The 72,089-nt window shown below is 39.7% G+C and overlaps 2 protein-coding genes across 2 annotated transcripts in view; one reads left to right on the top strand and one right to left on the bottom strand.

Annotated features, from left to right (window-relative positions):
- Positions 1 to 9,970, bottom strand: part of KMO (kynurenine 3-monooxygenase) — a 57,781-nt gene extending 47,811 nt beyond the window's left edge. The window contains 1 exon segment of the mRNA XM_040451803.1: positions 9,851 to 9,970. Coding sequence (XP_040307737.1) covers positions 9,851 to 9,904 — 54 coding nt within the window. The 5' untranslated portion in view covers positions 9,905 to 9,970.
- Positions 9,971 to 37,029: 27,059 nt separating this feature from the next.
- FH (fumarate hydratase) lies at positions 37,030 to 68,280 on the top strand. The gene is made up of 10 exons (XM_040451798.1): positions 37,030 to 37,197; positions 44,541 to 44,675; positions 47,593 to 47,703; positions 49,409 to 49,585; positions 52,134 to 52,316; positions 55,057 to 55,222; positions 60,246 to 60,449; positions 62,393 to 62,520; positions 64,453 to 64,606; positions 67,903 to 68,280. Exons 1-10 carry the CDS (start codon positions 37,072 to 37,074, stop codon positions 68,043 to 68,045), a joined length of 1,527 nt encoding a protein of 508 aa, XP_040307732.1. The 5' UTR covers positions 37,030 to 37,071; the 3' UTR covers positions 68,046 to 68,280.
- Positions 68,281 to 72,089: the final 3,809 nt, after the last annotated feature.

Here is a 72,089-nt window from a genome sequence, read left to right as displayed (position 1 = left end):
AACCTCTTTCTACCTGGGGGTCTTACAGGCATCTCCATCTCAACATGCCTCAAATACAACTTATTCCCCTCCCTCAGGCTTCAAACCTCCACCTTCTGGATTCCATGTTAGAGAATGGCAACTCTGCCCACTAGTTCAACCAACCAGGATACTTTGGAGAATGTTTAACACCCCTCTTACTTGCCAGTATACATTTAATCAGGCAACAAGGCCTATTGATCCTCTTGAACCTTTCTCAAAATAGACCTCCTACTCATAGTCTCCATTCTCTTTCTAGGGTCCTCATGATCTATCTTTCTTTCTTTCTTTCTTTCTTTCTTTCTTTCTTTCTTTCTTTCATATGAAATTTATTGTCAAATTGGTTTCCATACAACACTCAGTGCTCATCCCAACAGGTGCCCTCCTCAATGCCCATCACCCACTTACCCCTCCCTCCCACCCCCCATCAACCCTCAGTTTATTCTCAGTTTTTAAGAGTCTCTTATGGTTTGCCTCCTTCCCTCCCTGTAACTTTTTTTTCCCTTCCCCTCCCCCATGGACTTCTGTTAAGTTTCTCAGGATCCACATAAGAGTGAAAACATATGGTATCTGTCTTTCTCTGTATGACTTATTTCACTTAGCATAACACTTTCCACATCCATCCACGTTGCTACAAAAGGCCACATTTCATTCTTTCTCATTGCCAAGTAGTATTCCATTGTATATATAAACCACAACTTCTTTATCCACTCATCAGTTGATGGACATTTAGGCTCTTTCCATAATTTGGCTATTGTTGAGAGTGCTGCTATAAACATTGGGGTACAGGTGCCCTTATGCGTCAGCACTCCTGTGTCCCTTGGGTAAATTCCTAGCAGTGCTATTGCTGGGTCATAGGGTAGATCTATTTTTAATTTTTTGAGGAACCTCCACACTGTTTTCCAGAGTGGCCGCACCAATTTGCATTCCCACCAACAGTGCAAGAGGGTTCCCGTTTCTCCACATCCTCTCCAGCATCTATAGTCTCCTGATTTGTTCATTTTAGCCACTCTGACTGGAATGAGGTGGTATCTCAGTGTGGTTTTGATTTGTATTTCCCTGATGAGGAGTGATATTGAGCATCTCTTCATGTGCCTGTTGGCCATTTGGATGTCTCCTTTAGAGAAGTGCCTATTCATGTCTTCTGCCCATTTGTTCACTGGATTATTTAGATAAAAAGCTTCTGCAGTGCAAAGGAAACAATCAACAAAACTAGAAGGCAACTGACAGAATGGGAAAAGATATTTGCAAATGACATACTGGACAAAGAGCTAGTATCCGAAATCTATATAGAACTCACCAAACTCCACACCTGAAAAACAAATAATCCAGTGAAGAAATGGGCAGAAGACATGAATAGACACTTCTCTAAAGAAGTCATGACCTTTCATCTGGACTACTGTGATGGTTTTCCAAGAATCTTCCCAGTCTCTACCTATTCAAGCCATACTCCACACTGGCCGGGGTGTCTCTTAGGAGACAAAAATTAGAGGATGAATTTTTTTTTTGTCTTAAAATCCTTTATTAGCTCCTCATAAGTCTGCAGAAAAAAGTCCCAAATTTTTAACATGAACTAAAAGATTCTTACATGTGACCCCAACTTCTCTTTTCAATTCATTTTTTTGCCATTCTCTGTCTTGGGCATACCAAAGTTACTGCACATTTCTTGAATACGCCATGCGTTTTTATACTCCATGCCTTTGAATATAATGTTCCCTTTACTTGAACTGTCCTTTCCTGCTTTCTGTATCTGTAAAATGCTTAGCCTTCTCTCAAGACTCATGTTCTCAGTGCCATTTTTCTTGATGCCTCTCCTCCTCCAAAAGAGGAGAATCTATAATTCTGCAGATATCTGTATGAATATATGTGTTTTAATATCTATCACAATGAACTGAATTAATTATTTACATTCCTGTCTGACTTTCCCACAGGCTGTAAGTGCCCAGAGAGTAATGATATTGGGAAGACTCATGTTTTATCACTGTTTCTATTTCTAGTCCAAGCCACAATACCTGATACTTAGTAAGAACTCAACATTTTTAAATAAAAAAGTTAAAAAACACAGATAAATGTGAAGGAAAAAACTAATCTTCCACACTCTTACCATCAGGAAGAACCAGTGTTAAAATTTTCTATGTATCTAAAACATAATATTTCTCTTAAAAATGGTAGCATATTGTAGATTTTATTTTATTATTTTGTTTAAAAAATTAATAGTATACTGTGAATATATTCCATGTCATAAATACTTTATTTATTTTATTTATTTATGAAGTTTTATTTATTTATCTTGGGAGAGAGAGAGCATAGGCAGGGGAGGGACAGAGAGAGAGAGGGAGAGAGGGAGAAGTCCAAAGAGGCTCTGCACCATCAGCACAGAGACTGATGCAAGGCTTGAACTCATGAACGGTGAGATCATGACCTGAGCTGAGACCAAGAGCCTGATGCTTAACCAACTAAGCCATCCAGGAAATCCCAGAAAATATTTTAAATCAAAATATTAAAATAATTGCTTTACATTACCTTGTATGCAATGCCCTTATATTTGGACATTAAAGTATTTTAATTTTTTGGATTATCAACAATCATAATGCACCCATTTATTTCTTTTGATAAAATTGCGATAATGAAATGGTGCCCCATTGGTTCCTGGGTCTTAGCACCAGGGAGGAATAAAGATAATAGCGGAATGAAAGCAGATAGAGTGGAGAGAAAGAAGGGGGTCTGAAATAAGTTGGGGAGAGGATGCTGACAGCCTAGACTGTTGTAGGAGTTTGCCTGATCTTCTCTGGTTTTGTTTTTGGAGTAGCTACAAAGCAGGTGAAAGAAACTGAGAGTGTGTGGGACAAGATTATTTTTAAGGTTTTGTTGCGGGTTTTGAATTTCCCCAGACTTGGTGTTTTTGAGAGACCACGTTAAAGATTCTTAATTGCTTTTCATCTCTCTTAGGTTGAAGGATAATTGTTCCTCTGAAGGCAATACCTCTCTGAGGCCAGCTTCGAGAACGAAATAGCTGGTGCAGCTTTCTGAAATCCCCCCCCCCCCCACACACACACACATTTTTAAGACTATTGATAGATACAGAGTTTTTCAAACTGTCTTCCAGAAAAGAAGTACCAAGTTAGGTCACCACCAACAGTGAGTGATCCCTATATATGAGGGGACAACAATCATTCATATGTGAGGACTTTTCTCTTTGAGTGGACAGATGTATGTGTGGATCATGGACAAACTGTCCAAAAGTATTTGGGGACAAATGATAAGGAAAGCAAAACAGACAGTTAAGCTTCGAGTCAGTTAAGCTTTGAGCTCCCTAAAGATGTTGGTTCCATTGCGGGTACTGCTCACACAGCAGTAAATGAGCAAACTGAGGGGTGAATGATCAAACTCTGTGTTACATAGGTAACAGTGTAGTTTATGAGGCACCTTAAGAGTCTGTCTGGGGGGGGGGGGGCGCCTGGGTGGGTTGGTCGGTTAAGTGTCCGACTTCGGCTCAGGGCATGATCTCACGGTCCGTGAGTTCGAGCCCCGCGTCGGCCTCTGTGCTGACAGCTCAGAGCCTGGAGCCTGTTTCAGATTCTGTGTCTCCCTCTCTCTCTGCCCCTCCCCCGTTCATGCTCTGTCTCTCTCTGTCTCAAAAATAAATAAACGTTAAAAAAAATTAAAAAAAAAAAAAAAGAGTCTGGGTAGCAAAAAAAAAAAAAAAATCTCAAAGCGTTAGTCAAACCTCCTGGAGAATTAGAGATACAGCTAAATACTAATCATAAACCTGTTTGATGAGAGGGATCAAAGCACAAGGAGAACTAGAAAAGAGGCTGAGGAAAGCTACAGAGTGAGATCAAAACTTATCCCTAGCCATAGAGCAAATTCAGGATGACTTCTACAGCCACAGAGAAATCCACTCCACTCCTGTTTGTAGAAGGTGCTAGATAGATATTAGTGTGGGGGCACCTGGATGGCTCAGTCGGTTAAGTGCCCAATTCCAGTTCAGGTCATGATCTCCTGTTTCATGGGATCAAGCCTGGCATTGGGCTCTGTGCTGACAGCTCAGACCCTGGAGCCTGCTTCGGATTCTATGTCCCTCTCTCTCTGCCCCTCCCCTGCTCATGTGCATGCATGCTCTCTCTTAAAAATGAATAAACATTTTTAAAAAATTTTAAGAAGGGATAGATATTAGTGCAGAAATGAGCGTTTCCCATATATAAGGTTTGGTGACTAGGGAGTAGAAATCAAGAGTAGAGTGAATAGAGTTTTATTTACTTTCATATTAATAAAATAAGAATAAGAATAAAGGCTCATAGTAATTATGTTCTTTACATGGTTTGTCTTGTTAACATTTGCAGAAAATAAAAAGTGTGCACTTGAACCAGGCTATCTATAGGCCTTGACCTAAGATAATCGACGGTTTATACGTATCTAGGATATTTGGCAAAAGTAAAAATTCTAGGTGACATTTGATTTCTACTTTTGTCAAGACCAGATTGGGAACAAAGCTAGAGGTGTGTGGGTAAGAAAGTGTGAAAAGGAAGCAGTCAAATTTTAGAGTTAAAAGAGGTAGCGATCTGGTGTTCTGTGGTATTTCCTGTCCTCCCAACTGATTATAGTCCCCTCATTACCAAATGCTCCTTCTGTTGCAATCAGCTGAGCGAAGAGTGCCTGGTGAGGTCAAAAGATCCCAAGAATACAGGACAGAAACACATTCTTGTGCCAATATAGCCTCAAGACCACTTTAAGCCTATAAATCCATGAGGGAACCTGACATCTATAGACATGACACGCACCCTCTCCTAGAGTCAAGGATCAGTTGTTTCTAAGGCAATTTCATCAACAGAGGCCACTAACCTGATTTGAATACCAGCGGACAGGTCATGATTATGGACAACAAGTCATAAAATTTGCTATTCTCCTCAATCGACTATTTTGAAAGACTTTAACCTCTAAATACCTTTTCAAGGAGAATTTTGCTAGCACAATCATAGGGAGAATGAATCACAAAACAATGTGTAGTGGGGTTGCTTATCAGCAGAGGAGACAGAAGAAATCCTTCAATGACACCCTGCGATACATCTTTGGAATGTGTGCTACAACAGTGGGCACATTCAACAGTGGTGACAGCTGAGCCTGGAATCCTGAGTAGTTCTTTCAGCTAATGCTCCTGGCTTCACACAGAAAATGAGGGCTCAAGGAGCTGTAGCTGTCACCCAAAGAGTGCCCTTCGGCTCGGCCATTTCTATCATATTGCTAAACACTGATAATAGTCATCAGAAGCAGCATTTCTGAATACCAAGGACCTGAGGATGAACATAGCTTGAGGACACTGGACAGGTTAGATAGACTTTCTTTTGACTTCACTGGCTTGTCACTTTGCAAAAAGAGAAAACATAGGGGCACCTGGGAGGTTCAGTTGGTTGAGCGGCTAACTCTTGGTTTCGGCCCAGGTCATGATGTCTCGGTTTATGAGTTTGAGCCCTGCACCCTCCTCCGCGCTGAGAGTGTGGAGCCCGCTCTGGATTTTCTCTCTGCCCTTCTCTCGCTTGTGCTCTCTCTCTCTCTCTCTCTCTCTCTCTCTCTCTCTCTCAAAATAAACTTAAAAAAAAAAAAACAAAAACCAACCAGAAAACATAACACAGAATAAAGAAGATTCTATGGGCTTTTTCCCCTGAGGCTAACTTGTTAGAATTGGAAAGCTACACCTGTAGCCTGAAACATAGAGGTTATTTTTCAAATCCTTTTTCAAGGATGACATTCCTTATGACACCATTCTGATGGAAAACATTGTCTTTCTTTTGATTGCCCACAAGTTGTAAATGCATGATTCCTTACTTTCTTCTGAAAGCAAACTCAAACACACAAAACATGTTAGTGTGCTTGACAGTATAAGGCACTGGGATAACCTTTAAAAAAGGGAAGGGAGCAGGACCCAAAGATAAGACAATATCAAGAATTAGAAGGTTAAATGTCTTCCATGGGGAAATAACCCATGCATATCAATAACTTGTATAGAATGCAGCATATGATAAAAGCAAACAAAACCCTGTGGGCATTTCCAGGAGGCAAGAGGACTTTATGGGTTGATCCCTCAGCTGCCAGGAGGTAATCCCATCTGGCAGGAGAAGGGTTTAGGAAGCAGTGTGTCACAGAAAGAGGAAAATGTCTACATCGTACAGTGATTTTTCTAAATATTCAGATTAAGGTTTTTGTAAAATTTTCAGGGTTTAGTTTCTTTCATCTTTAGTTTCTCAATGAGAGTTCCTTCATTTATCTGTGGATTCCTTCTGACCTCTTTGATTTGGCTTGTCTTCAAAGAAAAGAAATTAATTGGTCTATCACAGGATCAGACGGCCACTTACAGCAAGGCAAGGGCAATTCTTAGAGGGTGACTTTTCACTAGGTAAGGCCACCACTGGACCCAAAAAAAAAAAAAAAAAAAAAAAGGAAAAAGAAAAAAAGTCGAATTCACTGTTTTCTTTGGACTTCTAAGTGAAAGCTCTTAACTATGTTGCAATTTTTCCCCTAGGGGCTAGGGAGAGCCTTCAATGTGGTAGACGGTAGAAAGTACTAGGATATGGCCCATGGGCAAGAAGAGAATTGGAAAGTGAACAAAAAGACACAAGAAAGAATATGGGCAAGAAAATGAATTTGTCCTCTATGGATGTAATTTAACCTTCTTGAACTGCTTTATTTAATACCTTTTTTTCATAATATGCTCAATACTCAAGCTTTCGTCCATTGTCACATGTCCTTCATGCTCATATCCTTAAGAGAATTTTCATCCCTCTTATTTATTCATCTATCAAATACTAACTAAATAATAACATTCAGTAGTGAGGGCATGGTTCCAGCCACTGGAATACATTGGTAAATATGAGCTTATATTGTAGTTGGAGTTGACATTTAATAAATAGGTTAAAACCCAGAACAAACAAAGTGTGTATTTTGGGTTGCTGATAGATAATATTTAAAAACATAAAACACTCTGTCTCTCTCTGTCCCAAAAATAAATAAACGTTGAAAAAAAAAATTTTAAAAACATAAAACAGGGAAAGGGTGAAGCCAGGCAGGTAGACAGGCTCAGTTCAACTAGGACCTTCAGTAAAGAGTTGGATTTTATTTTATTTGCAAGGGGATACCATTGGAAGGTATTAGCGAAGAGTGATAATTACCAGACTTATGTTTTAAAAGGGTCATTGTGGGGGGAGCCTGGGTGCCTCAGCTGATTAAGGATCTGACTCCTAATTTTGGCTCAGGTCATGATCTCACAGTTCGTGAGCTCGAACCCCGCATCAGGCTTCATGCTAACAGTGCAGAGTCTGCTTGGGATTCTTTCTGTCTTCCTCTCTGCCCTTCCCCTGCTCATGCTCTCTCTCTCTCTCTCTCTCAAGAATAAAAAAATAAATTAAATCAAAGCAGACCGTTGTGGCTGCTATGTGGAGAATGAACTGTCTGTGGATAAGAGGAGAAGCTGGGGGCTCACACAGGAGGTGGATGAGGGATGATGATGGCCTGGACTGAGATGGTAGCAATGGCCGGAGATGAAATCGATTTTGAGTAGAAAATCACTGGGGCGCCTGGGTGGCTCAGTCGGTTGAGCGTCCGACTTCAGCCCGGGTCACGATCTCGCGGTCTGCGAGTTCGAGCCCCGCGTCGGGCTCTGGGCTGATGGCTCAGAGCCTGGAGCCTGCTTCCGATTCTGTGACTCCCTCTCTCTCTGCCCCTCCCTCGTTCATGCTCTGTCTCTCTCTGTCTCAAGAATAAATAAACGTTAAAAAAAAAAAATTAAAAAAAAAAAAAAAAAGAAAATCACTAAGGCTTACTAGGGGAGTAAAAGAAAAGGCGTTTGCATAAAATGAAAAAAAAAAGGAATCAAACATGATTCCTGGGTATGAGCCTGCATAATAAGGTAGATAGAATTCCTTTGCAGAGGAATTTTAGTTGCTTCTAATACATGTCTTCCATGTTCTAGCACATGTTTGTGCCCAGATAGTGAAGTGGCTGCATGATGAAGACTTTAAATGTCATTCAGTGAGAAATGCACAGATGACAGTCACACTTTTATGCCTTCCAAAATCATATATGCAACCACATAGTTATCTCCCCTTCGATAAGCGACATTTTAAGAGGTGTCACGGCTGCTACCCTCGTCCAAGGCTTGGACAAACACAACAGCCTCTTAATGGGTCTATCTTGTCGTAACATTTTCCAGGCCTTCTCCTCACACTAGCTCAAGGAATCTTTTCAAATCAGAACTCGCTTTCTTGCCTCAAGTGGTCCAGCGGTTTCCTATTGTGCTCAGAGTAAACTCCGGTCTTCTTGCCTCGCCCTCTAAGGGGAGGATCCTGGAGGATCTGGCTGTCTCATCTCTGTTTCCTGCAGAACTACTCTTCCCCAGCCTTGTTCTTTCTGCCTTCCTGTCTGCTCCTTAACACCTCAGCATTCCCCTTCAGGCTCTTCCCTCTGCCTGGAATGCTTTCTGTAGCCCCTCACATGGTTGCTTCCTTCTATTATTCAGGACCCTCCGCAAGGCCACCCTTGACCACACTCTAAATGGACACTCTACAGCTTTGCCCTATTTGCATTTCTTTACAGGGTCTATCTCTCACTGAAATGATGTATTTGTTTTCTCCTCCACTCTCCTTCACCTCCATGGAATGCTCACCACTGTCTTCCTAGTAACTAAAACAATGCTGGCAAACTGTGCACTCAATCCCATTGCACTGAATACATGAATTCTCACTTTATGCAACATTTTGATAGGAAAGAATTAGACTGAAGCCCAGTATAAAGAAATGACAACATATGTCACGTGTATTTACCAACATGGCATGTGACAACATTCCTTAGCATCTTGAAATTTAGAACCAGAAATGTTCTGTCACAGTACTTTGAGGAAAGATCATAGCGAAGGCAGAACAAAAGACAAAATTGTCATATACTATGTAAATATATGTGTGGTATAAACTATACTAATCTATATGCAGCCGTGCACGGTGTCTGGTGTATATTAGGCCCTTAAGAAATTTTTTGTTGAGTAAATGAATGAACGAATTCTTGTGAGCTAAAAGCCTGCAAATGATTACAGCAAAGGTGAAAACAAAATGATTAAGCTTTTACTAGTAGTGATATTTTTATTCCAAAATAGGAGTTCCGTTGAGAGAGGAAAACAATATAGTTTACTTCAGGCAGCCCCACAGTAAACAGAAGAAGCTTTGTTAAGATAACAATGGCTGCAGAGGAGAACCCCCGCCCCCCCACCCCCATTTTTTAGATGTGGGGCAAGACTTTGCAGGTTAATCTCATTTGCTCAGTGACATGGGAGCCCCTCACTCTATCACTTTACGTGCTCCATTGGACAAGCCAAATAAGTCAGGCGACCAAATAGGTGCTACTCCCAATTACTCAAATAACTTGCAAACACCCAACATAATGATTTTGCTTTAGCTTTTATTCTTATTATTAGACAATATAAACTGAGTTATTCACCAGATGAGGCAAATGTTTTGATTAAAATGACTATTTACCCTAATATCTATTTTATAAACATCGTCAACATGGGGATAAATCAAATCCAATTTGCTCTATTTTCTGTTTTTAGGAAATGCTAATCTGAAATGATAAGGGAAAACAGACACTTTTGTACCTCATGGAAAGAAAATTCCTTTCCTAAGAAACAGCACATGAAAACCGATACCACATTTAAAGTAGGTGTCTTTAAATATCAGAAAGGTCCCACAAGAAGATGAACAATGTACAAGTGATTTATAATAATTATTAAGAATAATGACAACTAATACAATATCACTAACAGGAATAATATATCCAAATAGATTCTTACCAAGCCACCACCAATGACAGCTATTTTTTTCCTTTGAATATCAGATAATTCCATGACTGCCCAAGTGTTTTTATAATTGTTGTAGCTCCTGTCACAAAGGAAGCTGTGTCTCCTGGCCGCTGGTTTCCCCGCCTTTATATTGCCCAGAGCCCTGCCTGTGTTAACCAGCAGCGATTTGAGCAGGGCTAATTCCCCTTGAACTTAGAGTATAGCATTTAACCCCTTAGTAGCCTAAAGCACAAACTGTTCAGCTTTAAGAAAAAAGAGAATTCACTGCAATAACCAAATTTTGAAAAATCCAGCCAAGTGAAGACACCCACTCTCTATCTTACGTGTAAGACAGGGGATTTTTTTTAAAGTACAGTGTTGAGGCTTTCCCTCTTTTTCTAAAGCATGCATTCTTACTTTCATTTTCATTCATGACTAACCATGAATGAAACTGCCCTCATCTGAAGTCCCAAAGCATCTTATGCTTCTCTAGGAGAGACAGGTGGCTTCGTGTCACAACTGTGACACGGTCATAATCCAACTGTGCATGGATTATTGCCATTAAGACCAGTAAGGACAAGCACATGGAGGGTCCTCTCAGACTGTCTTTAACAGATCTCCAGGGAAATTTTTTTCCTAGTATTAATATTCTCCCGGACAAGATTGTGAATTTGTCACTGGCCATACTTCCCTCCCCAGCTTTTTTTTTTTTTTCATCGTATGCAAGAAACCTTAGAATCTAACTTGTGCATTAACTCCAGGAGAGGTAGTGAATGCTGTGCTTCTTGTAAACTCAACCCTGGCTTATTTTCTCTCTCCACTTTTTCTTTTTTTCATCCCATGTTACATGTGTATTATTTATTTTTGGTGCATAGTTTGGAATTGAATTGAGGGTTATTTTTCTCCCTGGAACATGATGTGTAGAATAAAGTAAGAACTAAATGATGACACTTCTTCACTTCCTGGAGAGAGGCAGGAGCATTCAGGTTTCTCCCTGGTGAGGGAATAGTTAATCATCATCGAATAGCGGCCCCTTGTGGGTAAGTAGTGTCAGAGTTGCTAGAAAACTTTTTTGTTCTTAGGTAATTTTATTTATTTTGAATAGGCAATACATTCAGATGGTGTGAAATTCAAAAGACAACAAAGGGTCTTACAGTGAATACTCACTCTTCTGACCCTGTCCCTTGGCCATCTATTTCTCCTGCCCAAAGACAACACCTGTTTAGTGTCTGCATTACCTGCTCTTCTAAAGCCAATCTCTCTCTCTCTCTCTCTTCTCCTCTCCCTCTCTCCCCCTTCCTTTCCATAAATAGTAACACATTTGAAAATTATATACACTTTTACTTTCCCACACCTTTTTTTTTTACAACATATAACTCAAGAATTTTTCCATATCAGTATATACAGAACTTTCTCATTCTTTGTTTAAATCATGGGCTGTAACACAAACAGTAAAGCACACACACACACACACACAAATACAGTAGTGCAATTTTACTTATTGTAGAGCCAAATTTTTTTATAAAGTAACCACCATTTAGGCCAAGAAAAAGAACATTGCTAGAAGCCCAGAAATATACACGTGTCCCTTGCCTACCAGCCATCCTTCATAGAGGCAATTGCCATCCCGACTTTATCATTTTCTTGCTTTTATTTATAATATTACTGACATATATGCATCCTTAAGATAGCTTAGTTTTACCTCTTTTCGAACTTCAATATATTTTTTTACTTATTTTTTTTATTTTTTTACTTATTTAAATTGATTTACTTTTTTTATTTTTTACTTATTTTATTTTACTTATTTTTTTACTTATTTATTTTAATTGATTTATTTTTTACTTATTTTTATTTTATTTTTTTACTTATTTATTTTTTACTTATTTATTTTAATTGATTTATTTAGACAGAGAGAGAGTGAATGAATGAGTGAGGCAGAGGGAGAGAGAGAGAGAGAGAGAGAGAGAGAAAGAAAGAGAGAGAGACGTAAGCAGGCTTCATACTCAGCACAGTACCCAATGCAAGGCTTGATCCCATAACCCTGGGATCATGACCTGAGCCTGAATCAAGCCAGACCTTAACCAACTGAGCCACTCAGGTGCCCCACTTGTAGTCATTTTAATTTATACTCTTTGTTAATGAAGTTACCACTGTTTCACCTGTTATTCACAATTTGCTTTTCTTTTTTTGCATAGCGCTTTTTTGTTGAGTAGTCTTTTTTTTTTAAGTGGACATTGGATTTGAGTTTTATTCTTTATATATGTTGCAAATAACATCTTTCATTCTTACACTCTTATATGTTTACTTTTTTAAATTTTATTTTTTATTTTTAAAAATTTACACCCAAATTAGTTAGCATATAGTGAAACAATGATTTCAGGAGTAAATTCCTTAATGCCCCTTACCCATTCAGCCCATCCCCCCTCCCACAACGCCTCCAGCAACCCTCAGTTTGTTCTCCATATTTATGAGTCTCTTCTGTTTTGTCTCCCCTCCCTGTTTTTATATTTTGTTTCCCTTCCCTTATGTTCATCTGCTTTGTCTCTTAAAGTCCTCATAGGAGTGAAGTCATATAATTTTTGTCTTTCTCTGACTGACTAATTTCACTTAGCATAATACCCTCCAATTCCAGTTCCATCCACATAGTTGCAAATGGCAAGATTTCATTCTTTTTGATTGCCGAGTAATACTCCATTGTGTGTGTGTGTGTGTGTGTGTGTGTGTGTGTGTGTGTGTCTGTGTGTGTCTGTGTGTCTGTGTGTGAGTGAATATAGCATCTTCTTTATCCATTCATCCATCGATGGACATTTGGGCTTTTTCCATACTTTGGCTATTGTTGATAGTGCTGCTATAAACATGGGGGTGCATGTGTCCCTTTGAAACAGCACACCTGTATCCCTTGGATATACACTAGTAGTGCAATTCCCAGGTCATAGGGTAGTTCTATTTTTAACTTTTTGAGGAACTTCCATACTGTTTTCCAGAGTGGCTGCACCAGCTTGCATTCCAACCAGCAGTGCAAAAGTGTTCCTTTTTCTCTGCATCCTTGCCAACATCTGTTGTTGCGTGAGTTGTTAATTTTAGCCATTCTGACTGGTGTGAGGTGGTATATCATTGTGGTTTTGATTTCCCTGAAGATGAGTGATGTTGAGCATTTTTTCATGTGTCTGTTAGCCATCTGGATGTCTTCTTCGGAGAAGTGTCTTATGCATATCTTTGCCCATTTCTTCACTGCATTATTTGCTTTTGGGGGTGTTGAGTTTGATAAACTCTTTATAGATTTTGGATACTAATACTTTATCTGATATGTCATTTGCGAATATCTTCTCCCATTCTGTTGGTTGCCTTTTAGTTTTGCTGATTGTTTCCTTTGTTGAGCAGAAGCTTTTTATTTATGAGGTTCCAATGGTTCATTTTTGCTTTTGTTTCCCTTGTCTCTGGAGACATGCTGAGTAAGAAGTTGTTGTGGCCGAGGTCAAGGAGGTTTTTTCCTGCTTTCTCCTCTAGGATTTTGATGGCTTCCTGTCTTACCTTTAGGTCTTTCATCCACTTTGAGTTTATTTTTGTGTATGGTGTAAGAAAGTGGTCCAGGTTCATTCTTCTGCATGTCGCTGTCCAGTTTTCCCAGCACCACTTGCTGAAGAGACTGTCTTTATTCCATTGGATATTCTTTCCTGCTTTGTCAAAGATTAGTTGGCCATACATTTGTGGGTCCATTTCTGGGTCGTCTATTCTCTTCCATTGAACTAAGTGTCTGTTTTTGTGCCAGTACCATACTGTCTTGATGATTACAGCTTTGTAATACATCTTCAAGTCTGGGATTGTTATGCCTCCAGCTTTGGTTTTCTTTTTCAGGAATGCTTTGGCTAGTCTGGGTCTTTTCTGGTTCCATACAAATTTTGGTATTGTTTGTTAGCTTTGTGAAAAATACCGGTGTTATTTTGATAGGGATTGCATTGAATATGTAGATTGCTTTGGGTAGTATCAACATTTTAACAAGATTTGTTCTTCCAATCCAGGTGCATGGAATATTGTTCCATTTTTTTGTGTGTCTTTTTCAATGTCTTTCATAAGCTTTCTTTAGTTTTCAGTGTATAGGTTTTTCACCTCCTTGATTAGGTTTATTCCTAGGTATTTTATGTCTTTTGGTGCCATTGTAAATGGGATCGATTCTTTGATTTCTCTTTCTGTTGCTTCGTTATTGGTGTATAGAAATGCAACAGATTTCTGTGCATTGATTTTATATCCTGCGACTTTGCTGAACTCATGGATCAGTTCTAGCAGTTTTTTGGTGGAATATTTTGGGTTTTTCCATACACAGTACCACGTCGTCTTCAAAGAGTGAAAGTGTGACCTCCTCTTTGCCGATTTGGATGCCTTTTATTTCTTTGTGTTGGCTGATTGCTGAGGTAAGGTCTTCTAATACTATGTTGAATAACAGTAGCGAGAGTGGACATCTCTGTCATGTTCCTGACCTTAGGGGAAAAGCTCTCAGGTTTTTCCCATTGAGGATATTAGCGGTGGGTCTTTCATACATGGCTTTTATGATCTTGAGGTATGGTCCTTCTATCCCTACTTTCTTGAGGGTTTTTATCAAGAAAGGATGATGTATTTTGTCAAATGCCTTTTCTGCATCTATTGAGAGGATCATGTGGTTCTTGTCCTTTTATTGATGTGATGTATCACATTGATTGTTTTGTGGTTATTGAACCATCCCTACATCCCAGGTATAAATCCCACTTGGTCATGGTGAATAATTCTTTTAATGTATTGTTGAATCTGGTTGGCTAGTATCTTGTTGAGAATTTTTGCATCCATGTTCATCAGGGAAATTGGTCTATAGTTCTCCTTTTTAGTGGAGTCTTTGTATGGTTTTGGAATCATGGTAATGCTGGCTTCACAGAATGAGTTTGGAAGTTTTCCTTCCATTTCTATTTTTTGGAACAGCTTCAAGAGAATAGGAGTTAACTCTTCTTTAAATGTTTGGTAGAATTCCCCTGGAAAGCCATCTGGCCCTAGACTCTTGTTTTTTGGGAGATTTTTGATTACTAATTCGATTCTTTATGGGTTATGGATCTGTTTAAATTTTCTATTTCTTCTTGTTTCGGTTTTGGTAGTTTATATGTCTAGGAATTTGTCCATTTCTTCCAGATTGCCCAATTTATTGGCATATAATTGCTCATAATATTCTCTTATATTGCTTGTACTTCTGCAGTGTTAGTTGTGATCACTCCTCTTTCATTCGTGATTTTGTTTATTTGGGTTCTTTCCTTTTCTTTTTGATCAAACTGGCTAGGAGTTTATCAATTTTGTTAATACTTTCAAAGAATCAAGTCCTGGTTTCATTGAACTGTTCTACTGCCTTTTTGTTTGTTTGTTTGTTTCAATAACATTGATTTCTGCTCTAATATTTATTATTTCCCATCTTCTGCTGTTTTGGGGTTTTATTTGCTATTCTTTTTCCAGTTCTTTTAGGTGTAAGTTCAGGTTGTATATCTGAGACTTTTCTTCCTTCTTTAGGAAGGCCTGCATTGCTATATACTTCCCTCTTATGGCCGCCTTTCCTGCATCCCAGAAGTTTTGGGCTGTGATGTTATCATTTTCATTGGCTTCCATGTACTTTTAAATTTTCCCTTTAATTTCTTGGTTAGCCCATTCATTCTTTAGAAAGATGTTCTTTAGTCTCCAAGTATTTGTAGTCTTTCCAAATTTTTTCTTGTGGTTGATTTCGAGTGCCAGGTGGCACCTCCCTTTCAAGTTTTATCTCAGATGGGGCTGTGTTTCCAAACCTCTCACTTCTGAGGGCTCTGCAGCTCTGACCCACTCTGACCCTCTAGATGGAGGGTCTCACCGAGTAATGGCCGGTGCCAGCCGCCCTGAGGAACGTTCACACAACTGTGTTGCTGCAGATGCCCAGAGACTGTGGCTGGGTGCCAGCCTGCCCCAGGAAAAGTTCGTGGGATTGTGTAGCCGCAGCCTTTCAGGGATTATGGTAAATCACAACACACATCTGGTGCCAAGCTTCACCACGTCTAACATCCTTGTTCCAACATCAGCAAACATGGCTGTTCTCCAGAGTCTGCTGGGACCTTTGCCTGTAGGGAGGCCTCACATCCTCTACCAAATGTCATCTCAGCAGGGGAACTGCCTTTACCCATGTGACCTGACAACCCCTCGGACCTCGTTGTCTGCTCCTGGGGATTTGTGCTTCCTTCCAGAGCTCTGCCAGATATCAAGCTGTGGAATTTCAGCCTCTACACTCCCTGTATTTATAGACTCTTAATGGTATCCAAACCCTCTCCTTTCTCCTTTCTCCTTTCTCCCTTTCTTGTTAATGGGTGTTTCCACTCATTCCCTGTTCCTCCAGCTGCTTTCAGGCCAAGTGCCTGTCCTATACTTCCCCCGGTACCCCCCCCCCCCATCCTCTCTCCATAAGCAAAAACAGCTCCTTACCCTACACGGCTTCTGTCTCCTCTAGTTCACCTCTCCACACTGTGTACCTGCGTGGTTCAAGTTATGCAGATTTCTGAGTTAGTCCTCAGATCAATTTTCTAGATTGCAAGATGGTTTGGTGTTGATCTGGCTGCATTTCAGGGACGAGAGATGCAAAAAACTTCCATGCTGCTCTGCCATCTTGGCCTTTCCCTGAAAAGATATTCTTAATTTTACTATATGAAAATGTATCAGTCTTTCTCTGTGGCTTTTGCTTTATATCATGTTTTATAAGCTTTTTCATAGCCCAAATTTCATTTTCTTTTCCAAATGAATACGCAATTTTCACCAGCACTATTCAGTGAAAAGACTTTCCTTTTCCTGGTATTTCCTTTGGCATAGCTACAGTGTTCATGTATGTGTGGGTCTGGTTCCAGGTTTCTAATTTATTTCGTTCCATACACTCTGCATGTGCCTATGCCAGGGCCAATGCCATAGCCAAATTACTGTAGCTTTAAAATAAACCCTCATAGGGGTGCCTGGGTGGCTCAGCTGGTTAAGTGTCCAACACTTGGTTTTGGCTCAGGTCATGATATCACAGTTTGTGGGTTTGAGCCCTGTGTCTGTCTCTGTGCTGACAGTGTGGAACCTGCTTGGGAATCTCTCTCTCCCTGTCTCTCTGCCCCTCCCCTACTTATTCTCTATCCCTTTTTCTCTCAAAATAAATAAACATTTAAAATAAAATAAAATGGGGGCTCCCGGGTGGCTCAGCAGTTAGGCATCTGGTTCTTAATTTTGGCTAGGTCATGATCTTACGGTTCGTGAGTTTGAGCCCCACGTCGGGCTCCACACTGACAGTAGGGAGCCTGCTTGAAACTCTCTCTCTCTTTCTCTGCCCCTCTCTCTGTCTTTCTCTTTCTCCCTCAAAATAAATAAAACTTAAAAAAATAATAAAATAAAATGAAATAAACCCTGATATTTTGAGCAATTTCACCCACTTTGTTCTTCTTCAGTAATTTTCTTGACTATTCTTAGTGTTTTGCATTTCGATCTAAATTTTATAATCAGTTGGTGAATTCCATAAAATACACACACACACACTGAGATACTTCCTAGCTGGAAAGCATACCATATTTAGCATATTGGGTTTTTCAATCCAGAAACATGGCTTCTCTCTCCATTTGTTTGGGTCTTCTTCAAAATCTCTCCAATTTTATACTTTCTCTCAAAGTAGATTTGCCCCTCTTGTGTTAGATTTATTTCTAGGCAATTATAGTTTTGTTTTCAATTTTATAGTAAATGATATCTTTAAATTTGCTTTCTGCTGTTGGTGATATATAGAAATATAATTAATTTTTGTCTGTTGAGTTTGTATCTAGCAACACTGCAAAACTCTTATTAATGTTCATAATCTGTACATTTTTTGGTGTTTTTTTCCTACCATAATCATAATGACAGTATTTTATTCTTTTCTTTTTTTTCCTATCATTTGAATGACTGTCTTACTGTGCTGGCTAATCCCACAGTTCAAAAGAATAGCAGTACATTTCTTCCATTCTAAGTAGATAGGATTTCCTAGTTATCCTACTGGTATTGATTTTTAACAAAATTTCACTGTGGTCAGAGAATATGCTCAATACATTTTCAAACTTATGAAATTGGTTGAGACTTGTTTTATGGTCAGCAAAAGGTAAGTTTACATAAATGCTTTGCTTGTGCCTGAAAGAGTGTGTGCTATCAATGTGGGCATTTTCCTATACATATTCATTAGGTCAAATCATGTGTTCAAAACTTGAGTATTCTAACTGAATTTTGGTTTGCTCATTTGGTCAAATACTGAAAGAAGTATGTTAAAAATCTTACTCTTGATTGGCATTTGTCTATTTCCTCAGAGTTTTTCTCTATATGGAACAATCCACATTTAAAATTGCTATATATCACTGGCAAAATAAAGCTTTTATCATTATGAAAGAACCTTTTTATCTCACGGTATGATTTTTTTTTCAATATATGAACTTTATTGTCAAATTGGTTTCCATACAACACCCAGTGCTCATCCCAAAAGGTGCCCTCCTCAATACCCATCACCCACCCTCCCTTCCCTCCCATCCCCCATCAACCCTCAGTTTGTTCTCAGTTTTTAAGAGTCTCTTATGCTTTGGCTCTCTCCCACTCTAACCTCTTTTTTTTTTTTTTTTCCTGTCCCCTCCCCCATGGGTTTCTGTTAAGTTTCTCAGGATCCACATAAGAGTGAACACATATGGTATCTGACTTTCTCAGTATGGCTTATTTCACTTAGCATCACACTCTCCAGTTCCATCCACGTTGCTACAAAGGGCCATATTTCATTCTTTCTCATTGCCACGTAGTACTCCATTGTGTATATAAACCACGATTTCTTTATCCATTCATCAGTTGATGGACATTTAGGCTCTTCCCATAATTTGGCTATTGTTGAGAGTGCTGCTATAAACATTGGGGTACAAGTGCCCCTATGCATCAGTACTCCTGTATCCCTTGGGTAAATTCCTAGCAGTGCTATTGCTGGGTCATGGGGTAGATCTGTTTTTAATTTTTGAGGAACCTCCACACTGTTTTCCAGAGTGGCTGCACCAGTTTGCATTCCCACCAACAGTGCAAGAGGGTTCCCATTTCTCCACATCCTCTCCAGCATCTATAGTCTCCTGATTTGTTCATTTTGGCCACTCTGACTGGCGTGAGGTGATATCTGAGTGTGGTTTTGATTTGTATTTCCCTTACAAGGAGCGACGTTGAACATCTTTTCATGTGCCTGTTGGCCATCCGGATGTCTTCTTTAGAGAAGTGTCTATTCATGTTTTCTGCCCGTTTCTTCACTGGGTTATTTGTTTTTCGGGTGTGGAGTTTGGTGAGCTCTTTATAGATTTTGGATACTAGCCCTTTGTCTGATATGTCATTTGCAAATATCTTTTCCCATTCTGTTGGTTGCCTTTTAGTTTTGTTGGTTGTCTCCTTTGCTGAGCAGAAGTTTTTATCTTCATAAGGTCCCAGTAGATCATTTTTGCTTTTAATTTCCTTGCCTTTGGGGATGTGTCAAGTAAGAAATTGCTACGACTGAGGTCAGAGAGGTCTTTTCCTGCTTTCTCCTCTAGAGTTTTGATGGTTTCCTGTCTCACATTCAGGTCCTTTTTCCATTTTGAGTTTATTTTTGTGAATGGTGTGAGAAAGTGGTCTAGTTTCAACCTTCTGCATGTTGCTGTCCAGTTCTCCCAGCACCATTTGTTAAAGAGACTGTCTTTTTTCCATTGGATATTCTTTCCGGCTTTGTCAAAGATTAGTTGGCCATACGTTTGTGGGTCTAGTTCTGGGGTTTCTATTCTATTCCATTGGTCTATGTGTCTGTTTTTGTGCCAATACCATGCTGTCTTGATGATGACAGCTTTGTAGTAGAGGCTAAAGTCTGGGATTGTGGTGCCTCCTGCTTTGGTCTTCTTCTTCAAAATTACTTTGGCTATTCGGGGCCTTTTGTGGTTCCATACAAATTTTAGGATTGTTTGTTCTAGTTTTGAGAAGAATGCTGGTGCAATTTTCATTGGAATTGCATTGAATGTGTAGATAGCTTTGGGTAGTATTGACATTTTGACAATATTTATTCTTCCAATCCATGAGCACGAATGTTTTTCCATTTCTTTATATCTTCTTCAATTTCCTTCATAAGCTTTCTATAGTTTTCAGCATACAGATCTTTTACATCTTTGCTTAGGTTTATTCCTAGGTATTTTATGCTTCTTGGTGCAATTGTGAATGGGATCAGTTTCTTTATTTGTCTTTCTGTTGCTTCATTATTAGTGTATAAGAATACAACTGATTTCTGTACATTGATTTTGTATCCTGCAACTTTGCTAAATTCATGTATAAGTTCTAGCAGACTTCTGGTGGAGTCTATTGGATTTTACATGTATAATATCATGTCATCTGCAAAAAGTGAAAGCTTGACTTCATCTTGGCCAATTTTGATGGCTTTGATTTCCTTTAGTTGTCTGATTGCTGATGCTAGCACTTCCAACACTATGTTAAACAACAGCGGTGAGAGTGGACATCCCTGTCGTGTTCCTGATCTCAGGGGGAAAGCTCTCAGTTTTTCCCCGTTGAGGATGATGTTAGCTGTGGGCTTTTCATAAATGGCTTTGATGATCTTTAAGTATGTTCCTTCTATCCCGACTTTCTCGAGGGTTTTTATTAAGAAAGGTTGCTGAATTTTGTTAAAGGCCTCTTCTGTATCGATTGACAGGATCATATGGTTCTTATCTTTTGTTTTATTAATGTGATGTATCACATTGATTGATTTGCGAATGTTGAACCAGCCCTGCATCCCAGGAATGAATCCCACTTGATCATGGTGAATAATTCTTTTTATATGCTGTTGAATTCGATTTGCTAGTATCTTATTGAGAATTTTTGCATCCATACTCATCAGGGATATTGGCCTGTAGTTCTCTTTTTTTACTGGGTCTCTGTCTGGTTTAGAAATCAAAGTAATGCTGGCTTCATAGAATGAGTCTGGAAGTTTTCCTTCCCTTTCTAGTTTTTGGAATAGCTTGAGAAGGATAGGTATTATCTCTGCTTTAAACGTCTGGTAGAACTCCCCTGGGAAGCCATCTGGTTCTGGACTCTTTATTTGTTGGGAGGTTTTTGATGACTGATTCAATTTCTTCGCTGGTTATGGGTCTGTTCAAGCTATTTCCTCCTGATTGAGTTTTGGAAGTGTGTGGGTGTTTAGGAATTTGTCCATTTCTTCCAGGTTGTCCAGTTTCTTGGCATATAATTTTTCATAGTATTCCCTGATAATTGCTTGTATCTCTGAGGGATTGGTTGTAATAATTCCATTTTCATTCATGATTTTATCTATTTGGGTCATCTCCCTTTTCTTTTTGAGAAGCCTGGGTAGAGGTTTATCAATTTTGTTTATTTTTTCAAAAAACCAACTCTTGGTTTCATTGATCTGCTCTACAGTTTTTTTAGATTCTATATTTTTTATTTCTGCTCTGATCTTTATTATTTCTCTTCTTCTTCTGGATTTAGGCTGCCTTTGCTGTTCTGCTTCTATTTCTTTTAGGTGTGCTGTTAGATTTTATATTTGGGATTTTTCTTGTTTCTTGAGATAGGCCTGGATTGCAATGTATTTTCCTCTCAGGACTGCCTTCGCTGCATCCCAAAGCGTTTGGATTGTTGTATTTTCATTTTCATTTGTTTCCATATATTTTTAAATTTCTTCTCTAATTGCCTGGTTGACCAATTCATTCGTTTCCATATATTTTTAAATTTCTTCTCTAATTGCCTGGTTGACCCATTCATTCTTTAGTAAGGTGTTCTTTAACCTCCATGCTTTTGGAGGTTTTCCGGACTTTTTCCTGTGGTTGATTTCAAGCCTCATAGCATTGTGGTCTGAAAGTATGCATGGTATGATTCCAATTCTTGTATACTTATGAAGGGCTGTTTTGTGACCCAGTGTGTGATCTATCTTGGAGAATGTTCCATGTGCACTCGAGAAGAAAGTATATTCTGTTGCTTTGGGATGCAGAGTTCTAAATATATCTGTCAAGTCCATCTGATCCAATGTATCATTCAGGACCCTTGTTTCTTTATTGACCAGTGTCTAGATGATCTATCCATTGTTGTAAGTGGGGTATTAAAGTCCCCTGGAGGGGCCCTGCGGCACCAGGAGGGAGTCAGACCCGCTGGAGGGATGGATCTGCAGAAGCACAGCTTTGGGTGTTTGGGCGGTCAAGCAAGTTCCCTGGCAGGAACTAGGTCCCTTTGGGATTTTGGCTGGGGGATGGGCAAGGGAGATGGCGCTGGCGAGCCCCTTTGTTCCCCGCCAAGCTGAGCTCTGTCGTCCGGGGCTCAACAACTCTCCCTCCCGTTGTCCTCCAGCCCTCCCATTCTCTGAGCAGAGCTGTTAGCTTATAACCTTCCAGATGTTAAGTCCCGCTGGCTGTCAGAACACACTCCTCTGCTTTTGCCAGCCAGACTCGGGGGCTCTGCTTGGCCGGCGAGCCGCCCCTCCGCCCCGGCTCCCTCCCGCCAGTCCGTGGAGCGCGCACCGCCTCGCCGCCCTTCCTACCCTCTTCCGTGGGCCTCTCGTCTGCGCTTGGCTCCGGCGACTCCGTTCTGCTAATCCTCTGGCGGTTTTCTGAGTTATTTAGGCAGGTGTAGGTGGAATCTAAGTGATCAGCAGGACGCGCGGTGAGCCCAGCGTCCTCCTACGCCGCCATCTTCCCAGGATCCACTCATGGTATGATTTTTTACCTTGAAGCTTAATTGTCTGATATTCAGATTTCCTTTGTGTATTTGTTTAGCATTTGCGTATTATATCTTTTCCAACCTTTTAATTTTTTTTTAATTTACATCCAAATTAGTTAGCATATAGTGAAACAATGATTTCAGCAGTAGATTCTTTAGTGCCCCTTACCCATGTAGCCCATCCCCCCTCCCACAACCCCTTCAGTAACCCTCTGTTTGTTCTCTATATTTATGAGTCTCTTCTGTTTTGTCCCCCTCCCTGTTTTTGTATTAGTTTTGTTTCCCTTCCCTTATGTTCATCTGTTTTGTCTCTGAAAGTCCTCATACGAGTGAAGTCATATGATTTTTGTCTTTCTCTGACTCATTTCACTTAGCATAATCCCCTCCATTTCCATCCACATAGTTGCAAATGGCAAGATTTCATTCTTTTTGATTGCCGAGGAATCCTCCATTGTGTGTGTGTGTGTGTGTGTGTGTGTGTATATATATATATATATACCATATCCTCTTTATCCATTCATTCATCGATGGACATTTGGACTCTTTCCATACTTTGGCTATTGTTGATAGTGCTGCTATAAACATGGGGGTGCATGTGTCCCTTCGAAACAACACACCTGTATCCCGTGGATAGATGCCTAGTAGTGCAATTGCTGGCTCATAGGGTAGTTCTATTTTTAGCTTTTTGAGGAAACTCCATACTGTTTTCCAGAGTGGCTGCACCAGCTTGCATTCCTATCTTTTCCAACCTTTTGATTTAACTATCTTGTATCTGTATGCTTTTAATGTGGCCTTTGTGAACAGCATTCACTTAAATATTTTAAAAATCCAATCCACAATATTTATATTTTAACTTGAGTCTTTTGTTTTCTATAGTCTCATTAAGATAGATCTAGGTAAAGATTGTGTATCCTATAGGGAACCATTTGGTTTCTTACATATGTGGATTGGTTTCTTTCATCAGTTCTAGAATAATCTCAGCCACTACCTCTTCAAATATTGTTTAGTTTTCCACATTGCTTACACTTTCACCTTTATTTTTATTTTTTGACTTTTTGTGCTTTGTTATGCATAGCCTTTTTAAATGTTTCCCAATTTATCAATTCTCTTTTCTTCTGTGTCTAATCATCTGATAAACCCATCTATGGAGGTCTTGATTTTGACTATTGTCATTATTAGTTCTGGGATTTTTATTGGGTTCTTTTTGGTATCTACTGCCTAATTTTTATTTTCTAGTATCCTTCCTCAAATTCTCAAACTTGTGTTTTGTAACTTAACATAACAAACATGATTGCCTTAGGGTCTGTGTCTATAATTCTTATAGTGGGTGTGGGTCGCTGGTTATTTATTTATTTTGGCAGGGGGACAGGTACCCATGATCTCTAATTTCCATGTACACATTTTAAACTGAGCGCTCAAAATTATATTTGAAAGAAAAAAATAGGGGTAGTTTGAAGCCTAAGATACCAGTATAATGCTTTAGAGAGGATTTATTTTTGCTTCTGACATTTTCTGTGGGTGTTCCAGCACTTATTTGGTGGGTAAAATTAGGATCTGTCTGTTTCTAGAATAGTTGTTCCTTTAGTATCTATATGGGTCCAGATGAGACTAAGCTAGTGGCCTTCATTCTGTTTGCCCTCTTTTAGCCTAGGGATTCAAAACGTTTTTTACACAACAAGGATGTGCCCATTTTGAATGTTATTCACCTGGAAGACATGGAAGTACTCATATTGGCAGTTGGGCACAGATAAGATATCCCGACATTTACACATAATTCTCTTTTTAATAGCTGGAAAGCCCTCTCTCTTTAATAGCTAGAGAGCCCTCTCTCTTCTCTCCAAAGAAGCACATCTGCTAGTATATCATTATCTGAGTAACATTGCATCTCAATTACTTAAAAAATAACTTTTAAATTGATACTTCAACTCTTATGAATGTCTGTATTGGCTCACCTCGCAAATGATGTAATTAAAATGATGATTTATGACATTGAGAGGGACTATGAGGATGCTGATAGCTGTTGTTCTATGACATTTCTAGATTATTTATGAGGTGGGTCAAGTTAATTTCCAGTTATGGGCTAAAGAAACATGTATCAAACAAGTAAAAGAGATAAAAAAGATGAATAATGAATCGTGCATTTCTAGACAGCCTTTAAACAATATGCTGATAGACTGGCAGGTAATGATTATCATTATTTTTTGTAAGTCCCGGCTCTTTTCTCATTTCATTCTCAGTGGAATAGATAAAATTACTTTGTACTGTTAACTCCCAGGAATTCCCTCAGTCCCTGTAACAGGGAGAGTCCATATTACAGGACTTTCTCCTGGTAGGTGACAATTTTCAAGTCACATCTTGCCTTTCTCTTTCTTTCTTTCTTTCTTTCTTTCTTTCTTTCTTTCTTTCTTTCTTCTTTCTTTTTGACAATCCAAATCTAAGTGAAATTTGAATGTATAAAGTAGCTACATTTTATAACAATATCTGAATAATGTGGATTTGATGTCCCTTGGGTTGTAAGAAGGAAGAGATAGTTAACTTTTTGTATAAGGTTGGGCAGGGGAAAACGGATTTGGGTAGAATGTCATAATTTATGACTTTTGGAAATTGAAAGATAGCATGAAGGTCTTGGGTGCCTGGTAAGGTAACAGGGTGTCAAAAGCTTGAACAAAGTTTATTGGTTATGAAACTACAATTTTGAGCGTGGCTAGTTATCCCTCTATTGTTCCTAAAAGTCAGGAAGAAACAGTTGCCCCTGGGAGGCCTCAGGAAGTTAAAGATTATCATACCTTCTTTCTCTGGAGGGCTTTCTTGAGGGTGAGGAGAAATGAAGAACCTGGTTTTCTCCCATCCTCTGAGCGTGAAGAACTGGAGGCTGTGGGACAAGCTAGGGATTACGGAGTAACTGGTGTGTCAGGAACAGCTGCAGTTCAATCTCTTTGGGATTCAGTTACCTGTTAATCCCTAAAATAGGTCCTTTCTACCAGAATGACTCCAAGAGGAGTGTACTTTATACTATGCTTTACAAGAGACAGTATTTCCATTTCTCTCTGCATATATTTATATATTTATTTATACCAGTAACTCAGTATTATTGGGAAGAATAAAAGTTTATAAAAAAATTTAGCAGAGATTAATTAATACAATATTTGCTCTGTTGTTTTCGTCATTCTCCTACGGTTGAAATAGAATATTATCTCACTTTGACGAATGCAGCTTGCTCAATAATTGTTTATTCATTTCACCAGGGCCTTTACACTTGCAGCTATTTCCTGGAATGCCTCTGTCTTTGTATGGCTAGCTCTCAGTGTTCAGGTTTCAGCTCAAACACGATATCCCTAGGTTTATCACTCTGCATAAAAGAGGTGCCCCCTCCATCGTTCTCTAAGCATCTTCCTGCTTACTTCCTTTATTACCTTTACTATTATATGAAGTTTACTATTTTTTGAAACCTGGTTTATTTATTTACTTATTTCATTAGCAAATAAATACTAGTGGAAGTGAATGGGGAGGAAAGTAGATGGACTCAAGATATAATTTTGAGGTAGAATGGCCAGGATTTCTTGGTAAATTGGGCATACTGTCTGCATTTGTTGGGGAATGAGAGCAGAGTTCAGAAATCAAAGAAGACTCCCAGGTTTCTAGCTTGAGTAACTGTTGGAACCATTTACTGACTATGAAAGAATGGGGAGGGGGCGGATAGCAGCTAAGACATCCTTTGGGATAAGTTGGAGATATGAGTATTGAGTTAGGTAACTAAATAGGGATATTAAGTATGTAGTTTGATACATAAATCTGGAACACAGAGGGCAAGTCTAGGCTGGAAAAATAAGTTGGGAGGCATCTGTACATAAGCATGAAGGTGATATTGAAAATCATGTGAAGGGATAACTCACCTTGTGAAAGAGGAATGGCTAGGAAGATGGCTGAGAAAGAGAATAATAGCATGTGTATTTCATTCGTATTTACATAAAATTTGTAAAATGCACAAAACTGCATATTTTATAAGAACACATGCAAATAAAATGATAGAAAAACATTATAGTAGTTTTCTAGAGTCTAAAAGTAGTAGGGGATGAATAGAAAAGAAAAAATATTGAAATCAAATATGAATTGACTTTATACTTTATAATGTGGTATAAAGTTAAGAGTGTGGTTAACTCAAACCTCTCTATGGTAGCTTTAGCAGAATTTTTATTTATTTTTTTTTTAATTTTTTTTTTCAACGTTTATTTATTTTTGGGACAGAGAGAGACAGAGCATGAACGGGGGAGGGGCAGAGAGAGAGGGAGACACAGAATCGGAAACAGGCTCCAGGCTCTGAGCCATCAGCCCAGAGCCCGACGCGGGGCTCGAACTCACGGACCGCGAGATCGTGACCTGGCTGAAGTCGGACGCTTAACCGACTGCGCCACCCAGGCGCCCCTTTAGCAGAATTTTTAAAGGAAGAAAAAGGAAAGATCATCTAGCATTGAGCCCTGGGTCACTTCTTCATCTACAAGTGAAGAGCTGGGAAAAAATAGTGTGAAGAAGTAGCCAATGAAATAAAGGGTGCGTTCAAAATTACAAAGATCAAGAAAGATATTTTCAAGGGGAGGGCATGTCAATTGCATCAATACTGCTGAAAATGCAGAAAACTGTCCACTGAACCTGCCCCTTGGTTAGTGCAAGGCATTGGTGACCTTGACAAGAGCAGTTATCAGTGGAGTGATGGGGACTGAAGGCAGCCTGTCACTGAAGAAAGAATGAGGGGTGAAGATGTGAAGATGATGAATAAATACAGTATGTCCTAGAAACAGGGAGGTAGTTGAAGTGGGATGCAAGGTCAAGGCAGGTTTGTTTTGTAAACATGAGAGAGAATACAGGAAGTTATAGCATGAATTCGTGGCAATGGTCCAATAAACTGATGACAGAGGGAGAGGGATGGAAAATTTAAGGAGCAATGTCTTTATGGGGCACCTGGGTGGCTCAGTCAGTTAGGCATCTGACTTCAGCTCAGGTCATGATCTCACGGTTCATGAGTTCGAGCCCGGTGTCGGGCTCTGTGTTGGCAGCTCAGAGCCTGGAGCCTGCTCCAGATTCTATGTCTCCCTCTCTCTCTGTTCTTCTCCCACTCATGCTCTGTCTCTCTCTGTCTCTCAAAAATGAATAAAAATGTTTAAAAATTTAAAGAAAGGAGCAATATCTTTGGGAGGATATGGAATCCAGCATATTAGTGCAAGAACTGATTTTTTTCCTTTATTTTTCTTAGGGAACAGAGAGGCAGCTTGTGTTGTTGTTGTTGTTGCAGTTGTTGTTAATTGTAGTGTATTGCCAAGGTTATTGTACATTGTTTTAAGAATCAAGAAGTTCTAAAAGACATTCAGCATAAACAATAATCACTCTCTACCTTCATCATTTCCAGCTCCGGGTATATGTCTGTCTCTAAATAACATGCCAGTACTGTTATTTCTTCTTTCTTTTAGTTTATCGTTTTAGGTAATGACTTCCCACTATCAGAGAGGAGGATTAATGTGTTTTCATCTCTTTATTCTTTTTTTTTTAATTTTTTTTCAACGTTTATTTATTTTTGGGACAGAGAGAGACAGAGCATGAACAGGGGAGGGGCAGAGAGAGAGGGAGACACAGAATCAGAAACAGGCTCCAGGCTCTGAGCCATCAGCCCAGAGCCCGACGCGGGGCTCGAACTCACGGACCGCGAGATCGTGACCTGGCTGAAGTCGGACGCTTAACCGACTGCGCCACCCAGGCGCCCCATCATCTCTTTATTCTTTTAACATTGCATCATAATTTTGGTTAGGTCAATATTGAATATTTGATTTATTATAACTGACTATTCAAATGTAATAATGATTATTTTTCCTTTCCTGAGAAATACAACTATTTTTTTTCTGGATTTAATAGTTGTCTTGTTTTCCTTTGCTGAATTTTCTAAGACTTATCAGAAATTCAATTTCCAAATTCTCCTCCAATAATCTAAATCTCTTCTGAATATATTCCAGGCTCTAAAGATTTTATATCCTGGAAGAAATACCTCCTGGGGCCTCTGATTTGCTGCATTCTGTAATGGTTGTTCTATATGCCAAGTGCAAGCTGTCATATGTTCATCTAGAGAATTCTCCATGTCTCTGTTGCCTGTGTTGGAGACTATTTTCTGAAGCCCATGACTTCCTTTTCTTGGTTTACTCCCTAGTTTTGGTGGATCACTTTCTCTGGGGGTTTTCTGAAAAAGGATAGATGGGAAGCAAGTTGTTTTGAGAACTTGCCCATGATAAAATATTTTTACTCTATCCTTACACTTGATTTGGCTGGGTATAGAATTTTAAGCTGGAAATAATTTTCTTTCAACAATTTGAAGACATCAGTCAACTGCTCTCTACCCTCCAGTGTTGTGGTTGAGAAGTAGTAAAGATTCCTAATCCTCTGCATGTGGCTCATTTACTTTTTCTCTCTGGAGACTCTTCTCTTTGCTCCCCATGTTCTAACATTTCTCAATGATGTGACTTATTCTGTCCTGTGTTCCCAATTGTTCTGGTCACTTGGTAGGCTTTTATTCTGAAAACTCATGTCTGCTGGTTTTAAGATATTTTCTTAAATTTATTTGCTTAATGGTTTCTTCTACTTTGTTTTCCAAAATCATTGAGATGTTGGACATAATGGACTGTATTTCTAATTTTATTAACTTTTGTCTCATATTTTCTTCTCTTTGCTCTACTTTCTGGAAGACTTCTATAGCCAAATCTTCCCACTTTACTACCAAGCCTCTTCTAAGAAATTTCCTAGTAATCTCCCAGGCTTGGAGAGATCCTAAAGTAGAATTTTCAAAGTCTTTACTTAGGATAATGAGGATATTTAGATTGATAGAAATCAAAAGTTACTATCAGTTTTGGCAACAAGCTGTTGAGATTTGGGACAGATGAAAGAGAAAACTATTGCATTGTTCAGTTGGCTCATGGCAGGACATCAAGTTATGACTTGAACAGAAAGTAAACAAAATAGAAACAAAAACAAAACACAAATATCAACAAGAAGAAAGCAGGTCAATATTATTATAGACAAAGTTCAAGGTAAAAAAAAAAAAACTACCTCTACATAAAATAAAAAATACTTCTTTCACATGGATAAAAGTTTGTATCTGAAAATGAAAGTATATAATGTCAATGATTAACTCAAAGGTATTTACATTATAATTTCATTAAGTAATGAAATAAATGAACTGGCCATTGTTTACCAAATCTCAATTATTGCATAACACCTTCATAATATAATTAATATTTTATTTCAAATTGATGTACATTTTATTTAAATAAAAATATAAGTTTATATTATGGTTTCAAATGGAAAATCAGTTTCATTGATGAGTAGAAGGGAAACATAGAAGTTGTAGCAGAATTCTATACCTATAGATGAACTTTCACCAAAGACTTTCCCTCTATTTTTTACAAAAGGATATACATTTTCTTTTTTACAAAAAGATATTAGCAAGTGTTACAAAGATGTAAAATATATATTTGCACCAAAAAAAAAAAATACACTCTTTCTTACTAAATGGGTAAGGCTGGAAGAAAATAAAAAGTGAGATAATGATCAGTGTTAACTAATCACCTTCAATCACCGGGGTATGAACATTGGTATACATCCCACCCTTGCAGAAACTCCAAATTAGATTTCAGGTCAGGAAATGGGGAGGGCGGGCGAGAGAACCCAACAAAACACAAAACTAGCCTAAAGAAAATAAGAAGAAATAAACCAAAAAAAGCACATTAAAAAAAAAAAAAAACAGAAAAAAGTTGATATATGAGGCCATAATTCCATTTCTAGAAAATTCAAGTTGTCATCGGATGATGCAAGGTGAGCTGGGCTCCTCCCCCAACAAACTCCTAGTGATGATCACCTTTCCTCTGCTCCCAGTAACAGGCTTACCAGAAGTCATAGGAAATTTAAAAAGTGTCAAAGGTAAGTCTGAGAGGGCTAGAACAACCAGTTATAGTTTTTTTTTTTAATTTTTTTTTAATGTTTATTTATTTATTTTGAGAGAGCGAGAGCAAGCCAGAGCATGTGAAAGCAAGGGAGGAGCAGAGAGAAAGGGAGAGAGAATCCCTATGTGGGGCTTGATCCCACAAACCATGAGATCAAGACCTGGGCTGAAATCAAGAGTCTGACACTTAACCGACGGAGACACGCAGGTGCCCTTCCAACTTAAAAATTACTTTCTTGAGTCCTATAAGACCGATATGCAATATTCCCAGCGAACAAGGCAGAGGTGACTCACTGAGCTTAGAAACCTAGAAAGAGGTGAGCTAGATGGGTATCAAAGCAGAGTGCCAACCTAGGCAGGAACAATCAAAATATCCCTGGAACACATTGCGGGTAGGGTGCCAGGAAACAGAGATTTGCACACATGACTCCTTATATGGAGAGTCTTGATCTTCCTGAAGTAGACAGACATTGAATGGAAATGGGAATAAAGAATCAAATTTAAAATGTTCCTCTCTTAGTGACACAGTACAACCAGAGACTGTATCCAGTCCAGACTGACACTAAACCTAAGAAACTCTCTTGGGAGTGGCAGTCAAAGTCAGCTGAAATTCTGAAAATGCGGCATAGTGCTGTGAATTATGCAAAAGATTTAGTTTGTAATCTAAGTTTCACACCTTCCAATAGTTCTGTTGCAGACAGAGTATAATGAAAAAAGGAACAAGAGACATAAAAAGGTAGGAAAGCATATTTCCTATTAAAACTTTAAAACATTCTCAGTAAATATCTTTGTAACTGTGTTCATGAGTTGTCTCTACTCTTTAAAGGTTCAGTGAGCAATGCTGCCCATTAGAATTAAATGAAAACTTTTTACATGAAAGACAATTCTAGAAAAGTTACATTACTGTGTTGAGTACATCTGATATATCTCTAATTTTTAAAAATGATGTTTTCATGAATTTTTTTTCAAAGCTATGCTTCGGATAATATTTTGTTTGTTTTTGTTTTGTTTTATTTTTTATTTTTTTAAATTATATCCAAATTAGTTACCATATAGTGCAACAATGATTTCAGGAGTAGATTCCTTAGTGCCTCTCACTCATTTAGCCCACCCCCCCCACAACCCCTCCAGTAACCCTCTGTTTGTTCTCCATATTTATGAGTCTCTTCTGTTTTGTCTCCCCTCCCTGTTTTTTTTTTTAAAGGCTTTTTTTCTTTTTAAGTTTCTTTTTTAAATTTTTTTTCAACGTTTTTATTTATTTTTGGGACAGAGAGAGACAGAGCATGAATGGGGGAGGGGCAGAGAGAGAGGGAGACACAGAATCGGAAACAGGCTCCAGGCTCTGAGCCATCAGCCCAGAGCCCGACACGGGGCTGGAACTCACCGACCGTGAGATCGTGACCTGGCTGAAGCCGGACGCTTAACCGACTGCACCACCCAGGCGCCCCTCCCCTCCCTGTTTTTATATTACTTTTGTTTCCCTTCCATTATGTTCATCTGCTTTGTCTCTTAAAGTCCTCATATGAGTGAAGTCATATGATTTTTGTCTTTCTCTGACTGATTAATTTCACTTAGCATAATACCCTCCAGTTCCATCCACATAGTTGTAAATGGCAAGATTTCATTCTTTTTGATTGCCAAGTAATACTCCATTGTATATATATATATACCACATCTTCTTTATCCATTGATCCATTGATGGACATTTGGGCTCTTTCCATACTTTGGCTATTGTTGATAGTGCTCCTATAAACATGGGGGTGCATGTGTCCCTTTGAAGCAGCACACCTGTATCCCTTGGATAAATGCCTAGTAGTGCAATTGCTGGGTTGTAGGGTAGTTCTATTTTTAGCTTTTTGAGGAACCTCCATACTGTTTTCCAGAGTGGCTGCACCAGCTTGCATTCCCACATGAAAATTTTTAAATAGAATTAATAGTACATGGCATTTACGGGCACCTGGGTGGCTCAGTCTGTTACGCATCCGACTTTGGCTCAGGGCATGATTTCATGGTTCATGGGTTCAAGCCCTGTGTCGGGCTCTATGCTGACAGCTCAGAACCTGAAGCCTGCTTCGGATTCTGTGTCTCCCTCTCTCTCTCTGCCTCTCCCTCACTCACACTCTCATCTTTCTTTCTCTCTCTCAAGAGTCAACATTAAAAAAAAACATTTAAAAAATAGTACATGGCATTTTAATATTTTAACTAGATTATCCCATTCGGCTTTGCCAGTGATTGATTTGGAAGCGTCATATGATCTGATATAGCTCAATGAGATGTGAAGAGAGGTTTGCTAAGGTCTTCTGGGAAAGTTCTTACTCACATCTCAGGGGAGAGTTTCTGGAAAGAAGAGTTCCCCTCTTTCACTGAAAGTGAAAGACTCAAAGTCTGGCATGGCTGCCGCCATCTTGTCCCCCCTGAAGATGAAACCTACACAAAGAAAAGGTGTTGGTTCACAGCCTTCTTGGTACTTTCCCCGGTGTAATCTGAAACCCACCCCCAAATGTAGAGGGCAGGGAGGAACTCAAGAGAGAGGTAGGGCACTGTGGGTTTGTAGGTAGCTGTTTTAATAAGCAAAGGGAACTTGTGTATGAGGCTTATCTTGAGTTGTGGCAAGACCAATGGATCCCCACACCCAACTTCCAAATCTTAAAAGTTTGTGAAGAGGTCCTAACTGGGCTCAGTCACGTGTACCCCGCGATGTTTTCAACACATCATCATCTCAAGCCTATGTCCTTGGAGCAATCTCTAGGGACAGGAAAGACATTCCAAGGACAGGGGAGGGGATTAGGAGCCTTGAATACACTGGTCTAGCGCATGGGTCAAGCAGTGGTCACATCTTTTTGATGAAGTTCAAAAACAAAAGGGCAGAACCAAGGGCAGAACCAAGAAGAGAAGCAGAACTACAACAGTGAGGTTGGAATCTGTTCTATTGGTGGGCTTCCAGTTATGCAAGTCCATCAGAGTTGTGTATCTAAGATGCCTCACTCACAAGGCTGAGAACTGAAGCTAGGTGTCAGCTGGGAGAGCAACCAGGGCTTCTGACTCCAATGCCTGTGTGTGTGTGTGGCCTCTCTGGCATGACTGTCTTAGGGTTGTCGAACTTCTTTTTTTTAAGTTTATTTATTTATTTATTTTGAGAGAGAGCAAGCAAGCAGGGGAGGGGCAGAGAGAGAGAGAGAGAGAGAGAGATGGAGAGAGAGAATCTCAAGCAGGCTCCACATTGTCAGCAAAGAGACTGATGCAGGGCTTGAACTCATGGACCATGAGATCATGACCTGAGTCAAAGTCAGATGTTTAACCAACTGAGCCACCCGGGTGCCCCCGGGTAGTCGAACTACTTACATGGTGGCTGGCTTACCACAGAACAAGTGTCTCAGGAAGCCACAGGGCAGAGGCATGAGCTTTTCTGACATAGCTTCAGCTGCCACTGTTCTCAGAGTCTATTGGTTATCAGCGAGGCATAAGGCCAGCCAATATTAAAGGGGAGGGTATTTAGACTCTTCTGTGGCAAATTCATACTATGGGGGGGCATATGGAATGGGAGATACTGTTACAACACTATTAGGAAAATAAACTTTGCCCCAACATTTATTTATTTATTTATTTATTTATTTATTTAGCTAGCACAAGTGAGGAAGAGGGGCAGAGAGAAGGGGAGAGAGAGAGAGAGAGAGAGAGAGAGAGAGAGAGAGAGAGAGAATCTTAAGCAGACTCCATGCCCAGTGCAGAGTCTGATACAGGACTCAATCCCATGATCCCAAGGAGATCATGACATGGGCCTTAGTCAAGTTGGACACTCAACTGACTAAGTGACCAAGGCACCACATTTATTATTATATTTTTAATTATTTTTAATCACTGTGCAGTGCCAGGCACCATTTCCTGAGAAATATTAATAATGATGCAGAAAATAAGTCCCACAATGTGCCTGCAAAATTGTAAAGTCGAATGCCCCTAAGCATTCTTTGATTGTTAAAAGAATTAATGCATAAAGTGCTTAGAAACATTTCTGGATTGTAACACGCATCAACAGGTTGGAAGGGATTAAAACGGACCATTTATTAAAAGTCTACCAACTTGGATTTTAAAACATTAAACTGTGTGGTGGAAACAGGAGGTATGCTCAAAGTAAAAAGGAAACAAAACTATCCAAAATAAATTGAGAAACATACATGAGGCAAATAGTAACCAACTAGCATAGAAATATCAATGCTGAAAAAAAGAGTTCAAACTGATAAGCAGCAGTAGGAATATAGAGTGATGTCATTCCATGATGTGATGTTACTCTATGATCTATGAAGAAACCATAAACTTATGTTCACTGAAGCACTGTGTATAATAGCAAAAGATGCCCTTCTTCAAGAAACTGTATAAAGAAAACATTTTATATTTATGCAGTGGAATACTAAGTTTAAAAGATTGTTAAGAAAATGTGCTAAATTCATGTGATAGGAGTACTATAATTCATGTGATAGGAGTACTATTAAGTTAAAAATACCATGGCTAGATCTCAAAAACAGTTTAGTTATAGAACAGTAAAGCTTTAAAATTTTAAACCCATTGTGTTTGCATATCAGTATACAAAGCAAAAAATACACAGGTAAACTGAAAGGATACACAGCAAAAATAATGATAGTTTCTGGGAAGATGGGGAAGAAAATGCCTCTCCGGTATGAGTAATTTGTTCTTTCTTTTAGTTTATGAAGGATATGCAGCAAATGCCTCAAAATGTTAGCATTTTCTAGGAAATGATAGTGATTGTTAGTAAACGTTCCTGTAGTTTTCTGTCAAACTGATGACAACACTAAGAATACTACTTACACACTAAACTTTGTGTTGTTTGCCTTTTAATTGTGGGAAGCCTAAACGAATGGGATGGGGGTTCATTGCTTTCTGAAACCATTGCATTACCTTTTGCTTTCTGAATTTCTTTTATTCTGTCCTTCTAACTTCGAAGTAACTGCTGTTTTCACTTTTTCATCAAGTATTTTATTTTTTTTAAAGTTCATTTATTTATTTTTGAGAGAGTCAGAGACAGCGTGAGTGGGAGACGGTCAGAAAGAGGAGAAAGAGAATCACAAGCAGACAGAACCCAATGTGGAGCTTGAAGCCATGAAACGATGAGATTATGATCTAAACTGAAACCGAGTCAAATGCTTAACTTACTGAACCACCCAGGTTCATCTAGAACTTTAGTAATTTCTGAATCATGAGTTGATCCAGGGAGGTGACACTGAGGTATAAAGAGTTCTGGTGAGCTTTTTGGAGTGTTTTGATTGTAGTTCAAGGATCATGCTCTCTCATTTAAATTTTCATATTTTAAATACATGAGTCAAATTCATAAATCACAAAATAACATAAGCAGTGTTACCCAGGGGTTTGACAGAGGCTAACTCTTATAAGCTTGGCTTTGCAAGTCCTGGACTTTTGACTTCTGGACATCATCCAATGTTTTTCTTTCGTGATTAACTGTCATCTGGTTTCAAGGAATACAAAGCAGAAGAGAGAAGAGATAAAACTGTGGTTCACATGTAATTTTATATCAGTTCGTGCTTTTCTGTCATCACCTCATACCAAAACAATATGCCTTTAATGTGAACATGCATATATTATCAGTGCAAAAAAACTTGGGAGAACCTAAATGTAAATAATAAAGATTCCAAAATCACCTGTAACTGTGGACACCTTCCACACTACACTTTAAAAGAGAGTTCTTGAGTGTACCCGTTTAGAAGAGAAAGGAAATTGCAGAGACCTCCACATGACTTTTTAAGTGTTGGCATTATGGATAATTATTATTTCATTGTCTATACTTCGCTTCGATTTCCAAAATTTCTATACGGAAGACGTCATCTGGAAGAAATTTTATTTTATTTATTTTATTTTATTTTATTTTATTTTATTTTATTTTATTTTATTTTATTTTTTAACGTTTATTTATTTTTTGATACAGAGAGAGACAGAGCATGAACAGGGGAGGGTCAGAGAGAGAGGGAGACAACAGAATCCGAAACAGGCTCCAGGCTCTGAGCCGTCAGCACAGAGCCCGACGCGGGGCTCGAACTCACGGACCGCGAGATCGTGACCTGAGCCGAAGTCCGACTGAGCCACCCAGGCGCCCCCTGGAAGAAATTTTAAAAGATTCCAAAGAGAGAACATGTAATGAGTGATTATATGATAAATAAATATTTCTTTCTAGAATGTCATCAACCAACACTGACTCATTCACCAGCTAATACTCTCGCCCTCCCTCTGCCTCAAACAGCGATCAAGCTGTTTCAAAGAGGTTTCAGCGTAAACTTCCTTCCCCATAATTCCCTTCTCCCTGGTTTCCAGTGAATCCGAGGGCTTCCAGGGTCCGCTCAACTACACGGAAGGTAAGCCCGCCCCCTCTCTCTTTACTGGCCATTCACGATTGGTCCCACCCCACCCCCTCGGCTTCATTGGATAAGAGCGAGGCGCCGTGGGAGGGATGTGTTCAGACAGCGGGCGTGGAGGCGTGGCCTCAACCGCCCCCAAATTCTACCCAGGCTCCCGGTGCACCATGTACCGCGTCGTCCGACTCCTCGCGCGCTCGCGTCGCCTCGTGCGGCCTCCCGGCTCAGCCTCAGCTCCCGGCCTCGGAGGCGTGCCGGGCCTCCCACTGCGGGCCCCGAACGCCGCTGGAATGGTGAGCGCTGGCCGCCCGAGCCCCGGCCTCCCCGCGGTGACCTTCAGCCCTCCGGCTCGCCGGCCCGGCAGGCGGGAGGGATTCCCGCGGCGTCCCGGCCGACCCCGGCCTGGGCCGCGCGCCCGCGTGGCGGGCTTCCGGGCCTCGTAGCGCCGCCTCCTCCCCGGGTGAGCGCGTGGGCAGGGGCTGCAGCCGCCGGCGAGGGTCCTGCGGGGACCCCTGGGGTGGGCCGTAGGGGCCCACCCCAGCCGCGCGTTCTGCGGCGATCCGGCCGGTGCGGAGGCCCCCACCCTGGGGCGCTGCCCTGGGGACTGTGCCGGGGTGGGAGGCGGGGGACGAGGGCCGCTGCCGCCCCTGCCCCTGAGCAGGCCCAGTGTTGACCGTCGCCCCGGACCTGCGGCCTTTTATCACCACTGGGCGGTGAACTTCTTTCAGGCCTCGGGGTGGGGTTGAAGGTTCTTGGGAACTTCAAAGACTTTACTTTTCACGAAGTTGCCAATTTTGGTAGGCTGACGATGGTTTTCCCCACTTTTGTAAAACCTTGAAATTTGTTGAGCGGGACAGAGTGTCCTTAAGTATGTTAGGGAAGTTTGGATGGGATCTAACTGTAGCTGAGTCAGTATTTTTTAATTCAGAAAGACCAAAGGAACGTCAAGGTCCAGGTTCAAGCCCTTTGCTTTTTCGAGTGTCCCCTTCAGTAGTTTGGGCTTTGACGAGCATTTTAAACACATAGGCGCACGCGTATTGGTAGGAGGAGTTTGGAGAGTAAGTGGTAGTTTAGTAAGAGTTACAGTTCTGCACAAGTTCACCGTGCTGTAGTATGAGCTCTGCAGTCAGAGATGTGATTTCAAATCCTACTCTGCTGCTCAAAGTTCAGATTTGGGGCAACTTGTCTTTGTGCCTCAGTTTCTGCATGTAAAATGGAAATAATAACAGGTACCCAGCAAGATTGCCCATGTGAAAGTACTTTGACAGTGTTTGGCAATAGTAGGTGCTCATTAAATAAATGCCTCCACCTAGCATATTTCAAAGGCCCAAGACATGTTCCGAACTGTGAACTTTAAGATAATTTCATGACATTACTGTACTTGAAACTACAAAATCAGGGGTGCTTCATATTCCTGCAGTTTCCTGCTCTAATAATTTTGGTGCATTTAGAGCCTTTAAAACATTTATGTATTTTTTACTGAGTGTTTTGTAAAAAGGGAATTGGCGGCTGGAGAACTGAATCTGTCCTGTTATAAATATTGAAAAAAATAGCACTGCCTTGCTTTTTTAATGTTGTAATGTTAGCTAAGATCAAATGGAGGTAGGATTCCCCCCTCGCCCGTAATTCCAAATCTATCTTTTGCCCTGTAATCTCAGTTCAAAATCTTTGTGTTGATTTTATTAAAAGCCTTTTTTTTATTGCTCCTGTTGAGAATTTACATAACCATAAATGCCCTAAGTTACCTTGTATCCAAATGAGCCATAAATGTTCATCCACTAGGAAGATAGCATTTATTGAGTGCAGGCTGTGCATCTGAGTCCTGTGAAAAAGACAGTCACTACAAGCATAAGATAATGCATTTATTGAACACCTGCTATGTATCAGGCCCTTTGAAAAAGACAGTTGCTACAAGCATAGAGTTTAGAGACTACTGGGGGTGTTTAAGAAAAGAAATGATGCACAGTTAATTACAATGTGATAAATACTGCCTAGGAGAAATAGCACAGTGAGAGTGAGAACATGTAGTGGAGACCAGCTTTGACAGTGCCTTGCTGGCATGGTGGATGGAAAGCCCCACGTCTTTTAAAGTTTCTTTTCTGTATTTCCTTAATGGTCTGCAGGATGGCCATGAAGACTGGAAACAGATTATATCTTCTATATTACAATGTAATATCAATAAAAACAGTTATTGTATATTTGCCAGTATTGCAAGACTTTGTGGTCACCCTATATTTTAAGTTGAGCCAGAGTTTTCCTGAAAGAAACTTAAAACCCAAACGCTGTGAAGTCAAACTTTGGATTTTTATCTTTGGAGATTGTCTTTTTACATGAGAAATGATTTGGATTTTCTTGAACACTGAATATTCTTTTAAACCACCTGAAACTGAGAATCTGAAAGACATTTTTTAGAAAGTGCCATGGTTTAGTTAATGGTTATCTTACACATGCATGTGCAGGGGGACATCTTAGAGGCTCGAGGCCTGTATTTATTGACTTTTCTGGTTTAGACTGGCAGGCAAATTTTGAGACCATTTCATCAATTTCTGAGGTTCCTGAGTTAGTGGCTGCTAACAGTACATGGTATTTCTGTGTCTTAATGGCAATAAGCCTGCAGAGAACAGGACCATTACCCTTCATACTTCTCCAGAAGGGGGGCTGATTTTAAATGAGCACAAACCTCACAGGAACCATTGGGAAGTCACACTTTGTGTCTGCCTCATGCCCAGCTGGTTAAACTCTTTATTTTTTTTATTCTTTTTTTTTTTTTAATTTTTTTAACGTTTTATTTATTTTTTTGAGACAGGGAGAGACAGAGCATGAACAGGGGAGGGTCAGAGAGAGGGAGACCGAATCTGAAACAGGCTCCAGGCTCTGAGCTGTCAGCACAGAGCCGCCGACGTGAGGCTCAAACTCACAGACCAAGAGATCATGACCTGAGCCGAAGTTGGCCGCTTAAACGACTGAGCCACCCAGGCGCCCCTGGTTAAACTCTTTAAGCCATGGTGTTAAATACCTGAAGTGATAAACTGCCTTCTGCTAGAAACTCTCTGAATTATGGCATAAAAAGGCATGGTTTTCAGAAATGCTACTTTTTTGTAACAGTGGATTATATGAATTAAAAACTTCTATTTAAGAGATGCCATTCATCACTTCATCCTCAAAAGCACTGATAATTTTCAGTTATTTGAGGATGAGCGTTCTCTTCATGCCCAGGCCACTGGGAAGAGATGATGTATGTGATAATGTGGAAGATTTTGAAAACCACACGAGTGCTTTTCAGACCTCAAGTGGACTCATAGGTAGATGGTGGAATCAGTGTAGTGGGTAGCTACCAGTATTATTATTATTATTATTATTAATATTTTAATAGAATGGCATAGAATGGAAAATACGGGTGTGTAACATACTGTTTCATGAAATTTTTGTTTCAGCCTTGTGTGCGTGTATGCACGTGTTTATGTATGTACCGGATCACTGTTGGCAGGTTTTTTCTGTGGGTTATTATTGTAAAGAACATTTGAAAGAATGTTTGAAGAGACCTGGCAGTTACCTGGTTTGTTGTTCCCCTATCCATATACATATGGATACATATATATCCATATATATGGATACATATATCCATATATATATGTATATGGATATATATGTGCTTATCTAACTGATGCTAACTCCACATAAGCATAGCCTCCTCTGACAGTTTTTCTCTAATTCCTGGTGCCTTTCACAGTGTTTTACAGCACTGCTTCAGTTTCTGTTCAACAAATGGATGCAACCTATATATTTCCTGGGGTTAAATGAAGAGATAACTGTTTGGCTTTTTGGAATGGTTTGTTGTTAGCTAGCTAAGCTGCTGCAGACGGTGTTTATTGTTGCAACTTTGGGATGTTTATTTTTATTATAGGGACAGTAAGCATATTTTTGGAAGTTTTTGCTGAGATTATGATTTTGGCCACGATTGACTTCTGTACTTTTCTAATGATCACTGTCAGGATCCTAGAATTTGATTAGGTTGTTGTTTCTTGATTTGGAATACAAAAATTGTTAAGGTTTAAGCTGAAGAACATGGTAAAATGTATTCGTCTAGATCTTTCAAGTAACTTTTAATGGATCTGAGTTTCATCATAGCAACCAGTTACTTAGGGGGCAAAGATACTGCTGTTTTATGATGAGAATTTAATAATTTTGAAAAAAAAATTTTTTTTAATGTTTATTTATTTTTGAGACAGAGACAGAGCATGAATGGGGGAGGGTCAGAGAGAGGGAGACACAGAATCTGAAACGGGTTCCGGGCTCTGAGCTGTCAGCACAGAGCCCGACGCGGGGCTTGAACTCACGGAAGGCGAGATCATGACCTGAGCCGAAGTCGGCCGCTCAACCGACTGAGCCACCCAGGCGCCCCGAGAATTTAATAATTTTGAAGCAGAAAGTGGTGATGTAAATCTAAGGGGTTGAACCTGATTTCACAAGTGACTGATGGAAACCATTCTCCTTTTAGAGCTGGCATCTTGTTGCTGTCTCCTAACAAGGTGATGAGAAGAAGAACACTGAGTTTATGAGTTGAGTGCCCCTGCTGTCATTGCTAGTGTCATCCGGTCAAAGTATACTTTAACATACGTGAAGATTTATTTAGGCTACCCAAAACAGAGATCGTAATGCAAAATATTTTCATTAGTGCTTCAGAGATACAGAGCCCCAGGTGCTTTGGGTCTACAGGGTAGGAAGCAAGTTATAGTGATGTATAGTGGTGTCAGTATAACCAAGCTCTGTTAGAGAAAAATCTAACCACACATGTCCACCTCCTTTTATTCTTCAGGGTTAGGGGCACAACTCAAGGCTCTGTTGTGGCCAGTCTGGAGTTACTCCCTCTGTTTCTTGGCTTATGGAAGTAGTAATAAAAAAGTAGTAAATCCAAACAGCTTTTGGGTTTTGCCACTCCAGGCTTTGAGGGTTTCAGGTCTTTCCCCTTGCTAACTGGGTGGTCTCCTGAGATTATTTAATCTCTCCAAATCTCCAATTCCTCTGAGGTGCAGATGCAATAGCACAGTCTCCTAGAGTGATTATAAAAGTCAGATAAAGTGATGCTTGAGAAGAGTTTGCTGCATAGCATACTGAATGCTGAGGTGTGATTATTTTTATTAGCTGCTGCTGCTTATTGGCTTAAGCTAGTCCTCCACAGACTTAGACAATAGAAGAAAATGTACCTCATTGGTGATACTACTATATGTCTACATAGATACAATGATACTTTTCTGTTTCTGCAATCCAAAAGGCTTTATAACATATAAAGGGTTTTGTAAATCTGTCTAGTCCCAGGGTATAACTACAAATTACGTTTTTCTTTTTCAGAGGACTATTAGTAAAACAGAATTACTTGGCTAGGAATTTTTAAATCTTTTGAATCATCTGACCATGTTTATTTCATAATGCACACTAATTAAAGCTCTGAGTATCTCTCTGGAGACTCCTTGCTATAAAGTATCATGTAAATTCCAACTTTTTATTATTTTACAGTAAGTCTTATAGTATTCTAAAATATTTGTTGAGCAATTAATTTTTTATTAGTGTAAATATATATTTTAAAAAATTTTTGTTAGTATAAGTTGATGTACTTGATGGAATCTTGGAGTCTCCATAATAGGGACTTTAGATCATGGGCTCTTATTCTGGGTAGTGGATTGGCTTCAACATACAAACTCTCTAAAATCATATGTAAGATTTTGCATACAGTATATGTATTTGTGTTCATTTTCCTAGAGAAAGGATCCATAGCTTCCCTCATATTCTCAAAGCGTTCCATTGCCCTGAAAAGGTTAAGAACTGACCTAGCCCATCCTCCCTTGTCTGTACATTTAATTTATAGATGAGAAAAGTTGACTTGTTGAAGGTGACACAGCTACTAAGTGGGGGGCTGTCTTGACTGCAAAGCCTGGGCTGTTCATATTGCACTCATGTATCTGTCATGCCTGGTATTTGTAGACCATGGCTGAGCTCTTCTTCAGTATGTAACATTTACAACCTTTAAAGTATCATTTTTAGGCCATTTTCTAAAGTTTCCTGTAAAATAAAGATTAACCCAAGTACTGCACATTGAATTGGTCAAAGCTTTTCCTACAGGAGATATACTTCTGAACTGGAAAAGATTATTATTTTTACTTCAGAGTCTTTCCTTTATTTAACCTCGGCATAGCATGTGAATTCTACAGTCTGTCCTTAAAATCTGCAGTATTTGCAAATGATATCTGATAAGAGGTTAATGTACAAAATATATAAAGAAGTTACACAACACCAAAAAGCCCAAATAATCTGATTGAAAATGGGCAGAGGACCTGAATAGACATTTGTCCAAAGAAGATGTGTAAATGGCCAACAGAGACATGAAAGGATGCTCAACATCACTAATTTTCAAGGAACTCCAAATCAAAACCACAATTATGTATATTACCTTACACCTGTCAGAATGGTTAGCATCAAAAAGACAAGAAATAAGTGTTGGTGAGGATGTAGAGAAAGAGGAACCCTTGTGCACTTTCGATGGGAATGCAAACTGGTGTGGCCACTGTAGAAAACAGTACGGAGAATCCTCAAAAAACTAAAAATAAGGGTACCATAAGATCCAGTAATTCCACTACTGGGTATTTACCCAAAGAAAATGAAAAAAATTCAAAAAGATAGATACACCCTTGTGTTTATCGTAGCACTAACAACAGCCAAGATATGGAAACAGCCCAACTGTCCATTGATAGACCAGTGGATAAACAAGATGTGATATATATACACAGTGGAATATTACTCAGCCATCAAAAAATGAGATCTTGGGGCGCCTGGGTGGCGCAGTCGGTTAAGCGTCCGACTTCAGCCAGGTCACGATCTCGCGGTCCATGAGTTCGAGCCCCGCGTCGGGCTCTGGGCTGATGGCTCAGAGCCTGGAGCCTGTTTCCGATTCTGTGTCTCCCTCTCTCTCTGCCCCTCCCCCATTCATGCTCTGTCTCTCTCTGTCCCAAAAATAAATAAATGTTGAAAAAAAAAATTAAAGAAAATGAGATCTTGACGTTTGCAACATGGATGGACCTAGAGGGTACTATTCTAAGTGAAATAAGTCAGAGAAAGACAAATACCATATGATTTCACTTCTATGTGGAATTTTAAAAACAAAGGAATAAACACAAAGCAGAATCAGACCCATCAATACAGAGCACCAACTGCTGGTTGCCAAAGAGGTGGGGGATGGGGAAGGTGGGCAAAATGGGTGAAGGTACAGGTTTTCAGGTATGGAATGAATAAATCACCAGAATAAAAGGTACGGCATAAGGCAATAGTCCATGGTATTGTAATAGTGTTGTGTGGTGATAGAGGGTAGCTGTACTGTGGCGGGCACAGCACGGACATAGAGTTGTGGAGTCATCATGTTGGACACCTGAAACTAATGTGACATTGTGGGTGTCAACTGTATCCAAATTGAAAAAAAAAATGACAAAAAAATTCTCAAGAAAAGAACTGGATAGTAGAATGAGAATCCAATGGGATTTTTTGGTCTTTGTGGTACTTACTAAGGTTTCTTTCAGCTTACAAGGTGTTATTGCTTTGATACTCGGTTTCTTTTTAAGCTATAATAGCATCTTATTTTTCTCTTTAGGCAAGCCAAAATTCCTTTCGGATAGAGTTTGATACCTTTGGTGAACTCAAGGTCCCAAATGATAAGTATTATGGCGCCCAGACTGTGAGATCCACGATGAACTTTAAAATTGGAGGTGTGACGGAGCGCATGCCAGTAAGTGGTTTTGTGGAAGTATTGGCTTTATTCAAATGAGTCACTTTACTCTATAAGTACTTTACAGAGTTAAAACATGAAGTTATTATGTAACTGGCTTTGTGAACAGTAAGATATTTCTCTTTAAAATATCAAAGACCTTTTTGAACTTTAATACTATTATTTTGAGCTGTGACTGAATATTTTAGAGTTTTATTTGATAGAACTCAGTGACTTGTCTTTTTATTCTTGCTGGGATTATTCAGATTTTTACTAGAATTTTACAGTTTAAACATTTTTAGTTTCAATACTTAATTTTTTAAACTGGTTTAAAAGAAAGCATTTTTCTTCAATATTATATTTTCTATCTTGGTTGCAGTTTCTAGGAAAGCATACACAAATACATAAAAATATTCTTAACCATATCTGGCATATAATAGGTAATATATAAGTATATGTTCATTGCTACACGAATGATTGATTAGAAAACTTTCTACCATGTTTCGCTAAATTTAAGATGACGTCAGTTAGAAGATTCACCATTATGTAGCCCCAGAAAAGAAAGGCTGTCAGAGCTGTGACGTGTCATTGATGTGCCTTGGTTTCAGAGATGTCAGAGTGTGAAAAGAACTGAAGGAGTAGATTACCTGTGTTACTGGAGCCCATCTGCACTATGAGCACTAGTTGGTGCCACAGTGCAGGATAGGATGGGAGCCTAGGAGTAGCCAGCCTTCCTCTGGTGAGATATGGTTTAATAGCTGTCTTCTAAATACACTTTTATCATACAATAATTTTAACTTCCATGTGGAACTTCAACCCATTCCTAAGCCTTTACGACTGAATCTTTGACAGGCTTATACAATTTTACAAGTGGCTGCAGTTGACTCTTCTTTGAGGAAAATCTTTTTTTTGTCATTGTCACTGACAGCTGTCTTGGTGATGTCATTGTCACTGACAGCTGACACTAAACTCGGGTCAGACGACGTGGTTAGGCGACAGAGGGTAGCAGCTGATCCTAAAATATCCTCATCTAGTTCAACTCTTGGGATTAAGGAGGTCAGTCCTAATCAGTGTTGGTAGGAGTAAGCGTGTCACTTCTTAATGGTCCTGCTTCAGGCGGCGAGGGATGGGGTTCTGGGGGGTGTGATTGCCGCTGCTGCTCCAGAGACTGGGCAGCTATGCACATGACACGTCTGTAAAAGGCGGACTTGTGGGGTATCTGTTTTGTCACGTTTTGTTTCATCTCAGTTAAGATCCTGAACTTTTAAAAATATAAAGCAGACGATGATGTGCCCTGACCTGAGTAGTATGAGTACTACTCATACTTTGCCCTTTGCCCCTGAGGTCCAACGGAAAACAAAACCAAAAAAGATCATGAACTTCCAATGTGAGTCAATTAAGAATAATGAGACCCTTCTTTTCTCCCCAGTGTCCTTTTACCACTTTATTGTAGTAGTGTTCAGTGAAACTCTGCTGTGACCCTCTTTCATTTTTACGAGTCTGTAGACACTGGGGTGAGTCACTTCATTTGGGTGGCCAGAGCTGACAGGCTGTCACTTATGACTTTGGCAGTAGTTTAAGCCACCACCAGTGTGCTCCTGTAGAAATTTCAATTCCCATCTGTTTCATGTTTTAAAAAAAAAAATTTTTTTTATTAGGTTTATGTACTTAGAGCACATGCATGAACAGGGGAGGGACAGAGAAACAGTGAGAGAGAATCCCAAGCAGGCTTTGCACTGTCAGTGCAGAGCTCGATGCAGGGGGCTCGATCTCACGAACCATGAGATCATGATCTGAGCCAAAATGAGAGTCAGATGCTTAACAAACTGAGCCGCCCAGGTGTCCCGCATCTGTTTCAGGTTTAAAGTTTTTAAGTTTCTAATCCTATGTGCCATTTGTCTCTATCTCATTTGGGTAGAACACTTAAAATGTTTTAATTTTAGTTTCTTTGAATTCTTTAGTTATTTCCTTTTCAGTTTGCCCCTCAATGTATCCTCCCTTTGGCCCAGGTTTAACGTGTCCTGTTCCTTCCTTTCCTTTGGTTTTTTTTTTCCACCTTGATTTCCCTTGAGGACTGTAGCTTCCATTGTGCTATTCCTTCCTCTTTTCCCCACCCTTCCTTTCTTGCTTGCACTCTTTCTCCCTTCAAACCTGGTATGGAATCCAGACTACCGTCTGCACTGTTAATTTTGGCAAGAACACATAATTCTTTCATCTTGCAAAAACCAGATATCATTTCATTAAAACGTCATCGAGAGTTACTCGGTTTCATCCCTTTAAATTTGGTGAGGTGATTCCGAGCTGGAAGTGAAAAGATCTGCAAACTGAAAGGGTTTGAAATTCAGTTGTATCAGCGTGTAGTACCCTGGGCTTGAAGAAATATTCAATGACTTACAGGGTGTCAAGCCCTCAATAACTAGAATATCATGCTTTTTGACTTCGGGATGAAGTGATACCCATTTAATAACTGGTTATTTAAAACTTATTGGCAGTTAAATATTATTTTTATTTTTATTGCTTTTAAAGAGAAAAAAGAAAAATAATGATGTGGTATGAGATCCAGTGAGGGAAAATAATGGTGCTTGCTGGTGAAATGATTGAGCACCATTTGTTTTTATGTATATAAACACATATACATTATAATATATTATAAAAAAGCAGAATGAGTGGTAGATACATTGCATATGTGCACGTGTTTGTGTGGAGGGAATACACACACGTGTAAAACGAGTCAACATACTTGCTTTTGTTTGGTTCCCTAAACAGATACATGACGAATCTTTGTCCATTCCACGCCTATCTGTCTGTAATCCTATGTTACTGTAGTGTTGCTTCAGTTAGCGTTTACTTAGTTTTTGCACTTGCATAAAATATTAATCTTAATTTTTTATGCTAAACAAAACTTGATAATTTGAGATGTTTTTCTGATTCATTTCAGATCCCAGTCATTAAAGCTTTTGGTATCTTGAAGCGAGCGGCTGCTGAAGTAAACCAGGATTATGGTCTCGATTCGAAGATTGCTAATGCGATAATGAAGGCAGCCGATGAGGTAGGAGCCCATAAGTGTGCTGTTTACGCAGTGGCATCAGGCCCCTTGCGTTTACGAGATGCTGTCAGGCCCGGGCGGAGGCAAGGGACACTGAGTTCCTGAGTTAATGAATTTCAGAGTAATGTGGCAGCCTTCTTGTTTGGTTAGGATGAATATTAATATGGTGCTTAAAATACTGTGGCAGAATTTCTGGATGACCTTATGCCTTTTATTTTTAACTCTCTTGACTTTTCCTTTTAATTTATATAATTTAAAGAAAACTTGAAGAGGCGGTATTAAACTTACAGATCTGACTTTTTATTTTATGTATACATGATTCCTTTTAAAACTAGTTGGTTATTTGATGATGATATGTATGGAGATGTAATATCACTAATCCGCTTTTCATGTAATCTTAAGAACATAGTCAGAAATAACAGTTAAAAACCTGTATATATAGTGGTGTTCATTGCAGTACTATTTATGATGGTAACAAATTAGACTGTATCCGACCATAACAGATGCTTATACAAGTTATATTGTGAGGCGATAGAAAATTGGTTTCTTGAAGAATGTTCTAGGATAAACCTAGCATGGAAGAAATATGGGGTGGGGAGAGTAGCAAAATATGTATTCATTTATTTTTAAAAATTAAAAAATATTTTTTTAATATTTATTTTGAGGGAGAAGAGAGAGAGAGAGAGCATGAGCAGGGAAGGGGCAGAGAGAGAGAGGGAGACCCAGAATCTGTAGCAGGCTCCAGGCTCTGAGCTATCAGCACAGAGCCTGACATGAGGCTTGAACTCATGAACCATGAGATCGTGACCTGAGCCAAAGTCAGACACTTAGCCGACTGAGCCGCTCAGGTGCCCCTAAATAAATATATTTAATGATCGTAATTGTGCGCCGAGAGTCACTGTTCCTGAGGGGTAGGGCTGTTGTAATTTACAACGTTTTCACTTCTCAAAATGTTCCACACTGATCATCTATTATTTTTATATAACTAGGAAAAAAGTTTTACTTTAAAATGAACTAATTATTTAAGGTGCTAATTTTCTAAGGTGCATGCTGATTTTTTTCAAGCTAAAATCATTCTGGAAGCTGAAGTTAACCACTAACTCTCTTAGAGAGCTTATAATTCAAGAACTGATACATAAAAATATGACAGAAGCAGGGACAGATCTGGACTGTGTGTATGTCTCTGCACTTGGCAGTTGCTACTCATTGGACATCTGCAGTGAAGTAACTATCAGCGAACTCATTTTCAAGTAATTCGTTCATTATCATGCTGACTCCAGCTGTAACATCTGTTGGATGTTCCTGCTGAGCACTGCAGTCAGTGTACCTAAAAACTTACCACATGTGCCAGCCTTTACAGGTGGCCCTATCTGGATGTTATTAGAAGAGGCAGTTGGAGATACAGAAGAAAGATAGCTTTGATTCAGTTTTCATTTGGAATCCATGAAGTTGCATCTTTCAGAATAGATGAAATTTTCGTTTTATAAGTAGCAGTGGTTGGAACATGGGATCCTGAAGCTTGGACTTCCTGGACAACCACAAGCTGTGCAGCACCATCTGAAAATCATGTAGCATATGAGAGAAGTGGGCATCTTTAAATAGCACTTTATAGGCGATCACTTACTTGTAGTCGATTATGGTAGTTTACGTGAATATTGAATACTGCTTATTTTTTAAAAATTCATTTCTTAAATTTGTTTTTCTGCAGGTAGCTGAAGGTAAATTAAATGATCATTTTCCACTTGTGGTATGGCAGACTGGATCAGGAACCCAGACAAATATGAATGTAAATGAAGTCATTAGCAATAGAGCAATTGAAATGCTGGGAGGTGAACTTGGTAGCAAGAAACCTGTGCATCCCAATGATCACGTTAATAAAAGCCAGGTCAGTGGACCATCTCCTCTTTTCTTGGTTATAAATTGAAAAGAATACCTGAGATTATTCTTGTAAAACAGGCGTTAGCTTTTTGGCAAAGGAGCTTCGCTTGGCTTATATTCTTTAGTAGAAAGGACTTCTTACATGGGTTCTTATTTCTTTTAAGAATCTTGGGTCTATGCCTTAAACTTCATAAAAATCCCTATTAGGACACCTGAATTTAGTATATGTATATTTGTATTGTTTGGTTTGTTTGTTTGTTTATTTATTAATGTGTATTCCTATTTGAGAGAGAGAGAGAGAGAGTGTGTGAGCAGGGGAGGGCCAGAGAGAAAGGGAGACATAGAATCCGAAGCAGGCGCCAGACTCTAAGCTGTCAGCACAGACCCGGATGCAGGGCTCGAACTCACAGACTGCGAGATCATGACCTGAGCCGAAGTCAGAGGCTTAACTGACTGAGCCACCCGGGCACCGCATTATTTGGTTTATTTTTTAAAAACTCTATTTTTGAGTAATTTTAGAATTCTGAAAGAATTACAAAGATACCTCAAAGAGTTCCTGTATACCCTTCTCTCAGTTTCCCTTAATGTTAAACATTTTTTATAACCCTGGTATGTTTACCACGCAATGAAATTAATATTGGTATACGATACTATTAACTAAACGGACGTTTTTAAGATTTCCCTAGTTTTCTACCGATGTCTTTTGTTTTCTTGCAAGATGCAGTCCAGACTACACATTGCATTTAGTCATGTTCTCTTAGTCCACTCCAGTCTCTCGACAGTTTGTCTTTTGTCAGCTCGACACTTGTGAAAGTAGCGGTCAGGCATTTGGTGGAATGTCCCTCAGTTTGGGTTTGTTTGATGCTCTCTCATAATTGGACAGAGGCTGTGGGTTTGGGGACGACTGCTCAGAAGTGAAGGGCTCTTCTTGATTCACGGCAGGGGTGTGTGATGGCATGCGACTTGGGACTGGTGATGCGAGCTTTAATCACTTGGTTAGGCGGGGTCTGCAGGGCTCCCCCACCTTCCATTTTCTGTTGGAAGTGAGTCACTGACGTCTGCCTGTGCTCGGGCATTGCACTTAAGCTTCACGTGCTAGGGGAAGTAGTATCAAGAAATTTTTGGTCGTATGTTAAAATCAACACAGAATTGATATGTAATGTTTAGACTGCAAATATCTTCTTTCTCCTTAAACTTTTGCCCACCCGTGTTAGCATGCGATAGTGGATCTTGCCTATAGCAGTTACTGCTGTGGCGTTTTAGTGGTGGTTTTCTACTCCTCTCAGTCCTTCTGCGTGTATTTATTGAAACTTGCCTGTAAAGATTTGTTCTCTTCTGTCTCCCCCCCCCGCCCCCCACTTACATATTTATTTAACTGTTGATGTGTATCGACATGAATTCGCGAATATTTATTTTATTCCTAAGGTCCTAACCCAGTACTGTTACTTACGTTGTTGCTCACATCGTTCCAGCTTTGGAAGCCCTCTGGGTTGGCCCTGTGTCCTTTGGATGTGCCACCATCCTTTTTTTTTTTTCTTTCTTTTTTTTTTTTAAAGCAGTTCTTTGCTTTCTTATACCACTAGGTGTTCCATGCTCATCAGTGTTTTTCCTATCCTAGCCCCCGTCAGCACCCATTTTTCCAAGGAACTCTCAGAGGATCTTACTGGAAAATATTTAGAACTCAAGATCTGGTGCTAGGTGTTATTTAATATGTTTTTAAATGTTAACGGGGAAGTGTTTTCACATAAATTTATTGTATGAAGAATTTTTCAAACTTATTACTTGCAATTAAATATAAACTTTTATATATACTTCAGTGTGAAGTCTGCATGAGAATAATCCAGTATGTATGGTCTGATGGAGGAGTTGGGTAGAGAGGTGAGGCAAGATTGGCTTGTGCTGATAATTGTTCGAGTTTTGGTGTAGGTACTTGAGTGTTTATTATACCATTCACTCTCCTTTTGTGAGTGGTTTGATATTTTCCATAGTAAAAAGTTACAAGATATCATTTTAAATAACATAATAGTTTAAAAGTATGGGGTTTCAGTTGATTACAGAGCGTGGAGTGTGAACTCCCTTGTCAGGTCCCAGTTCTGCCAGTTCCTAAATATTTTGGCAGGTCACATATCTTTGAGAGCTTGGCTTCCTATTTTTAAAGTGTTGACCTATCTTATAAGAATTTTCCTCAAGTTTAACGAAAGAAGAAATGTTTGTAAAGGACTGTTCGCCCTGTATAACTGTAAGATGTTTTATTATTGCTCTCCTTACATGCAGTTGTTAATTGTACTTCTTTAGGTTTTGTTGTCACTTATTAGCAGATACAATAAGAATATATGATAGTAAGCTGCATATATAATCCAGTCCTGAGTTGGTTAAACCGGGTTGCTGCTTATTTGACCTCAAGTGACCTCTGACCTGCCACACATAAATGTAATTGAGCACGAAATGCATGAGTTTCGAGTAATCATTTAGCGAGATGTTTCATAGGGATATTCAAGTGTGTTTTTTGTTGCTTCTGATTTAACATTTTGCATTTTTTGTAAATTTTCCAACAGAGTTCGAATGATACCTTTCCCACAGCGATGCACATTGCCGCTGCTGTAGAAGTCCATGAGGTGCTCCTGCCAGGGCTACAGAAGCTGCATGATGCTCTCGAAGCCAAATCCAAAGAGTTTGCCCAGATCATCAAAATTGGGCGCACTCATACCCAGGACGCTGTTCCACTCACTCTTGGGCAGGTATAGGAGTGTGATTGGATTTGATTCAATTTGGGGGTTGCTGCAGATGGCCGACACATTACCCTCCAAGTCATACTAGTTCAGAGGTCCAAGTTCATCACAGTTGAGTTCACCGGAACAGATTGCTCTGCATTAACCAATCAGTAGCTTTATGGACATCCTCTGAGGAAGGAGCACTGAGCCGGTCTGGGGGCAGTCAGGCCTGGTGAAGAGCTTAGCGTTGCTGAGTACAAGCTGTGGGACCTTGGGAAAATTACTTAGCTTTTCTGTGCCTCAGTTTTCTGAGCTTTAAAATGAGGAGAATGCTATCTCTATCATAGCGTCGTTGTGAGGTTCAAATGAACTGGTTCACTAAGTGCTTAGAACCATGGGGACCACAGTAAGAAGCACGTGCAGGTGTTAGCTGCCATCATCCCCATCTTCACCTTCACCAAGATCAATTATCTTGTCTCCTTTTGTCTCTTACTCTAGACTCGTAGGCTCCATAAAAATTACTTTTAAATTGATTAATCACGGCATATCTGACTCTGTAAGATTGTATTGGGCCACATGTGAAAGAGGATTACTCTCTTCCCCCAAATACCAGAAGGTATTTTTGTGTTTCTTGATCGGTGCCTTGAAGAATGTCTAATGGCATGCACCGTGAAGGAAATGATGGGAATACGGATAATAGTTTTTGATAGTAAAACTCTCTCATAGTTTAGTTTGGGAGATAGGGCATACGTAAATTTGATACCAAAAGATGGTTATATATACCAAATATCAAGTGATAGAGTTGCAGAAATTGAGGTGAGGTGAGGTGAGAGTGTGCTGCTTGGTTACTTGAAAAGATTCTCACTTGTAGTTTCACTAGGATGAACACTGCAAAAGCTTGACTACTTAGCTTAATCTCATTACAGAAGGAGTGGGGAAAAAGAAATGATTAATTGGAATACAGATGCTAGGAGTGAAGCAAGCTCCCTGGCTTCAGCTGCCTCTGAAGGCTTGGTCTGTCTTCTCTTTGCATCGTGGGTTCTTAGCCCTAGGCATGGTTCCCGCGGAGGAATAGTGTATGTCTGAAGCTGGAGGATCCCCTTGTTTCTAACGTTTTCCTTTCTGTTTGTCCCATGTGGGAAAACCACCGTGCCAAAGTCTGGTTGGGCTGTGCCAGCCTCCTCTGTAAGATCATCAGTCCCCCTGTTACGTCAGAACCGTTTTCTCTTCTACTTTATCTTACCAGAGCATTTACACTTGCTTTTATTGGAACTGTCTTTTGAGTTTATGCAGGTTTTCCCCAGTAAAAATAGACTTCTTAAGTGAATCCAGCCAGTGTACGTACTAGTGATCCTGGATCGATGGATCAGGTCTACCTGAAAGGAGTTATATCTCCTAAAATGTTTTATTTTCAAATAGTAATATATCCTAATACTAATCAAAAGTATTCATGGTTTTTCAGTGTTTTTAGGCAGAAAAAAAGACAACTCTACTGTAACCATACATCCTGGCTTGCTCAGCTGAGTTCTGGTTTATGCCTTTTGTCCCTGCATAATTCTTTTTTTTTTTTTCTTTTTCAGTATATGAAGTTTATTGTCAAATTGGTTTCCATACAACACCCAGTGCTCATCCCAAAAGGTGCCCTCCTCAATACCCATCACCCACCCTCCCCTCCCTCCCACCCCCCATCAACCCTCAGTTTGTTCTCAGTTTTTAAGAGTCTCTTATGCTTTGGCTCTCTCCCACTCTAACTTCTTTTTTTTTTTTTTTTTTCCTTCCCCTCCCCCATGGGTTTCTGTTAAGTTTCTCAGGATCCACATAAGAGTGAGCACATATGGTATCTGTCTTTCTCTGTATGGCTTATTTCACTTAGCATCACACTCTCCAGTTCCATCCATGTTGCTACAAAGGGTCATATTTCATTCTTTCTCATTGCCACGTAGTACTCCATTGTGTATATAAACCACAATTTTTTTTATCCATTCATCAGTTGATGGATATTTAGGCTTTTTCCACAATTTGGCTATTGTTGAGAGTGCTGCTATAAACATTGGGGTACACGTGCCCCTATGCATCAGTACTCCTGTATCCCTTGGGGAAATTCCTAGCAGTGTCCCTGCATAATTCTTAAAAGGGGCCTTGCTGTGTTCAGACACAAGAAATTCTGTGGCTACCTTTTTAAAGTGTGTCCTATTTTGAGAACCAGTGTGACATTAAGAGCAGAATTAAATTGCATCCTGAAGCTATAATCTTACTCTAGCCTGTTACCTTCTTGTGCTGCTTGTTTTGTTCAGTGAGTCATTCAGCTTCTTGAGACCTTGTGAAGCACCTTTCTGTTCTCTGTTAGGTTTATGAACTGAAATTGTTCAGAGAAAATGTCTGTGTTTCCATTTGTCATGGGAGAGTTGTCTAGGATACACCAAAAAATAAGAAATCACCTGCAAATAAACCAACAGTTTAATGTATTAAAGTTCTTTTTTAAGCCTGATTTTCTGTGTTGTTTTTCTTTGCTTTCTAGTAAAAGAGGAGATTATAAACAGGCTACATATCATCCTCAGTGGCGTCGTCCCACCTTATAGGTTTACAAATCCTCATTCGTCCTTATACTTTGCTCATTATATGAAGTAAAATAGTACAAATACCACTTGGTAGCTCATAACTTAGTAGCCGAAACATATTTAAAGGAATTCTTGTTTCATGCAGTCAGAGTAACTTGTCAGCCATTAGGAAATTCTATATTCTCACCTTCTTTTCCTTCTGTTTTCAGGAATTTAGTGGTTATGTTCAACAAGTGAAATATGCAATGACAAGAATAAAAGCCGCCATGCCAAGAATCTATGAGCTCGCAGCTGGAGGCACTGCTGTTGGTACTGGTTTAAACACTAGAATTGGCTTTGCAGAAAAGGTTGCTGCAAAAGTGGCTGCACTCACAGGTTAGTGATAATATGAATTGTGACTCCTTTTTATTTTGGTCCATATATTTTCTAGGTGTTTCTCCTTTAAATTCTTGTGAGTTTAAAGTTAAAAATAATATTTTGCCATCAAGCGTGTGTTTTATATCCATTTTAGAAGTGGTAATGTTAGTCCTTTTGCCTTTTAAAAGTTTCCCACCTATGATTCATACAGTATGCAATTAAAATCTGTCAGTGCTAGCTTGTTTACTCTGTGGTGCTATTACAATTATTTTCCCTTTAAAGCTGTTTTGAATACCCATTTTATTCTTCTGTTGTTTAATTTTCATTTGAATTTTAGTTCATATACAGTGCAATATTGGTTTCAGGGTTAGAATTCATTGATTCATTACTTACATCCAACACCCGGTGCTCATCACAAGTTCCCTCCTTCGTACCCATCCTCCATCTAGCCCATCCCCCACCCACCTCCCTCCATCAACCCTCAGTTTGTTCTCTGTGAACAAACTCTCCTCTTTTTCCCCCCTTCCCATGTTCATCTGTTTTGTTTCTTAAATTCTACATATGAATGAAATCGTATGGTATTTGTCTTTCTCTGATTGACTTATTTCATTTAGCATAATGTATTCTAGCTCCATCCACATCATTGCAAATGGCAAGATTCGTTCCTTTTTGATGGTTGAGTAATATTCTGTTGTGTGTAAGCATACACACACACACACACACACACACACACACACACATACGTATATATACACCACATCTTTATTTATCCATTCATCATTTGATGGATACTTGGGCTCTCCCCATTGTTTGGCTATTGTTGATAATACTGCTATTAACATTGGGGTGCATGTACCCCTTCAAATCTGTACTTTTGTACCCTTTGCAGAAATACCTAGTAGTGCAATTGCTGGGTTGTAGGCTAGTTCCTTGTTTAGTTTTTTGAGGAACCTACATAGTGTTCAGAGTGGCTGCTCTAGTTTGCACTCCCACCAACAGTGTAAGAGGGTTCCCCTTTCTCCACATCCTTGTCAACACCTGTTTCCTGAGTTGTTAATTTTAGCCATTCTGACAGGTGTGAGGTGGTATCTCATTGTGGTTTGGATTTGTATTTCCCTGATGATGAGTGATGTTGAGCATGTTTTCATGTATCTGCTACCCATCTGGATGTCTTCTTTGGAAGCGTCTATTCATGTCTTCTGCCCATTTCTTAACTGGGCTATTTATTTTTTGGGTGTTGAGTTTGATAAGTTCATGATAGATTTTAGATACTTTCCTTTATCTGATATATCATTTGCAAATATCTTCTCCCATTTGATAGGTTACCTTTGACTTTTGTTGATTGTTTCCTTCCCTGTGTAGAAGATTTTTATCTTGATGAAGTCACAATAGCTCATGTTTGCTTTTATTTACCTTGCCTCCGGCCACTTGTCTAGTAAGAACTTGCTACATGGAGGACAAAGAGGTTGCTGGCTGTGTTTTCCTCTAGAAATTTGATGGTTTTCTGTCTCACATTTAGGTCTTTCATCCATTTTGAATTTATTTTTGTATGTGGGTGTAAGAAAGGGGTCCAGTTTCATTCTTCACATCGCCATCCAGTTTTCCCAACACCTTTGTTGAAGAGACTTTTTTCCATTGAATATTCTTTCCTGCTTTGTCAAAGATTACTTGACCCTATAGTTGTGAGTCCATTTCTGGGTTCTCTGTTCTGTCCCGTTGATCTGAGTGTCTGTTTTTGTGCCAGTACCATACTGTCTTGATTACTACAGCTTTGTAGCACAGCTTGAAATCTGGAATCGTGGATGCTGCCAGTTTTGTTTTCCTTTTCCAGAATTGCTTTGGATATTTGGAGTCTTTTGTGGTTCCATAGAAATTTTAAGATTGTTTGGTCTAATTCTGTGAAAAATGCCCTTAGTATTTTTGATGGAGATTGTATTAAATGTGTAGATGACTTTGGGTAGTATAGACATTTTAACAATGATTGTTCTTCAGTCCATGAGCAGGGAGTGCTTTTCTATTTCTTTGTGTCCACTTCAGTTTCTTTCATAAGTGTTTCATAGTTTTCGGAGTACAGATCTTTTACCTCTTTAGTTAGGTTTATTCCTAGGTATCTTAGTGTTTTTGGTGCAATTGCAAATGGGGTCGATTCTTCAATTTCTTTTTCTGCTGCATCATGTTTGGTGTATAGAGATGCAACAGATTTCATGTTGTCTGCAAATAGTGAAAGTTTGACTTCTTCCTTTCCGGTTTCTATGCCCTTTATTACTTTTTGTTGTTTGATTGCTAAAGCTAAGACTTCCAGCACTATGTTAAGTAGAAATGGTGAGAGTGGACATCCTTGTTTTCTTTCTGATTATAGGGGAAAGGCTATCAGTTTTTCCTCACTCAAGATGGTATTAGCTGTGGGTCTTTTGTAGATGGCCTTTATGATCTTGTGGTATGTTTCATCTTATCCCTACTTTGTTGAGGGTTTTTTCAAGAATTGATGCTGTATTTTGTCAAGTGCTTTTTATGCATCTACTGAAAGTATTCTATGGTTCTTTTCATAGTGTGGTGTATCACATTGATTGATTTGTGAATATTGAGCCAACCCTGCAGCCCAGGAATAAATCCCACTTGTCCATGTGAATAATTCCTTTAATGTACTGTTGAATTCGACTTGCTAGTATTTTATTGAGAATTTTTGCATCTGTGTTCATCAGGGATATTGGCCTATAATTCTCCTTTTTAGTGGGGTCTTTGTTTTTGGAATCAAAGTAATGCTGGCCTCATAGAAGGAGTTTGGAAGTTTTCCTTCCATTTCTATTTTTTGGAACAGTTTGAGAAAAATAGGTATTAACTCTTCTTTCAATGCTGGTAGAATTCCTGTGAGAAGCCATCTGGCCCTGGACTCTTCTTGGTTGAGAGATTTTAAATTACTGATGCAAATTCTTGGCTGGTTATCAGTCCGTTCAAATTTTCTATTTATTCCTGTTTTAGTTTTGGTAGTTTGTAAGTTTCTAGGAATTTGTCCAAGTTTATTGGCATATAATTCTTCATAGTATTCTCTTATTTGTATTTCTGTGGTGGTGGTTGTGATCTCTCTTCTTTTATTCAAAATTTTATCAATTTGGGTCCTTTCTCTTTTTGGTAAGTCTGGTTGGGGGTTTATTAATTTTATTAATTCTTTCGAAGAACCAGCTCTTAGTTTTGTTGATCTGTTTTTTTTTGTGTGTGTTTCTATATTGTTTATTTCTGCTCTAATATTTATTATTTCCCTTCTGCTGGCTTCAGGCTTTATTTTCTATTCCTTTTCTGGCACCATTATTTGAGACTTTTCTTTTTGAAGTAGACCTGTATTGCAATATACTTCCCTCTTAGGACTGCCTTTGCTGTATCTCAAAAGTTTTAGACTGTCATCTTTTCATTTTCATTTGCTTCCATGCATTTTCGTATTTCCTCTTTAATTTCCTGGTTAACCTATTCATTCTTTAGTAGGGTATTCTTTAACCTCATGTATTTGAGGGTTTTTCAGATTTTTCTTGTGGTTGACTTCAAGTTTCGTAGCATGGTGGTCTGAAGATATGCATGATTTGATCTTGATCTTTTTGTACTTGTTGAGGGCTGATTTGTGACCCAGTATGTGATCTATTCTGGTGAATGTTACATGGGCACTCAAAAAGAATGTGTATGCTGCTGCTTTAGGGTGAAATGTTCTGAATATATCTGTGAAGTCCATCTGGTCTGTGTGTCATTCAAAGCCATTGTTTCCTGGTTAATTTTCTGCTTAGATCTGTCCATTGTTGTAAGTGGGATGTTAGAGTCCCTTACTGTTATTGAATCATTATCAATAAGTTTCTTCATGTTTATCATTAATTGATTTATATATTTGGGGCTTCTAAATTGGGGGCATAAATATTTACAGTTGTTAGATCTTGATGGATAGACCACTTAATTATAATACAATGCTCTTCTTCATCTCTTGTTACAGTCGTTTTTATATCTAGTTTGTCTGATATAAGTGTGGCTATTCTGGCTTTGTTTTGGTGTCCGTTAATATGATAGATGGTTCTCCACTCCCTCACTTTCAGTGCAGGTGTCTTCAGGTCAATAGTAGTGAGTCTCTCGTAGGCTGCTTATGGATGGGTCTTGTTTTTTTTAACCCATTCTGATACCCTGTGTCTTTTGATTGGAGCATTTAGTCTATTTACATTCAGAGAGATTACTGAAAGATAGGAATTTAGTGCCATTGTGTTACCTGAGCTGGTGTTTGTAGTGATGTTCTTTGATCCTTTTTAGTCTTTGTTACTTGTAGTCTTTTTTTTCTCCATTCAGAGCCCCCCTTAAAATTTCTTGCTGGTTTAGTGATCATGAACTCTGCTAATTTTTGTCTGTCTGGAAAACTCTACTTCTCCTATTCTGAATGACAGCCGTGCTGGATAAAGAATTCTTGGCTGCATATTTTTCCCGTTCAGCATGTTAAATATATCCTGCCACTCCTTTCTGGCCTGCCAAGTTTCTGTGGATAGGTCTGCTGCGAACCTGATCTGTCCTCCCTTGCAGATTAAGGACTTTTTTTCCCTTGCTACATTCAGGATTCTTTCCTTATCTGTTTCCCCCATAGTAGCGGACTCCAAGAGTTCAGGTTTTCCGCTCCGCTGTGGTAGCCTCTGTAAGCAGGGCTCCCTCTTTGCTGCCCTATCCATAGTTCTGTCTCCCTCGCACCTCCTACTTTCCAAAAGGTGGTTGCTTTTGTACTTGTAGACTTGCAGTTTTTATTCTCTCAGGCCCCGGATTGATTTCTTGGGTGTTCAGAATGATTTGATAATTATCATGCTGTGTGTGTGGGACAAGACGAGCTTAGGGTCCTGCCATCTTTACTCTGAATACCCATTTTCAAAGCCGGCAAAATCGATGGATAGTTGAGAGACATTTATTTCAATGGTAAATATGTTTATTCTGTTTTTGCTTTTCATATCCTGGAACTTTCTATTTATCTTGCTGAAATTAGAAAACTATTTAATTTTAGACGATAACTCATAGGGTTATTTTTTTTCTTCAGGGTTGCCTTTTGTCACAGCTGCAAATAAATTTGAAGCTCTGGCTGCTCATGATGCTTTGGTTGAACTCAGTGGAGCCATGAATACTACCGCCTGCAGTCTGATGAAGATAGCAAACGATATTCGTTTTCTGGGTTCTGGTCCTCGCTCAGGTCTGGGAGAGCTGATCTTGCCTGAAAATGAGCCAGGAAGTAGTATCATGCCAGGTAATGACTAGCTGGTAAAGATTAGTGCTGGAACTTGACAGGGACCCAGGCGTTCTCACGAACAGAGCATGTCTCCTTGTGTTAAGCGTGATCCCAAACATAAATAGAGACATGTGTGGCACGGTTATTTCAGAATATCTTTGTGGGCCGCCTTTGATCAGAATTGGGGAACATCACCCAACATTATAGGAAAAGAGAATTTTAATAGCATGTATGTGGATTCCTACATTAGAGAAGAGAGGAATCTCTCTTTCACAATCCAAAGCCCGAAGAATTCTGAAACGAGCTGTGAAAGTGGTCAGCCTGGGTTGAATAAAAATGAATTATTCCAGTTGCCTGTTATTTCATTTTCTGCTTGGGGTTTTGGCCTGTTCAGTAAGGGAAGTGACCCAGGCTTTGGATGTCTGGATTCTAGGAAGCCATTTGACAGATTCACGTGACATTCACTGAATCCTGAGGGGAAGTGTTGGTAGCTCTGTTAGACGAATGTAGTGGGTGAACAGTGACACTTACGTGACAATAAGGAGGTGACTTCAGACTGGGGGCATGTCTCAGTAGCAGGCCGCAGGTTTCTGCCACTTCACCACTTCCCTGATGACTGAGGGTGAAAGCAGAGAATACGTGTGGGTCACACGAGCAGGTAAGGAAACAGCGGTACGCCAGAATTGAGGCCTCTGTGTGTTGGGCTAAAACTGACAAGGTGACAAGGTGACTAATAGTGAAGAAGAAAGACCTGAGTGTTGATTCTTTTAAATCTACACACGTGTACAGAATGAGAAGAGATCTGATTTTAAAATAATTCATGTTCAAAAATGACTTCAGTTTAGGTGATGGCAAATGCAAGGTGATTGCCTAGAAAAGAGAAACCCAGATCCACAGATGAGGAAATAACCTTCCCAGTGTGTTGCCTTGTACTGGTCGGCAGAACCTGGTGTGTCAGGTTCACACCTGAGCTCGTCAGAGGGGTGCTCCCAGGGGTACTGGGACTCTGGGGACTCAAGACGAACAGGAACATTCCAGTGTAACGTCCACTTCCTCTGAGCAGTCTCCCAAGTGTCAGCGAGGTGCTAAGAGTTCCCATAGCAGCCTGCTTCTCTGTATTTACCCCTCAGGTCCTATAGCTGCCTGCTGTCTCTGCTTGGCCTCCCAAGTTCTGCAGCGCAGGGGCTGCGCCTTTCTCACCCACTGTTGCATGTTCAGTGCCTGGCTTCGTAACTATGCCCGTGATGAATGGAAGCCGAGAAGATGGGGTGGGCTGGACTCAATGTGCGGTTGCCCAATTCCTCACACATTAGCTGTTGAACCATTCACGGTCTGTGGCAACCTGTCCTTCCTTATTTGGTTGGTTTGCTTCATTGCATCAGCACTGATGGTTGGACACTTGCTTTCTTCTATGTCTTACTTCATTTAATGAAGTCAGATTTCCTTCTTTTCTTGATAATTTGACATAATACCTAATCTTGAAGCCACGAGCATGTTTTTTTTTTTTTAACATGAAATTTATTGTTAAATTGGTTTCCATACAACACCCAGTGCTCATCCCAACGGGTGCCCTCCTCCATACCCATCACCCACCCTCCCCTCCCTCCCACCCCCCATCAACCCTCAGTTTATTTTCAGTTTTTAAGAGTCTCTTATGGTTTGGCTCCCTCCCTAACTTTTTTTTTCTCTTCCCCTCCCCCATGGTCTTCTGTTAACTTTCTCAGGATCCACATAAGAGTGAAAACATATGGTATCTGTCTTTCTCTATATGACTTATTTTCACTTAGCATAACACTCTCCAGTTCCTTCCACGTTGCTACAAAAGGCCATATTTCATTTTTCTCATTGCCACATAGTATTCCATTGTGTATATAAACTTGCACTGTTGGTAGGAATGCAGACTGGTGCAGCCGCTCACGAGCTTGTTTGATGTGAGTCTTTCCTTGGTGGCTTTCTTGAAGGCAAGGTGAACCCTACACAGTGTGAAGCGCTCACCATGGTTGCAGCCCAGGTCATGGGGAATCATGTCGCCGTTACCGTTGGAGGCAGCAATGGACATTTTGAGTTGAATGTTTTCAAGCCAATGATGGTAAGCTTTAAATCTGATTTTTAATTTTTTTTTTGACTGAAATCTAAGTGTATTGTTTTTTCTTTCATAAAAGTCTTTGGAGGTTTCACATTAGGTACTGGGATGATAGAAGTAGCAATTGGAAGTCCAGCATATGTTAATGTTAGCAGATTAAGCCTGGAAGGAAGCCTAGGGGAAGTGTGAATAGCCCTATTAGAAGACTTTTAGTTCAAGTAATTTGATGACTTTTAGGTGACTTTTAACTCAAGTAATTTGATGGTTTGCTTTATTTAATAGGAAGAAAAAGTGTGGAAATAGGGTGTGGGTTTCTTCCTTATCCCTCACCAATGAGGATGCCAGTGGCTAGAAAGAAGTCAGGTCTCCTCAGGCTGTCCCTCAACTGTCTCCTCCTCATGCTGCTGCTTTATTTTTCTCTCACGTTCAGTCTTTTAGAGGAAAAACCCACATTCACTTTCAGGCAGATTCACTACTCCTGGCTTCCCCCCGCCCCACTTGTGCTTGAACTGTTCCCCTGGTCATTTGGAACCCCCGCAAGCCCATAGACTTGCTGACCTCTGAGCTTGGCCATGACTCCCTTCTGCTTGGCGTCCTCAGCAGCCTCCTCCCATGCCCTCTGTCCCTCTCTGGCTTTCCTTCATCTGTTTTCCCTCTTCCACAGACCTCGAAAACATTCGTGTGTCTAAAAATCGTTCTTTTACCTCATCTTCATGAAGATGGAATGAGGTGACATCATCTTTCATCCATTTTCCTCTGCTTCGGATAACAGGGCTGTCGTCACGTGGAGTCTGTTACTAGTGTAAAGTGTTATATCTAAAATATATTAAGGGCTCATTTCCAGTTTGTATCTGGTATAAAGTCTGGTTTTAATTTGATAAGAACATGCAAATGACAAATACTAAGAATATTCATTCAGTGTATTTGTCAAATCTAGATCAGGCACTGTACTGAGTACCAGTGGTAGAATAATAAGGAAGACAAGATATTTATTTGTCCTCAAGGCCTGTACGTTCTTGTGAGAAATAAAAGGCCAAAGCAGAGCTCGCACATGTAAGCTTTTGCTTTCCTGTTGGATTCCAAACAATACGAGCTGCCTGGCAAATAGAGGTGTGCAACAAATGTCTTGCTAATCTTTTTATGTTAAAACACAAAAATCTATTTTTTTGTCTTTAATAGAAAATATATCAGGGTAATCAAATTTGCCTTACATTAAAGTCATTAGTATCAGATTTAACCGTGAGGTTCTGTGCCTTCTAGCAGAATCCATTGTTGGGAGTATAGTTTTCAGATCCTGATGTTTTAGAACAAAAGAGAGTAGGATGTGACTATAGCTTTGTACATATTAGAAATGTTGCCAAAAAGGAAAAACATGCTAAAACTAAAAAACTAACTGATTTTATGTTGGTTTTAAAATAATGTGTGAAAGGTTATTTTAAAGTTCCTGAGGAATATTTGTTTTGTTAAGCATAAAAAATGTGATCAGTGAGACCTGGGAAGTCCTCACTTCATTCACTGCTTCCAACAGGCTGAACATTCTAACATTTGCATCTTTGCTTCTCTTCCGGAGGATTCTTTTTCCATCTCTGGTTGTTTGAGTCCCCTCCATCAAATAGGACTTCACCAGTTCCTACAACTGGAATTAATTTCTCTTTCTCTGTGCTAACATTTCATACCCATGTTTTATCACACCACAGGGTCTCTTGTGTTTCAGTTTATTTGTATTTATGGCTTTTATGTTTTTTAGATTTCAGTGTCCTCAAATGTTCCATGGATATAGTGCTTTACAAGCTGTAGGAGTGCTGTTTATCAAATTACGTATTCATTTATGAGCCAGCAAATAATACATGCTAGTGAACAAAAAACGTTAGGGTTAATAAGCCTCTCTCTTCTGTGTCTCTCCCTCCCTCCTCCTCCCTTGCTCTACTCCCCTCATAGATTAAAAATGTGTTACACTCAGCCAGGCTGCTGGGGGATGCGTGCGTTTCCTTCACAGAAAACTGCGTTGTGGGAATCCAGGCCAACACAGAGAGGATAAACAAGCTGATGCACGAATCTCTAATGTTGGTGACAGCTCTTAATCCTCATATAGGTAAGGTTTAAGGAATAATAATGTCATTTTGAATACAAAATTTAAAAGCTAAATATTTTTAAGAGATTATTGGATCAAGGTGGACAGCAAATTCCTTTTGGGCATTGTTTCAGTAAAATCTCATAAAATATTTGAAATTGCATTGAAAGACACTATATATTAGTATGCTGTCTGTTAGGTTTCATTTTATTTGAAATGTGGTAAACTCAGAAGTTCAAGCTTCCATGAATCTTAATGGAAATTGAGATGCTTAATGTCCTGTGCAGCGCCTGGGCCCTCACTTGGTAACGTCACTAGGTGGCACTGGCTGATTAGCAGTGTGGGATGAACTCATTTTTCTGCCTTCTCTAGAGGCTCTACTACACTTTGATTTTCTTGTTTTATTCAATTCAGAAGTGGAAAGCTCCCAATTAGAACAAAAGAAAAAGGACTTAAAGTATTCATTGCTTTTAGGGAAAGGGGGGGAAATGCAAATATTTTATCTAAAACTGTGACTCTTATATTACAAGCCTTTTCTTTTTTTTTGTTTTTATTTTTTTTCCAACGTTTATTTATTTTTGGGACAGAGAGAGACAGAGCATGAATGGGGGAGGGGCAGAGAGAGAGGGAGACACAGAATCGGAAACAGGCTCCAGGCTCTGAGCCATCAGCCCAGAGCCTGACGCGGGGCTCGAACTCACGGACCGCGAGATCGTGACCTGGCTGAAGTCGGACGCTTAACCGACTGCGCCACCCAGGCGCCCCTACAAGCCTTTTCTAGAATTGCAAATATTTTATTATGTATTCAAGCATATCGACTTGGATTGCAGACTGACCACAGTGATCCTCACCAAAGATACTCGTCTGACTTGTAGGTCTTGACGCATTCATTGCATTACATTATGGTGTCTTAAAAGCCTTTTCCCATCTTCTGCTAAGCTGAGGTTGTTAACATATTGTTTGATTTTCTGTTTTAAAACCAGTTCTGATGTAGTCATTTGGCATGATATGTTTGCTATTTAAAATATTCTTCTATATGGGGCCCCTGGGTAGCTCAGTTGGTTGAGAGCCCGACTTTGGCTCAGGTCGTGATCTCACAGTTCGTGAGTTCAAGCCCTGAATGGGGCTCTGTGCTGACAGCTCAGAGCCTGGAGCCTGCTTCCGATTCCATGTCTCCCTCTCTCTCTGCCCCTCCCCTGCTTGTGCTCTGTCTCTCTCTCAAAAATAAACATTAAAAAAAATTAAAAAAAAATTCTTCTATAATGCTGAACTTCCAAGGCAGATTTTCTACTATTGGCCTCACATCAACATATAATTTCAGTTTTATAAAGTAAGAACTCATTTGACTGCTTCAGGTAACTCTGAGCCCAATGTGATATATCCTATTCTTTGATGTAGTGTTGAGATTGGTAATATTTTGATCCTTTAAAAGTTATTGTACATGGGCCACCTGGGTGGCTCGGTTAAGTGTCCAACTCTTGATATCAGCTCAGGTCATGATCCCAGGGTCATGGGATCGAACCCCACATTGGGCTCTGCGCTGAGCATGGGGCCTGCTTGGGATCCTTGCGCTCTCTCGCTCTCTCTCATAATAAATAAATAAACATTAAAAAAATCATTGTACATTAGCATTCAGCCAGAGAGCTACACAGGGGATCCCAGAGGCTTATGTGAGAAATGTTCCCTCACATCTGTACTTCAGAACCTGTTGCCAAAACACTGAAGCTAGAGGTGCTCTTAAAGCTGGACGATTGGTTAGTCTTTTTTGGAATCCGTGTTCTGTGAGGTAAAGGCCGTGCGAGGATAAACCACACCTTGCTGGTGCAGCGTGAGCCTTGCAGCTGCATGTCCTGGGTTGTCTGTGTGCTTATTATGTGGTGGGCTGGGTGGGAACAGGGTTTTGTAGGACTTGAAGAGAAGAACTGAATGGTTAGCATAAGGCTTAGACGCGAATGTCATCAAAATAAATGTACACAGTTCCTATATTGACCCTGAACATTTGATGAACATTCTTCCTCAAAGTTCCTCTAATCAGTAAGCACCCTGTTCAGTATGTTAATATTTACAAATTCAGTTGAGTAAAAAAATGGCTCCTAATTAGTTCATAGATGGTTACTGGTTACATGCCAGCTTCACAATAGTGTTGCCTCAGGAAGCTTTGTTCCTTTGACCATAGTCCTCTGATCTGGGGGTATTTGGGTTTTTTTCCTCCTTCATTGGTTTCATTTTTGTTTTTTTCTGTTTTTTTCTTGTTTTGCTTTCTGACCTTTTTAAAAAATTGTGTTAAGTGCAGACAGCTTGAAGAGCTGCCCTGCCCCTTTGTTCATTCCAGAAGCAAATGATTGAAGCAGACAATGTACCTGGGTCTTAGTACATGATTCCATCTGTGCTGAAACTTCCCCACTGCGTCCCTGTGGCTTCTGGGAAGAGGTCAGGGTACTAGGCACTGCCCGTAGAGAAGCACGTAGAGAGGTGCTGTTGGAAGCAGCTGGCAGGTGCATCCCTCCCCAAGGCCCTCGTTCCCCTGCCTCCCACTGGGAGCCAGTCCCTGCAGCTCCCGCACAGGGTGCTGTTTGCTGTGGCACAGCAGCAGTTAGCTGGTTATGCTGTGGTGCAGAGATCACTTCTGGTTAAACATGTTAGAAACAACACGTATTTCTACTACTCAGATGTTTTTTCATGTCTTGGTGCTATATTTTCTTTTTCTTCCCCCTGCAAAAATATCTGAGTTATTCTTTGGTATAATATTGAGATTGGTAATAATGTTTAAATCATTTAAAAATTATTGTACATTATGCGTGCCTGGGTGGCTCAGTTGGCTAAGTGTCTGACTCTTGATTTCAGCTCACATCATGATCTCATGGTTTGTGGGTTTGAGCCCCGTGTCAGGCTCTGTGCTGGTAGTGCAGAGCCTGCTTAGGAGTCTCTGTTTCTCTCTGCTCCTCCCCCACTCACATACTCTCTGTCTCGAAATTAATAAATAAACTTAAAAAAAATAAAAAATGAAACTTTTATACACTAGAATTCAGCCAGAGAGCTACACAGGGGAACCCAAAATCTATTGACATTGGTAACTACAATTAGTAACAAATCTGTTGTCCAAAGTGAGGTATGGTGAAGTCTGTATTAAGAAAAGTAAAGGTTTTATCCTGTATCAAACATAACTCTGAAGATGATCACTGTTAAATATTTTTAAGATTAAAAATGTTATTTTGGATGTCAGTAGCCTTAGTATCAAGTAAATAATGATTATCTTTTGCTTTAGAAAACCAAATTTCACTACTAACTCCTACGTTGCCTGTGTTATTTTTCTTCAGGGTATGACAAGGCAGCCAAGATTGCTAAGACAGCACACAAAAACGGATCAACCTTAAAGGCAACTGCCATTGAGCTTGGCTATCTCACAGCAGAGCAGTTTGATGAGTGGGTAAAACCTAAGGACATGCTGGGTCCAAAGTGATTTAAATGAATTTATAATAAAAAAAATTATGTTCTATAAAATAAAAAAAAAAATGAAAAAGACTGCTTTTATTTCTTAAGCAAAAATGGATGAATGTGAAAGGAAACCACTCCTGAACTTGACTGTCTCTAGCAGAGCTCTTTGATCAGTGTGTAAAACCCTGGGATGTGCTTGGGTCCAAAGTGAATTTGAAAAGGGTAAAATGAAATAATTAAATTGTATGAAGTCAAACAGACTCATTTTTTTCTTTTATGTTAATTGTCGTTGAATCTCGTTTTTGTGACTGTGTTTATTCATATATTATAAAAATTCCGTATCAATTTTTTTTTTTGTATCAATTTTTAAAGAGTTTTAATTTTTTTAGCCGGTGTTTTCAATTCCCCTGTAGTGAAAAGGTACTTGTTATCTGATTCCTAATGATATACTTAGACATCTGTTATTTTCCTGTGATTTGGGGGCATAAGGTAACCAAGCACTGGGCCTACTATGTGGGGATGTCAGTGTCTGTGTGTACGTGTGCGCATGTGCATATACATGTGTGTCTATTAGGAAGTAGGACAGGTTAAAAAAAAACTGGGCACATGTATTCCGTGTGCTGATACACACACACCTGGCCTTAGTTGAATTACCACAGAAAGGCCGCAGACTATGGGTCAGGAATTCTAGGATGTGAATTAGAAAGGACCAGGGTACAGGCCTGAACTTGGGAAGTGAGGAGGGTGTTGGGAAAGTGAGTCTGCCCCCTGGTCTCTGCGCACCACTGCCGGGACTTTTCAGCACAAATTTGCTCGAAACAACCACAGGGGATTTTGAACAAGCAGTTCTAGGGAGATCCAGGCCAGATTGATCCAGGTTTAGCTTCTAAACCTGAAGCTAAAGGTGCTATTTAACTCAATCAACCTCCATTGTGGAGGGAGCTAACAGTTTGTTTTGTTCTTTCTTGCACTTTCTCTCATGATAAATGACAGGGCTGTGGAGAGACAGTCCCACTGGTTAAAGTATCTTGCATCTCCTCTATCAACGGTGTTTTTTTAATTCCCCCTGATATTTATTCCTGGAAAATTGGCCATCAGCACCCACTCTCTGTAGTATTTAGATGGCAGTGTAGATAGCATGTAAAATTGTAATTAAAACTTCTAGAAACATTGTGATGAAAGGTGAGATTATGTTCTTCTAACTAATCTCTTAAGCTTGAGTGGACACTTTTTTTTTAGCTGTAAAAAGGATTTCAAAGCTGTTTAAAAAATTTTTTTAATGTTTATTTTTGAGACAGCACAAGCAGGGCAGGGGCTGAGAGAGAGGGAGACACAGAATCTGAAGCGGGCTGCAGGCTCTGACACGTCAGCACAGAGCCAGACGCGGGGCTCGAACTCACAAACCACGAGATCATGACCTGAGCCGAAGTTGGATGCCCAACCAACTGAGACACCCAGGCACCCCTCAAAGCTTTTTTCATGCAACTGTGGAACCTATAGGATCTACTTTTCAGCCCATCAGTGACTGTTTCTGCCAGTGTTCTTCACATGGGGATGGTGTGGTGTTTGTGCAGTTTGCTTTAAAACAAAGCGCCCATTGTCTTTGTTTTGTTGGGAAAAAAAAAAAAAGATTTTTATTGGAAAACATAAAATCAAATTGCTTAGCGGTGCCTGAAAGCCAACAACCAAATGGGCAACCGATCTGTAGTTGTGGAACTTCGTGATGTTGGATGTTCTTTCTTAGGCGTCTTCCATCTAGGTAGGCTGTTGTTTAAGGGCTCAACTAGAGACATAACCAGTTACATAATAAGGACAATAGTGGATTGAGTTCCTAGTCTCAGTCTATGTACACCTGTCTACCATATCCTGAATGACATGTTATAAATCGTCATGTCCTGATGACTTAAGTCGTCACTGAATCTTGTGAGCTGACTGCCTTCTTTGATGTTTGTGAAGGAAAGAAAACTGCTTTCTGATGTAATCCTAAGTAAGGTTTTTAGAATTCCCTGGTGAAGGGTTGTACTGAAAGTCAACTTCAGTGTTTTTACACTGGGGAGTTTTGTCTTCCATGGGACATTCAGCAATATCTAGAGACCTTTTTGGTTCTGATGACTGGAGACGGGGTGCTACTGGCCAGAGATGGAGTGGGTGGAGGCCAGAGATGCTGCTGAACATCCTATAAGGCACAGGGCAGGCCCCTACAACAAAGGATTTTCCAGCCCGAGATGTCAATAGTGTTGAGACTGAAAAACTCAAATCCGAAAAGTATTCTCTTTGGAGGTGCTCACCATTCAGTTAGGCTTCACTACTTCCTGGTGTATGTATGGCGTCCTGGAGTTGCGGTGACTTGATGAATTGAAACTGTGAGCTGTCTCATGCCCTCCGTGTGAGCGTGAGCAGAAAAGTGTTCGTGAAACATGAAGTCAAGCACAGGTGCTCCTGCCTGCAGTGACCTGTTCCCAGCAACATGTCCAAAGATTTATACTGGATAAACCTGACGAGGGATGGACTGACAAATGTGGTGGGTAAATGTGTTTAAAATGGATACAAAAACAGTCCATGGATTGTGCACATGTGATTGTGAAGAAGCCTGTAGAATGATGAAGGGCTATCTTGAGAAACTAATTTCAGAAGAAAGTCAAGGGATTCATGATCCACCTGGAACTACCACCAATTTGACCCACAGAAGCATTAGGGAAATTCATAGTCACAAGGTAAATTTAAATTTGCTCACTTAATAAACTAATTTGGTTGACAGAAAAAAAAAATCTATGTTCAAAAATTTGGTAGAATATTTCATACTCAAACATTTTAAAGACCATGTTCTTGACTATGGCTTTTCTTACATGTCTTCATTTGTCCTTTTGCTTTATAACTATGACAGCAAGAAATCTGGAAGAAACAAATTTAATACATGTTTTGAAAGATATAAGCTTAAAACTGGCAACCTAGAATGAATTTAGTGGTAGGGATTAAGAGGTACAAACTTCCAAGTATAAATAAGTTATGGGAGTGCAATGTACAGCACAGGGAATATAGTCAGCAATATTTTAATAGCTTTCTATGGTGACAGGTAGCAATCAGACTTGTGTGGAGCATTTTGTAATATATGAAAACGTTTAATCATTATGTACACCTGAAACCAACAGGATATTGCATGTCAATTATACTTTGATAATTCTTTAAACTTTGGAAGAAAAGCTCCTAATTGCATACTGCGTCATAAAGAGAGGTTTTTAAATAGCAAGTTTATTAAATTTACATTCAGTAACTGGCTTTTGAGCGACTGATCTCAAGCTGCTCCCACCTGCAGTTTGGGTGAGGAGAAAGAAGCTGCTGATTCTTGTCTGCTATTTGTGATGTCGAGAGGCAGACATATGCAACACTGTCACGCCAGACAGCTGAGGCCACTGTGTTGGTATCTTCTGATCATCCTGGAGACCTCTGCCAACATTGCACCCACCCTGCACTTCAGGGTTTTCTCCCAGACTGGAGACGGGTCCCCAGCTACAGATCAGTTTGCTAAGATGAGCACCAAAAAGCTCACTGGTGGATACCAAACGTATCCACCCGTGAGCCTCTGGAATGAGAGGTCTCTGGGATTGAAGGGTAGGAGAGAATGAAGGTTTCCTAATGCAAACACTGCACTCTGATGAGCCTCCTCTTTAAGAATCTGTGGTCAAGGGGCACCTGGTGGCTCAGTCAGTTGAGCGTCTGACTTCGGCTCAGGTCATGATCTCATGGTTCGTGAGTTTGAACCCCACATCAGGCTGTGCACTGACAGTGCGGAGCCTGCTTGGGATTCTCTCTCTCCCCCTCTCTGCCCCTTCCCTGCTTGCTCTTTTTTTTTTCTCTCTCTCTCTCAAAATAAATAAACAAACTTAAAAAAAAAAAAGAATGATTTGCAAAAGCTAAATAAGGAATCTGTGGTCAAGAATATTCATTTTGCCTCAGTCCGATGAGAAAGGAATTCTCACCTCTTCATGAGAGCTGCATGTTTTCTTCAGCAACTCAGGGCTATTCATCACAACAGATGTTCAAGCAGAGATGAAATGCGAAGCTGTATGGA

The sequence above is a fragment of the Herpailurus yagouaroundi genome, unplaced genomic scaffold (genome assembly GCF_014898765.1).
Source record: "Herpailurus yagouaroundi ecotype Mexico unplaced genomic scaffold, PumYag 205, whole genome shotgun sequence".
In the NCBI taxonomy this organism is placed as follows: domain Eukaryota; kingdom Metazoa; phylum Chordata; class Mammalia; order Carnivora; family Felidae; genus Herpailurus; species Herpailurus yagouaroundi.
This window is presented reverse-complemented; position numbering and strand designations above follow the sequence as displayed.

Excerpts from the sequence above, each read along its gene's own strand:
- FH (XM_040451798.1), top strand. The coding sequence starts at position 37,072 with ATGTACCGCGTCGTCCGACTCCTCGCGCGCTCGCGTCGCCTCGTGCGG. Across the intron at positions 44,676-47,592 it reads GTGTGACGGAGCGCATGCCA|ATCCCAGTCATTAAAGCTTT; the intron begins GTAAGTGGTTTT and ends GATTCATTTCAG. Across the intron at positions 47,704-49,408 it reads TAATGAAGGCAGCCGATGAG|GTAGCTGAAGGTAAATTAAA; the intron begins GTAGGAGCCCAT and ends GTTTTTCTGCAG.